This window comes from Trichomycterus rosablanca, chromosome 27 (assembly GCF_030014385.1).
Source record: "Trichomycterus rosablanca isolate fTriRos1 chromosome 27, fTriRos1.hap1, whole genome shotgun sequence".
NCBI classification, from domain to species: domain Eukaryota; kingdom Metazoa; phylum Chordata; class Actinopteri; order Siluriformes; family Trichomycteridae; genus Trichomycterus; species Trichomycterus rosablanca.
The window spans coordinates 14,658,449-14,730,537 of record NC_086014.1 but is presented as its reverse complement, the minus strand read 5'-3'; the positions used below and the strand labels follow the sequence as shown (position 1 = coordinate 14,730,537).

At 46.6% G+C, this 72,089-nt stretch overlaps 1 protein-coding gene and 1 long non-coding RNA gene across 6 annotated transcripts in view; both read left to right on the top strand.

The window, feature by feature from the left end:
* The window catches only part of LOC134304272 (uncharacterized), a 29,626-nt gene extending 8,405 nt beyond the window's left edge, over positions 1–21,221 (top strand). For 2 of the 5 annotated variants that reach the window (XM_062989874.1, XM_062989877.1), the window contains exons 2-8: positions 1,812–1,945; positions 3,810–3,872; positions 8,045–8,156; positions 15,189–15,288; positions 19,698–19,745; positions 19,814–20,102; positions 20,983–21,221. In XM_062989874.1, the coding sequence (XP_062845944.1) occupies positions 1,812–1,945; positions 3,810–3,872; positions 8,045–8,156; positions 15,189–15,288; positions 19,698–19,745; positions 19,814–19,995 (639 nt within the window). In that variant the 3' untranslated portion in view covers positions 19,996–20,102; positions 20,983–21,221. Of the gene's footprint in view, positions 1–1,811; positions 1,946–3,809; positions 3,873–8,044; positions 8,157–15,188; positions 15,289–19,060; positions 19,264–19,697; positions 19,746–19,813; positions 20,103–20,982 lie in introns of those variants that run through there. The other 3 variants (XM_062989875.1, XM_062989876.1, XM_062989878.1) reach the window with 3 other exon arrangements.
* Positions 21,222–24,848: 3,627 nt separating this feature from the next.
* Positions 24,849–56,189, top strand: LOC134304235 (uncharacterized). Its single transcript, XR_010007788.1, has 3 exons — positions 24,849–25,145; positions 27,420–27,520; positions 56,099–56,189. It is a non-coding gene; the product is annotated as an uncharacterized LOC134304235 (long non-coding RNA).
* Positions 56,190–72,089: the final 15,900 nt, after the last annotated feature.

Genomic DNA, 72,089 nt, shown 5'->3' with positions numbered 1-72,089 from the left:
TCGCTCGAGAGAGCAGGCCGCTCGAGTCCGGCGCCACCAAGCCGCTCAAGTGTTTCTATGGACCTGGCATGGAATTCTGAGCTCTACAGCGTCTCAGGATGTGCTGAGCTTATAATCCTAGACAAGATAATTAGTACTGATCTCAGAGTTAAACCTAATTAGAACCACAACACAGTCTGACCCAAAATGTCAACAATTCACTCAGTAAACAGTGCAGTTCTTTTTCTTTTTCCTTTCCTGATGAGACTGTGGTGCCAGTCACGGTTGCGTTCGTGCGTAACCGCTGGCAGAAGTTCATAAACAATGCAGGAGACACCTTACACCTTTCCAAATCGCTTCAGACAGACACACTGTGAGCAAACCCCAAATTGCGGTGAGTCTGGAAGCTGCAGCAGAAGTGCAGGCACTTGAGTTTCGGGTAGCGATGTGACAAAACACCGCGCTCATCCTTCACCCACCGGCGCGTCCCTCCTGGCTCCGAATTCCAGCTCATCGTGTCCTGCCAATCATCCAGGTCAGAACTTGTGCTGAAGAGACAAGAACCTCTCTCTCATTTTCTCCCTCTCCTCTTTCTCCAGTGCAAACCTCTCATTAAAGCCTCTCGTTTGTTTGGGCGCTTGATTGCGGACGAAATGTTGTGTCTGTCTCAGCGGTGCGTGCATATTAAAACGCTCGCAGTCGCACTACGGTATAATCAGACGCCTGACCGCCGGCAAGGCAGACGGGCCTGGCGAGCACCGCCACAGGAAATCGTTCCCGGTTAGCGTGATTACCCAGTAACCGGAGGAGACGAGGACGTGGTGAGTCCGTACGCAGAGGCCCGCTCTGAGGCCGCCTGTGCATTCCAGTACCAAAACGGCAACGTTCGGTCGAATACAGGAACGAATCAGAACCGGGGAGAACCAGGGTTCTGGAGTGTAGGTTCTACCAATACAGATACCCAAGCTGCCACCTTATGGTCCAGTCTGGCCCACGAGACCCGAACCTCCCCGTTGGAACAGGTTCCCGTGCTCATGGGTGCCGGTGATTTAAATAAGTGAAGACAGACAATAGGAGCAGCTGTGGGAATAATTAAAGATAGCGTAGGCTAATCCGTTCAGCAGCGTGCTCGCTACACACCACTCGTTTACTTTCCTCTAATGACTGGCAGAAAGAGCAATAAAAAGAGGAAGAGGCAATAAAGAGCCAGGCGCACAGCGGCGGGCGATATTGTTTAAGTATTAAACACCCCGATATCTGCGGGAAATCGGATTGTTTTGCTGTAGATGATGAGGTTTAATTGACTCAGTCACGGTGGTTTGGAGGGAAACGCTTTTTATTTGTTTGTATTTTTTAGGAGGATTGGCTCCAGTTTGCTCGACCGCAGTGATCACGCTACAGCCTCCATAAATTCCCCCTCTCTCTCTCTCTTTTCTTCTTTTTATTTGGGACGTTTTGTTCCGACACAGCTCCAAGGGCTCGATCTGTGTCCCATGTACGTTCGTGTTTCCTCTCTCCTCTCAACAACATGCCAGTAGGTGTACTGTTGAGTTGAGTTGGTGTGTGATGTGCAAGACGAGCGAATAAATGCATGAATAGATCAAACGCTTTCAAGAATTACATCAGTTTCGCCGACAGCATGAACAGTTTAACTCGTTTATATGACTGAATCAAGTTGAGCAGTTCTGCTAGTGCTGCAAAATGCTGCAGTCCATGTTGGGGAAATTCAGCTTGTACATTTAATTCATGTTTTCCTGAGCTGAGGTGGAACATGTTAGTTTGTGTATTACTTTGTGCTAATCCACGTCCTATTTTCATTTCGTTCTACACAGGCGTGTGAGAGGCTGCGCTTCAGTATCAGACTGCGCCCCCTGTCTCAAGAAACCGTGCAACCGTGGCCATTTTACACTTCAAATCCAGCCAGTGAGAAGATGGAGCAGCGTTCACACCTGCGTTTTCTAACCGAGTAAGTGGAAGTATACTGTAGTTATGAGCTATACATTTCCTAATGGTTCTGTAGGGTAGGGACCGTCACATTACCCTGCAGTGCTGGTGGGGGACTGTTCAGGTATACATTGAGGTCACATGTTTCAATCACACCCATAGCCAACATTCAGCCACACCCATAGCTCATAATAATAATAATAATAATAGTAAAGAAAATAGTATAAATAATAATATTAGTAATAGTCAAAAAAATAATAATAGTACAAATAATAATGATAATAATTGTAATAATAATAATAGTAAAAATAATTATAGTAAAAAAATTAATAGTAAAAAAGAATAATAATAGTAAAAACAATAATAATATTAATAATAGTAAAAAAGTAAAAATAATAATAGTTAAAAAATAATAATATTAGTAATAGTAAAAAAAATAATAATAGTACAAATAATAATAATAATAGTAAAAATAATTATAGTAAAAAAATTAATAGTAAAAAAGAATAATAATAGTGAAAATATAATAATAATAATAGTAGTAAAAAGAGTAAAAATAATAATAGTTAAAAAATAATAATATTAATAATAATTGTAGTAAAAAGAGTAAAAATAATAATAGTTAAAAAATAATAATATTAATAATAATAGTAAAAAAATTATAATAGTAAATAAATTAATAGTAAAAAAGAATAATAATAGTAAAAATAATAATAATATTAATAATAGCATTATTATAATAATAATAACATTCAGCCACACCAAAAGCTCATAATAATAACAATATTTAAAATAATAATAATAATAATAATAATAATAGAGCTACATCCATGGCTAGTGTTGAAGTATCACATGTTATAACAGGTGTGTAACATCGATTATATAGAATACATTACCTGATTCCAGCCCTTTGACAACAGTTTGGGCAAGGCCCTTTCCTGTGTTCCTGTAGGTGAAGCGCGGTCTGTAAGTGTGGTCCATACAAACTCTGACTGTGAGCCAGACCTTGAACCGAATAAGCGACAAATAGACAAATGTGGTGCAGTTCAAACAGTGTCAGATGAGCTCTCAGTCGGGTGTCTACATACTTTTGGTCACACAGACGAGCTTAACCGTGTTCCAGGATCTGTAATGTGGGATATACTTGCTGAAACGCTACACCCTGGTCCTGAAACGGCGCCCGAGCTGGTGGAAGGAGACACGACGTGATATCTGCACACAAATGCCCGGCGCTAACAGCTGAATTGATGGCATGTCCTGCGCTTTACCCGGATAAAAGATGAGTCACTTAGTATCCATTACAGAGTCGCCGTCTACGGCCGGGGGGCGAGGGCGTAATCCCCCCATGAAGCGCACTCCCACCGTACACGCACGGACAATGACCGCGTGATACACAACACACGGATTACAGAGAGGGCGTACGGGCAGCTCCCCGCCGGCCCGCAGCCATGCCGATCCCTCGCAGCCGGGCTCAGGTATCCGGGGAAAAACAGGTGGGTTTTATGGACAGGTGCGTGCTGGGGTGTTCGATGGCTACAGGTGGCACCGGTGGAGTCTGGACTGACTGACTCCAAACGGCTCCGAAAAGGGTGCCGTGACGTTCAAACAGGCCGTATTATATTGAGAGAGGAACAATAGCGACTGTCAGGGGACACGGAGTGAGTAATTGGGATTCAGAGCTGGGATTTTTTTCTTTACTGGGATTATTTAGTCGCCTGAAGACTCGGGGTCAGTTTACTCCTCGCACACGGGTTCCAATCGGTGAGAAGTTGGCATGTATCCATGTGGCAGTAGGTGGGTTGGCTAATCTAAATGACGTGTGTGTGGGTGTGTGATGCCCTGAGATGTATCATGTGTCATCACCTGCCTGTTGTTCATCCCCACAGGTGTGTTAGAGACTGCGTTTCAGTCCCGCGGTGGAACAGAGGAGTCGTTTGCAGCGTTTTTTGGTAAGTAAGATTATATTAATATATTTTATAGGAATCACACCTATAGCAACCATTTAGCCACGCCCATAGCAACAATTTAGCCACGCCCATAGCAAACGTTCAAGTATACAGTGATATCTCATGCTTCAGCCACGCCCATAGCTAGCACTGAGCTACGCCCATAACGAACGTTTAAGTATACATTAAGATCTCACGCTTCAGCCACGCCCATAGCTAGCATAAGCCATGCTCATAGCTAACATTAAGCCACGCCCATAGCTATCGTTCAAGTATAGTGATATCTCATGCTTCAGCCACGCCCATAGCTAGCACTGAGCTACGCCCATAACGAACGTTTAAGTATACATTAAGATCTCACGCTTCAGCCACACCCATAGCTAACATTTAGCCACGTACATATCTAAAATGTAATATACAGTAAGATCTTACGCTTCAGCCACGCCCATAGCTAGCATAAGCCATGCTCATAGCTAACATTAAGCCACGCCCATAGCTATCGTTCAAGTATAGTGAGATCTCATGCTTCAGCCACGCCCATAGCTAGCACTGAGCCACACCCATAACAAACATTTAGCTACTTCCATAGCTAACATTCAAGTATACATTAAGATCTCATGCTTCAGCAACACCCTTAGCTAACATTCAGCCACGCCCATAGCTAACGTTTAAGTTTGCAGTACGATCTCACGCTTCAGCCACGCCCATAGCTAACATTAAAGTATAACACACCAGTTTAAATCCTAAATCTTGCCACCTTGTGCCCGGGTTTTCCAGATAGGCATCAACCCCAATTTATTCCCAGCCCTGATTAGGATGAAGCGCTATTATTAATTACCCTCGGATACATAGAGCAGCTCTTTTCTCTACAGAACTCCACACTGGGTTGCCAGATGCATATTTTTCGGAATAATCTCGCCAACTGTGTTTTATTTATGACATGATTTGCAATAGTATCAAAGCAGCTCAGGATTGTGACTGAGTTGGCACTTATTTATGCCAACCTTTCAAACCAGGGGTCCATTAATGTGTTTCTGTTGGTAAAGGAGTTGAAACTGGCTTTGTGATGGTTGTCTGCACAGATGGGTCAGCATTTCTCTGCGCCCTCTGTCTCGTGTCGCTGCCTTCAGTGTTGTAACGTGGGCGCCTCATCACACGCACAAATGTGCTCCTGTAGCTCATTTTCTGTTCTGACTTTCTTGTACACTCGCTCAGTGGTGATCATCTTCCCCCCTACTGGTTCTCATGTTTCTTCCTCTTTCTTTACTGTCCAGGCTTCACTAGCCAGACCAATCGTAACCTGGTACTCGACGTGTTTTTCCATATTCCTTGTCGATTTGTGCATCATCGTCGCCACAATGCCAGGCTGAAATACCTGGCAGCCTTCTGGAGCCCGGCGCTGGTAGCTCGGCGATGGTGGGGCCTGGAGCGCCGAGCCAGCGCTGCCCTCTCACACGCACACGTCCCGCGCTCTCCTCTGGAACTTTAATCATGTAGAATTGGATAAAAATACAAGCTCAGCCCTGTAAATTTATAGCTCTCTGTAAGCTGCCATTAAAACTGTGAGCGCTCTCTCTGGGTCCGCCTGCTGAAGCGGAGTAAGAAAACAGAGCAGACCACAGAGTTTACACTGCCACACCACAACAGCGGCCAGCGCCCGGCCAGACTGTGCTAACATGTCACACAAACACACACTGCAGACGCGGAGAAACGTCAAACACGGCTTCACCTACGTCTGTTCATCCCAGTATAACCAGCGCTGGAGTCCTGGAAGTCCTGGAAGTATGTGGACGCCTCTTCTAACAATTATTTAGGTGTGTGTATAGAGCAAGGTCCATAAAAACATGACTTGAGAATAGCAGCAAAGATATGAGGTCCAAAAATGTGTAAGTTCTTAAGGTTTTGGGTGGGGGGGTGTAGAGGGAGTGATAGGGGTCACAGCTCTGGGGAAGAAGCTGTTCCTCAGCCTGCTAGTTGAACTAACGTGGGCTATACTGCTCTCGCCTCAAGACATGAAGGGCCCGGGTTCGATTCCTTTCTGTGCAGAGTTTTGCATGTTCGTTCCGAGTTCGTGTGGGTTTCCTCCGGGTGCTCCGGTTCCCTCCTACAGTCCATAGATGTGCAGTCAGATTAATTGGAACTTACTAGAGCGTGTGAGTGTGTGTGCTCTGTGATGATCTGGCAACCTCTTTGGGTTGTCTCATGCTTTTCACCCAGTTAATCAGACCCACTGCCCATTGTGACCCTGACCAGGATGATGTGATGATAGAATAAATAATAAGTGAATGAATGGATGAGCTTTTTTATCCACCGGTGGCTCTTGGTCTGTTTTTTAAGCCCAGGATTACACACTCACACACACACACACACACACACACACACACACACACACACACACACACTCACAAACACACTCACACTCCTCCTCCTCAGCTCTTTAGTGGTTTCGGTGTGTTTTACCATGAAAAGCCCTAATACTTTTAATTACCCCTCATTCCTTTCCGCGTTCATCATTACCCACGTCTAATCACGGTCGGCTTTATTAGAGAGCGTTCTGTTCTACACCGCCTTCCCATAATCCTTTGTTTTTCCTCGTATTTTGCTTTTTTTGCCGGAACGGCGGCTGCTTTTCCGAGGGGGAGTGCGCTACGTCTCAGCGGCGGATAATCTGCAGCTTCGGCTCTCTCGGCGAGAAGGGTTTCGTGTAGCTACACGGTGACTCAGCTTAGTGATTCTGTCATTAAACACACACACACACACACACACACATGCAGTGAAAGTGGGGTCCTAGGGGCAGAATGAAGGCAAACACTGGGGGGAGGGAACTGGTCCCAGTTGCTTCTGTAGGAGAAACACTCAAACCAGTAGCTTGGCGTTGGGCAGTGGTCTAATGGCTTAATTTAAAGATGTTATAGAGCTCGGCCGTCAGTGATCCTGGGAATTAACGTGGGCTATACTGCTTCTAGAGATCAGAAATATGTGCAAGAGCCGAACAACTCAGGTCATAAACAGGCCGCCAGTGATGTGATCCTAGGAACTAATGTGGGCTATACTGCTTCTAGAGAGAACCTAACAACAACAGTGATTCTAGAAATTAATATGGGCTATACTGTTTCTAGAGATCAGTAATATGCACAGGAGCTTAACAACTCAGGCTATAAACAGGCCGCCAGTGATCCTAGGAACTAATGTGGGCTATACTGTTGCTAGAGATCAGTAATATGCTCAGGAGCCTAACAACTCCGGTTATAAACAGGCCACCAGTGTAAACTACGCATGATGTTTGGACGTAGTGATGAAATAATCAGATCACCTGTGATCCTAGGAATTAATGTGGGCTATACTGCTTCTAGAGGTCAGTAATATGCACAGGAGCTGAACAACGCAGGTCATAAACAGGCCACCAGTGTAAACTAAGCACGATGTTTGTACGTAGCGCTGAAATAAACGACCGCCTTCGGCCGGGGGGAAGTCGAGGCTAATTCCGAGCTCTCCACTAATCTGTTAATATTTAGAAAACATGAAGGTGTATTCAGAAGTTCTGTGTTTCACACCGGTGCGACAAAGTGCACTGAAAAGACGTTTACCTCCCGCAGGGGGAAAAGAAACTGCTGTCAATGGTAGGAGGAATTAGAGTAAAAGGTTATGCCTTTTTTCTCCTCGAAGAAAAGGAGCGGCGCGGTTCAAAGCCAGAAGCTGATAAAACATGCCTTAGCCTGGCTCACACCTGTCTCTCTTAGCACATCGCAAATCCACATAATTAAGACGATTCCGACGTAAACTAGCCAGCAACGTTCCCAAGACGCTGACAAAGAGAGGCGCTCGGGGCTACGCGGAACGAAGCCGGAGAGAGAAAGGAAGGTGTGAGCCCCGAATGTCAGGACAGAACACGGGCATAAAAGACGGATCCACTTTCACACGATATGTGCATTATAAATCACACATGTTTATGTTCAGGAGGGATTTAGCGACATAAACCCGCGTGTAATCTAGACTCTCGAGGAGGATCAGGTTAAGACACGGTCCGACCAGCACCGTCAGACAGCCGAACACGCACGAGCGGCACCACACCTGTCGTCGGGCCCCCGGTCTCACAGACGCAGGGGCCTGTCAAACCTCCCGACTGATCCGCTATTAAACTGACTGATGGGGGATTCTCACCTGTTTACCTGCAGGGATTCTGAGCCTGTCAGTCCCAGCAGCCGCGCTCACCTGCAGCCCCGGGGCCAGACTCCATCCTGCGCCGGGCCCTCGGATGACCTCACGGATAAACCCGGCTTAAAGGAGGTATGAAAAACAGACTATATTTATATTTCCTGCCTTGGGTTGTGCATTTTTAAAATATATTTCATTTATACACCGATTATCCATAACATTAAAACCACCTCCTTGTTTCTACACTCGCTCCACTCACCATATAGAAGCACTTTGAAGTTCTACAATTACTGCCTGTAGTCCATCTGTTTCTCTACATGCTTTGTTACCCCCTTTCACCCTGTTCTTCAATGGTCAGGACCCCCACAGGACCCCCACAGAGCAGGTATTATTTAGGTGGTGGATGATTCTCGGCACTGCAGTGACACTGACATGGTGGTGGTGTGTTAGTGTGTGTTGTGCTGGTATGAGTGGATCAGACACAGCAGCGCTGCTGGAGTTTTTAAATCCCGCGTCCACTCACTGTCCACTCTATTAGACACTCCTACCTAGTCGGTCCACCTTGTAGATGTAAAGTCAGAGACGATCGCTCATCTATTGCTGCTGTTTGAGTCGCTCATCTTCTAGACCTTCATCAGTGGTCACAGGACGCTGCCCACGGTGCGCTGTCGGCTGGATATTTTTGGTTGGTGGACTATTCTCAGTCCAGCAGTGACAGTGAGGTGTTTAAAAACTCCAGCAGCGCTGCTGTGTGTGATCCACTTATACCAGCACAACACACACTAACACACCACCACCGTGTCAGTGTCACTGCAGCGCTGAGAATCATCCACCACCTAAATAATACCTGCTCTGTCCTTACTACAGTCAGTAATTGTAGAACTACAAAGTGCTTCTATATGGTAAGTGGAGCTGACCACCGCCCAGCCCCACAAATATACGAATATACAAATACGAATGCTGTCAGATTTTGACTGAATGGGCACAAATTCCCACACACAGACACACTTCAGAGTCTTGTGAGAAGCCTTCTCAGCTATAAAGGTCACACAGAGGTCGCTCTATTTTAATACGTACGACAAGCTCACGTTCAGGCGTCCGAATACTTTAGGTCGTATAGTGTATACAGGTTTGTTTGTGACGTTGTGATTGTGTAAACCGGCTGGACCGTGGACGTCTGGCTCACCGTCCTCACCTCTGCGGTCAGATGTTTTGACAGGCGTTTAACTCGGCGTGTTTACCTTCCCGTCCGCGAGCCAGCCGAGAGAAAACGGAAAAGCCGAATTCTCCGAAGCCCGAGTCAGACAAAATAAAAGGCGCGTCTGTCTCAGAGCCGCGTCTGGATCCACTTCTCGGGCGAGATCGGAGTCGACACGTTTAGCGACATCAAAGGAGAACCTGATACCTTAAGCGTAAGAAGATTAGCGCTCTCGCTGATCTGCGGCTTAGAGTCCGCCAAGACGTTTTTCTCTTTCCGGCAGGCAGCGCCAGGAGGGACAATTAGCGATGAATTGGCACCGAGGTCTGTACGTTTATTTAACATAACCTGGCACAGCCGGTAAGCCCCGCGTCCCTGAGACGCTCTTTTAAGTCGCAGCCCGGCGTTTAAATGAAATATGACGAGAAGGGGAACGGCACCGTGCTGGCAGGATGAAAAATACCAACAAACCAAAATCTAAGCAAAAGTGGCGTCTTATTCAGGCGTCGTTACACCACGCGTCTCCTACTATTCATTAATTCATTATACATTCATTCATTGTCTGTTTAAGCATTAATTTATCCTGGTCAGGGTCACAGTGGGTCTGATTTATTGGGCAAAACACCTTGGACAGGTCGCCAGGTTATCACAGGGCACACACACACACTTCCTCACAATCTAGTCGTATCTAAATACCCGCTTGCTTTCCACTCTGATCGAGGAGAGCCGTGACTAGCACACGCCCCCTCCGACACGTGTGCAGTACCGACCGCTTCTTTTCACCTGCACGAGGCGAGTTCATATGCTTATCAGCTTTGTGCACGGAGAGTCACATCCTCGACTCTGTGCAGTACCATCGATCAGCCAGCAGAGGGCGTAACTGCAGCAGTTATGAGGATCCTCCCTCTCCTCGCGAACGAGCCAATCGTTGTTCGTGTAGGCGCCCAGCCTGCCGGTAGCAGAGCTGATAATCGAACCGACTAGTGTGTTTTAGTGAGCCCTGACCCCTGCCTCGTCTTGAAGGACGCCCATGGGACGAATCAGAATGCTGATTGTCAGCCTTACAGATGCGCCGAATCTTGTGGACAGCATGTCCAGAGCAGTACAGGCTGCTTCATTATTGCCTGATACAAGCTCCTGCTGAGGTGTCCACATACTTTTTGGCAGTACGGTGTATTTTTAGTGCTTTTCATGCCGGTGGTAACACTACAGAACCCTCACAGTCCAAATTAGCCGGCCAGAACTACATGTGTCCACAGTGTAGAAATATCAGTACTGTCCAGAACATGATGTCCAGATATATCCGCTACAATAATAAATCAGTGCACCGCCGTGTCCGTGTCTCTGTGTTGGTGTCCAGATTGACTCTAATCGTCCTCCTGTCTGGTCATGTCCCCGGTGGGAGAGGACAGCTTTCAGAGCCGCGCTGTCACTCGTGTCGACATGTTCTCTGCTGCAGTGTTTCAGCTCGCGGGAAAAGAAGTGTCTTTAATTCCACCGCCGCCGCCGCGCAGGATCCAGAGGGATGACATCCGGGTCCGCGGCTGAGTCGGTATAGTGGAGGAGGCATAGAATGTCAGGTAAAATGATGCCCGGGCTACAGTTTGGGGAAGCTACAGTTTGGGGAAGGTCCTTTCCTGTTTCAGCACAAACAAAACTGTGATTTTGGAGCTAAGTGTATGGAGCTGATCTCCATACTCGACGCTGACGGGTGAAAAGAAGTGGTCACTTTGTATCACATGGACGTGTGTGTGGGTTGGGGGTGGGTTGGAGGCTCTCCTTGATTAGATTGGGGGTTAAACAAGCAGCCGTGGGTTCACAATCAGGGATTGGATATGACTAAGCAATCGAGAGACGTCATATCAAATAAGTCATAGATTTACACTATTTGAAATTGCGTCTGTGGGAATTTGTGCCCGTTCATTTAAAAGAGCACTCGGTCAAAACACACAACCTCGGGTTTGAATTCTGCTCAGTGTTAGTGTGTGGGAATTAGACATGACTAAATTGATAGAAGAAAGAAAATGTAAGACTTCACTGATTTATATGAGGTTTTGGAATGCGTCTGTGGGAATTTGTGCTCGTTTAGACCGAAGTGCATTTGCGAGGTCGGGCGCTGACGTTGGACTGGAAGGTCTGGTTCACAGTTGACGTTCCAGTTCATCCCAGAGGTGTTAAATAGGGTTGAGGTCAGAGGTCAGGGCTCTGTGCATTTGTTTACACCTGTTAGCAGTAGGTGTGGCAGCAACACACAACCTCAGATTGAAACATTTCAGATTGTGTCTGTGGGAATTTGTGCTCGTTTAGTCAGAACAGCATGTGATGTTGGACTGGAAGGTCTCCAGTTCATCCCAGAGGTGTTGAATAGGGTTGAGATCAGAAATCAAGGGTCAGGGCTCTGTGCATCATCATTGTTGAACAGAAATATTTTATATAATTGATCGTCGGTGTGGCAGAAACACACGACCTCAGTAATTAAGGTTTGTTTTTATGCTTTTTTACAACACACCAGGTTCCGTTTCTAATAAAGTTTTATAAATAAAGTTTTAAATGAAGTTTTATAAAAGGTGTGACTGCCGGGTTGCGACCTAAACCCATCAGATTATTATCAGAAATGATGATTATGTAAATTCCCGGACATTTGTCGATCATTACCGTGTTCATTTCCCTCTGAGACTCGCACTTTTTCTGTCAGAATGAACTTGAACCATTTGCATGATTTGCAACTCACCGGCTGGACGTGGTCGGATTTGGTTGGGCTTTCAGTGGAGGGAAGTCGTACGAGGAGGCACCTATGCAAACCCGACCTCACCTCTCGTACCCGACCTCACCTCTCGTACCTGTTCAGCTCGCTGGAGCTGCTTTTGCATTTTTGAAAGTAATTATTGGCAGTTTCAGCGGCGCCACCGGCTCAGGATTTAGAGAGTTTAGGGACACGCCTTCTAATGAGTGAATTGTCTTGTAATTCTGACATGGGGAGAACATGCAAACTCTGCACAGAAAGGACCCGGACCGCCCCGCCTGGGAATCAAACCAAGGACCTTCTTGCTGTGAGGCGACAGCGCTACCCACTGAGCCACTGTGCCGCCCCACTATGTTTATATATTTATATTTAGCATTTATCCCAACTGACCTACAATTATAGCTGAATACAATCTGAGCAATAGAGGGTTTAGTTGCATCAAGTGGAGGCTGTGGGGCTTGAACCAGCAACCTTCTGAGTTCTAGCAGTCCTGACAGATGAGGTGTGTGTGATATACACCGAGTGCGACCTGTTTACCTGGTTTTCCTGTTGCCATGGTGATAAATTAGTCTCGTCTGTTGCTAGGTGTCTTGTGAGGCTGCTTAAAGGTGCACAGGGTAGTGGCACAGAGAAGGGCCTGGGTTCGATTCCCACACATCCAAAGACGTTCAGTCAGGCTAAGTGTGTGTGTGTGTGCGCCCTGTGATGGACAGGTGACCTGTATGTGTTGTCTCCCGTCTTCTGACCGTGACTCAGGTCCGTGATTCGACACCTGTACCTGTCGCCGGCTCGTCAGGATGCCCACACGCCCACATTTGTCTGAATTTGCACGAGTTCATTTGTATGGAAATGAAGTTTCGGGTTCGAGGGGGCGGAGTTTGTACCGAGGTTCACTCCGAATCTTCACCGAGCGGCTCTCCGTGGGCGCCGGGCTGACGGGTGATGAGAAGCGGTCTCTCCTTATTATGTGGACACGCGCCCGAGGGGGGCGTGCACTGATCCCGCCCTCCGTTATCAGATCGGGGGACCTTAGATTTAGATGCTCTTCCTCTTTGATTTTTGCACGCATCTGTAATTTCGAATCCACCCCGCATTCCCGCCGTTAAATATTTGAAGAGCCGAAAGTTTTGGGCGCCGCGTCGCCCCCCGAGTTGCAGGATGGGAGTGGCAGGATGGACCCGGAACGAGCTCGTCGTTTGATCGCGTCTGCGCTGCTTCCATTCTGTCTAAAAGACAACAGCGCCTCACTCATTATTTAGCTTCCCGCTACACGTGTTCCGCTAAAAGTAGGGACGCCGCTTGAATTATGCATCGGCCCGTCGAGGAAGTAAACTGAGAGAACGGGGGCGGCTTGTCGCTCGCCGGGTGCGGTTTCGGCTGTCTCGTGTACCCCAAAGCTGCAGGAGAAGCGGCTGTGTCTCAAATCGTACCCTGCTGTAATGGATGAGTACAACGGTGCATCGAGACAAATGTTGGGTCTGTTTCTCAGTGGTGGCTTAGTGGCATTAGAGTTAATGATCAGAAGGTTGCTAGTTCAAGTCCCACCAAGTTACCACTGTTTTTTAGTCCAAACTGCAATTTAAATAAATGTGTAAATATAAGTGTCCTCTTTGACCCTAATAACATGACACTGGTCAGCAGTAGCTCAGAAGTTAAGCTACCGGACTAGGCATCAGAAGGTCGCTGGGTTAAGTCCCACCACAGGCAAGTTACCCCAGTTAGGTTCTTGTACTGAATTTAGTCACATCTGTGTAAATCTAAGTGTCCTCTTTGATCCTGATAACATGACACTGGTCAGCAGTAGCTCAGAAGTTAAGCTACCGGACTAGTCATCAGAAGGTCGCTGGGTTAAGTCCCACCACAGGCAAGTTACCCCAGTTAGGTTCTTGTACTGAATTTAGTCACATCTGTGTAAATCTAAGTGTCCTCTTTGATCCTGATAACGTGACACTGGTCAGCAGTAGCTCAGAACTTAAGCTACCGGACTAGTCATCAGAAGGTCGCTGGTTCAAGTCCCATCATTAAAAAAAAATTTGCTCGTGATTGGATTTAATTTAACACAAACCAGCTAGAGGTCGATTTGAGCATCAACTGTCGTACAACCGAATAGGCACAAATTCCCACAGATGTGCTTCAAAGTCTGATGAGAAGCTTCTCAGTAGAGCGGCTGTTGTTTTGGCTGAAAAGGGACGTCCAATAAGCTTACGGTCAGGTGGCCACGTTCCCAAATGTTATATGTATATATGAAGCCATGTGATGCTCAGCCGTCCTCCTATTGGTGGATTTTAGCCGAGCCTTGCCGCAGCGCTTCTGTTGGCGTTTTTGCCCCTGCGAGGAGCCGTTTTGCCGTCTCGGCTGGCTTCACGTAGACATTACAGGCGGCGTAGGTGCGCGTTACGAAATGTGTTTATGTACACCGTGCCGTCGTGTATGCCTAGGTGCGCCCACATACCTACCATTAAATGTGTTTGTGACTTTAGATCTTGGTCATTCGGTTTGTCTGGGGCGGGGCCGTGTGGGTGTGTGTTAGTGTGTACGTGTGTGTCAGCGCGCTCAGACACCTCATCCAGGTCGTAGCCGCCACAACTGAAACAAATATAGAACGATCTCTCAGCTTCGACTGGGATGAGTAGCTCACCGCATCCGTGCTCCAGAGTCCAGAATCCCAACTCTGAGCCTGTACAGACACCCAGGTTCTGGTCTTAGTGGTGCCACCGGCATGGTTGGGCACTAGGGCACAGTCGAGAGCGTCTGAGGAAGGGAAGGCCGGATTGGGAACCGCATATGATCCTCGAGGATCTAGTTCACCCAACCTAAAGTCCGGGGTTCATGTCTCGCCACTTGAATCAGATGAGAACAACATGTTCCGTTGTTTCCTATGTAGTGTGGCCGCTGATTCTTTCAGGATGATCAGGCCTCCTCTAGATCATCCGTACGTCCTGCATTCAGCCCTGCGTTCAGCAACGAACCTTCAGCCGCGATTACACGTTTAACACTTCAACTTAAGAACAATTACCGGCGCGCAGGGATCCAGCCTCAGCCTCGATTAATTGCGGCTTGAAGTAAAATGTCAGCGCGTATGGATTTTCTGCCACGAGGAGTCTGTTCGGGTGTCCTTCTCCCAGCCTGGAAGAGGATCCGGCTCTGAATTATTCATGGTGGCTACTAGAAGAGGACACGGTGGCCAACAAGAACTTATCAGCATTTCTATTTGTCATTGCAGCCGATCCCATCAATCGTGTGGCGCAGGAACAGGAACGCTGGACAGAGACGAGGAGGAAGGACCTCCGGGGACGCCACTGAGAGGAACGTCAACCACGATGGTGAGTTATAAAGGAAGTGTCTTTTATATGTATATATGCTTTCGAATTCTGGTGAAGGTCCTTCTCTGTGCACACTGGGGTCCATAAAACGATAAAACGTCATTTGATGAGTTTGACGACTGTAGAGGAACTTGTGTGGCCTAATCAGACCTTTGGGATAAATCGGAATGTCACTTTCGAGCCAGGCCTCTTCATAAAAAAGCTATTAACTCTTAACCACAAGCTTGCTCCGAAAAATCACCCTAAATACACCCTGGCACACCTAAACGACCTCTGTGTGATTATTCAGCTGGAATGACAGCGCACTGATCACACAAGGTCTGGTGTCCAAATACTTTTGGCTATAGTGTACGTCTCCTTCTCAGGTACGTCTGTGTTTGTTTCAGCACGACAATTCCAAGCCACCTTCTGCACTTGTGACAGTAGCGTAGCTTTGTAGGAAGAGAGTCCATGTGCTAGACTGGCCTGCCTGCAGTTCAGATCTGTTTCTTATTAAAAACACCCTAAAATACCGTAATACTAAAAGCAATACAATAACCGCGACCCTAACAGTGGTGTCCATATAATTAACCACAAATAATTCATCTGTCCCAACTTTTTTGGACAACCAAACGCCCGCAGATATACCCCCCCCCCCTCCCGCTGAAAAGGAGATGAAAGGGAGCGCCGAAAAAAGATCTCGGGGGTAAAGAGGAGGTGAGGTATCGATCAGACATTGACAAACACAATAGAAATTTTATATGTGATGTGAGAGGCCCATCCATAATTTATCAGAGGGCCAAATGTGAGCGCGGAGGAGAGCGAGCGGATGGCGGGAGGAGGACAGGGAATAGGAGCTATCGATTAGAGCCGAGGAGCGCGGGGGCACGGGGCGCGGCGGCCGGGAGAGACGGCACAGGAAAGCCATTAAGGATGGCGGTGTTACCAGACACGGAGAGACGGGAGGGAGAGGACGATCAGAACCGGGAGCTAGGACAGGACACGGGCGGAGAGAGTCCGGCCCGGCGCGCACCCCTCTTCCTCCTCCGCCCCCTTCCTTTCTCCTCTGCCGCCTGACGGATCAATAGGGCCGTGTCACAACACAGAATGCACGCTTTTGCTCTTAAGTAAAAGGTGTCTAAGATTTTTAAAAGCATCGATCCCAGACCGCTCGATAGAAATCAGTGCAGCTTCTCTGCCGCGCAAAGAGGGGGCAATAGCACCCGGCCCATAACGGCACGACCGGGGGGGGCACCGGCGTACCCGGGGAGGGGAGGGCGCGCCACGGATTACCCCTGGAAGGTTAACTTAACCCCAAGGTCAAGGATTCGCCCGCCGAGGACGGGACATATGGAAGGTTTTTCCAAAGTGCCAGAGCAGAGCCTGTCTAGACGCCCGCGCTCCTCTCCGCTCTCCAGGGGTGCAGGCTCTTTCAATTTTGGATCCATTTTCACCTGCAATTAAAAAAATGTAATAATACTAATAAATAATCAGCACAGAAAAGCATACGACAACCGGGTCAAAAATATGCGGACGCACTTCTTAATCACTAACGTGTGTAATCACAATTATGGCCACATTTAAGGAATGGCCTTTCTCTTCCAGCATGACTGGTTCTTTAGCGCCTAGGTCCTGGCCAGGGTCCATTCTTTGTGGAGTTTGCATGTTCTCCCCGTCCCGTGTCCGTGTGGGTTTCCCACAGACACACCCACGAATCTCGTGAGCTTGAAAGTCATCTCGTGCGACCACGAGACATCAGGAACACGGGGCGCGGCCCTGTCGGCCAAACCGAAACCCCAGACTGGGCCGGGCCGGGCTGAACGCCAGGCGGACCTCGCTCCCTGCCCCCGTGACCTCGTGGACGGTCTGATTTAAAACGGTCAGATTTTCCGCCCCGATCGTCGGACGATCGACTGGAGGAGAAATCTGGGCCGGCTGGGACGGATCGGTTTGCAGGCTGAGAGTGATGAAGATGGATGTGCCTCTCTGAACCTCGTCTCTGCCACCTGATACGGGCGAGGGGGGGGGGGGGGGGGGGGCGCTGACAGCGGGCGATGCCACTTTGTGATATTTGAGGACAGGACCGAAGGTGAGGTCAGAGCGCGGCCTCTGCGACTCGTACACGACGACAGGAGCGGAGAGAGACAGCAGGGGGCAGTCTGTACTACTTCCTGTGGGTCGCTACGTTTGGCCAAAAGTATGTGGACGATTTTTTTCTTGAACCGTATTGTAGATGTACATTTACGTTTACATTTGTGTACATTTAGTGGACGCTTTTATTTAAAGGGAGAGTACTGTGACATGTGACTCAAGGGCCCAACAGCGGCATCCTGGCAGCAACCACTGCAAGGTTGCCACTGTTGGGCCCTTGATCAAGGCCCTTAATTCTCAGTTGCTTAAACAATATGCTGTCGCATTGGATTAAAGTGTCTGCTAAACGCAATAGTAACTCCACTTAACCTGACTGCATGGCTTTAGATTTGTGGGAGGAAACCGGAGTACCCGGAGGAAACCCACACGGATACGGGAGACGTGCACACAGAAAGCTGCTCAGCCCAGGGAATCGAACCTAGCCCCTTCTTGCTGTATGGTGTCAGTGCTACCTACTGTGTCCAAAAAACAAAACCATATTTGCTTATTTGGGATTCACGTTTGCACAACGTAACAGTGGTAGCTCAGCAGGACTAGTAATCATGAGGTTGCCAATTCAAGTCCCACCATCGCCAAGTTGCCACTGTTGGGCCCCTTAGCAAGGCCCTTCACCCTGAATTGCTTGCATTGTATTCAGTGATGATTGTAAGCGTCTGCTAAATGCCGCAGATGTAAATGTCTTCTTCTTAGAATAGACGCAGGAACAGGAAACACCCATCACCCGCTCCTAAAATAAGGGTTCGTGGCACGACGAGTCCACAGCCGTGCCTCTGCGTTTAAACAAATCAGGGTCTGCGGTCTCGAGCGCTTCCACAAATACGTCCTTATTAACGGCTCATCTTTCATCTGCGGCTGCCGGATAATCGGCCCGAGACGTCGGAGGGGCCGCGCGGAGGGGCCTCGTGAGCGCAGACGTTAGCCACCTGATTAGATCTGGGTACTAACATGTGTTTTTCGGCTGCCCCCTTTCATTAGAGGCCGGCGCGGCACGGCGGGGCGCAGGAATCGGAGATTGTTGTCGGAATTAAAGCTGGAAAAACACCCGGTGGCACAATTAAGGAAATGAAATGGCGTACGTTAGACACGCGGCGGTGGCGAGCGCTAAGACTAGCGGACTTCGCGGTGTGTGTGTGTGTGTGTGTGTGGCGTAATGGAATCAGAGAGTCATTCTGTAATTGAAATGCACTTAAAAAGGATCATGCTGACACATGTGATTTCATCAAGCTGGTAACGGAGCGCGCATACACACACACACACACACACACACACACACCACAACTGCGCTCCCCACTATTCATTAAAACCAGCAGGCTGATGCGCTCGCCCGCCGCCGGGTCTTAGGTTCAAACGTCCTGGCCAGGCACCCAACAGGCACAATTAGCCCTGTGTAAGGGAGAGAAGGTGCAACAGCGAATCCTAGTGACAAACGACAGAATAACACACAGAGAGAAGTGTGGAATAATCCGCCGCTGCTAGCCGCTGCTAACACATAGCCCGCGGGTTCGTTATGCTTTTCGGACTGTGTCTGTGGGAATTTCAGCTCAAAGAGCATTTTGAGGTAGGTAAACAAGAAGGCCAGGCCATGTCTTTATGAGCTGTGCTTAAATCATATCAGTAATTTTCTCTCTAATTTTCCTCCCAGTCTAGACCAGTCCAGACCAGTTCCCAGATGGAATTTCACCATTAATACCTGACCAGTACTTTAAATACCTGACCAGTATGTGCCCAATACCTGACCAATGCCTAAAATACCTGACCAGTATGCGACCAATACCTGACTAATACCTTAAATACCTGACTATACCTAACCAATACCTGACCACTACCTGAATACCTGACCAATACCTGACCAATAGCTGAACAATACCTGACCAATACCAATCAATACCTAAATACCTGACCAGTACTTTAAATACGTGACCAATACCTGAATACCTGAAATACCCAATACCTGACCAGTATGTGCTTAATACCTGACCAGTATGTGACCAATAACTGAACAATACCTGACTAATAGCTGAATACCTGACCAATACCAAACAATACCTGAATACCTGAACAATACCTGACTATACCTGACCAATACCTAAGCAAATCTTGACCAATACCTGAACAATACCTGACTATACCTGACCAATACCTGAATACCTGACCAGTATGTGCCCAAAACCTGACCAACACCTGACCAGTACCTGTCCAAAAGTGTATGTCCACATACTTCTGGCTGTACTCTGTTAGAGGAGTAAACGAGCCTGACTGATTCATCTTTAAATCTGTAGAGACTCGTAGGAACTCGGACGTCCACACCGTGTTCAGGATTGTGACAGGTGAGTGTGTGTGGCGCGCACACACACACACACACACACACACTGTTTTATATGTAAGTGTTTTGTAGAAGCTGATGCCGGGCGTGGCGGCGTGCCGCTCTGTACCCGTGATGGCGGGGGTTTTGCTGATGCCTGCATTAGTGCCGCGTCTCTCCGAATCCGCAGCGACGGAGGATTCCGTGAGCCGTCGGTGCCTGGCGTGACGCCTCTACACGTGCCACCCTCGCAGCGAGGCGCGTCTCCATCCTAATCCACCCAGCACCACGTCTACCGAGGCATTATGGGATACGCAGACACAGATGGAACCTAAAGCTGGTAAAAACCGCCAAAAAAGGCTTGAAGGGATGTAATGACAGTGTAAGTGACTAAGAGCTTTAATGAGAATTTCAGAGAATCCACTACACACAGTCTGAGCAAGAGGTTAGAGATACGCTGACGGCCAAATAGTATTGGGACGCCCCTTTTAATTACTAAATTTATATCGAAAGCAGCCAAAAACAGGTGCCAACAGGTGTGATAGATCAGGTATATAATGTAAATTACATGCTTCATGCTTCATACTTTGCAGCAGCAGTTTAGGGAAGGCCCTGCTCTGTTTCAGCACGACTGTACAAATACAAATGCTGTTATCTTCTGCCTGAACAGGCACAAATTCCCACAGTCTTGTGAGAAGCTTCTCAGAAGAGCGGCTGTTATTCTAGCTGAAAGATCACACAGAGGGTCACTCCGAGAAGCTCACGGTCAGGCGTCCAAATACTTTTGGTCATACTGGGCCTGTGTAAAAACCCAGCTCTCTCTCTACACAGACTCATTTCCCATCATCCTTCGCTTCGAGAAGAAGGCATGTCTAAATTCTTAGCTCCCTTAAAATGCCCCTACCGAGGCGCCTTAATTCTGAGTGATAATCTGACTGAATAACGAGGGAACGAGAGAGCGTGATTACGGATGGAAGTGTGTGGCTCTCCGCCCCTGGTAGGTAAAAAGAAGTGATCTGTGAGGTGAGGGTGGCGACTGAATTGGGTCCAAAAAGGGGGAAAAAAAACACACCAAACAATGTCAAATGTCTGATTATTGTTCATGTTGATATATTTTCACCTTCTACCCCTGCTTTTTCCTGGTCAGGGTTGCAGTGGGGCCATATTACAGCAGCCCCACCCCCCTCAGACACAGCCAGTCCTGACAGATTCTAGTAAATAATAAATACTGTAGAATCTTCACAATTGTTTTCTATTTACAGGAACTACAGAAGCACTGCTGTGTATCTGCTGTCGGACTGTTCTGCTGGTATTATCACCCTGTGTGCTACCAAACTCCCCCCCCCCCCCCCCCCCCATCCTAAATAATGCACTTTATTATATACATGGATGTATATCAACACACACACACACGCACACTCGTACATACAGAAATGTTATTATCTGTTGATGTATCACTATTAGTGCGTTTCAGTTCTCTGTTAAAATAATTAAAGTTAAAAGTTGATTCAAATCGTCTGACGTGTGTGTGTGTGTGTGTGTGTGTGTTTATTATATATCATATTTAAATCATTTATTTCCACAGAATCTCTCTATAATCAGGACTGACCGCTCAGCTTGACTGTTTTCGGTTCTCTTCGGTGCTGTCTACAGTGTTACTAGTCACAGACAAGTGGTCAAAAGTATCTGGACACTCGACTCTCAGTTTGTCGGACGTCCCGTTCTGTCCCAAAACTTTGCAGCTGGAAAGGCTTGACACTAGATTTGGGAGTGTGTCTGTGTGAATTTGTGCCTATTCAGTTTGAAAGAGAATTCAGGCGTTGGTAGCCTAGTGGGTGGAGCTTTGAGCTCGAATCCCAGCTCTGCCATGCAGCCACTGTTGGGCCCTTGAGCAAGGCCCTTGTTTTGTACACCTGTATATGTATATATGACAAATAAAGGCGTTCTATAGGGCACTTGTAGCCTAGTGGTTAAGGTGCTGGAGTAGTAATAGAAATGTCACTGGTTCAAGTCCCACCACTGCCAGGTTGCCAATGTTGGGCCCTTGAGCAAGGCCCTTAACCCTCAATTGCTTAGACTGTATACTGTCTCTTTGGATAAAATTGTCCGCTAAATGCTGAAAATGTAAATTAAATGACATACAGTCAACATTCCAATTCATCTGCTTGTTCCAAACCCAGATAGAGAAAGAAGAGTCGTGTCAGGAAGGGCATCCGTGCCAAGTCTGGTATGAGGATGAGATTCGCCGTGGCGCTGCCTAAATGCCACGCAGCCCAAAAGAGAAGTAAATAGATAAATAAAAGTAAGATACAGACACGGTATTTGTGTCCGAATTCCAAAAATGTGTAGCCATGTCCTCCATCATCACGTAGGAGTAAGAAGTTTACACACAGCTGTATTTACCAGGCGCGTCCAGCCCACGTGTGTGTGTTTGTGTGATTGCTGCCCGTCAGCCGGAGACGTCTCGGGGTGCGAGTGTGTATTTTCCGAGTCTGACTGAAGCCAAACGCAGCCTTAAATGTATCATTAGGAGCGAACACGGAGCCCGAATGAAAACACGTACACCTACACGTGCCGGCCTAATTGAAGAGCGCGGGTCGACGCGCCGCCGCGTTCACGGCCGAGCAGGTACTTTCCGAATCGATGTTCACTCCGGGTTGTTTTTTATTTCTTCTTTTCTATCCATCCCTGAATTAAAGCCGTCGTTTGATGAGTGAGGGGGGTATGGGGTGGCGACGCCAGCGAGCCGGAGCGAGCAAGCAAGCGAGAGTGCCAGATAAGGCCGGGCGTGAGGCTTTTATTGCGCTCCTTTTTGAAGATGATGGTAAAAATGCTTCTTTTATGTACAAAGAGAACAAGCTATTAGTTCATACAGGCTCCCGATCAAAACATCCAATTACGACACAATGACAGAGCAAAAGCTAATTGTTCAGATAAACCTCCGCCAGCAAGTACAGGCACGTCTGTGTCATGCTGAGAGATCAAAAGTATGTAGACTTTTATAACTGACTTCAGGTGGGGTTTTTTTACATCCTTTGTTAACAGGTGTATGCGATCAATGGCATTACATTAATCATGTGATTCTAATATTGTTTGGACAGTTTAGGGTCATTTCCTGAACAAACGGCTTTGTAAAGACGTGCTTTTATGAGTTTAATGTCAAGGAATGTTCAAAGCCCTGTCCTCCACCCTATTTAACACCTTTTGGATGAATTGGAACTTTGCCTACAAGCCAGATCTTGAATGTCTTAACATCTGATTGTATTTTTTGACAATAATACACTATTATTGCCAATTATACATTTCAAAAGTGTGTCTTTTAATGAATTGGAACTTTGCCTACAAGCCAGATGTTAGATGTCCAACATCTGATTGTTTTTTGTCAATAAAACACAATTATTCCCAGTTACACAGTTCAAAAGTGTGTGATAAGCCTTAAAAAGCTTAGTCATGCTTAAATATCTGCATACTTTTGGTGCATTCATTGTAGTTCCATTTATTTCCCTTAATTAGCATAACTCATTTGCTTTGTCCTCCTGTAACACACCAGTGCGCGTATTTAACATTGTATAACATCAAATTTACACATCTCCCACCGACCCGCCTCAGACTTTCCTTCGCTAAAGACGCTATCGACCATGAACAGGCTAAAGCCTCTCAATTAAAGCCATCAATATTTCATCAAGACGCTCTCATGAGTCTGCACCCCGGCCCTCATCTCCCTCCCCCCTTCTTCCTCACCCACATGATATATTTAATTGGTGGCCCAAAGCACCGGAGACAGACAGGACTCCGTTTGCTCAATAATGGATGGCCCGGTCTGTCGCTAAATGCACAGACTGGCACTTTGCACATGGCGCCTGAGTCTCGCCCGTAGTGAAATGGAAAGGGGAACTCATCAGCATCCGGGTGTAACTACAGAAGCAAAGTTAATATATCTTTATTTAACTAGTGTCTTTATTTAACTGGTCACATTTATTACTTGTAAATAGAAACGGATGTTCGCAAATTCACACAATCCATAAAGATTAGGACAGAGGCGTGTTTACCCCCATGGTCCATCACCTTTCCTTTTAATGAGGCTGTTTAATGGTTTGGGAACTGAGGACACTAGTTCTTCATGATACAACACTTCAGTTGCTCAAAGTCTGCGTGCATAGTGAGACCTGTGATCATCTTGCTGAAATAATCATGGACTTTCCATTGCCTTGATGGTCATGTGTTTCTCAGCATCAGTGGTGCCTCTACACAAATGCAGGTCATCCATGTTGTTGTCCATGACTGACGTTGGTTGCACCTTTCACTAATATCTTTGGCACAAAAATAAAAAAACAACAACAATGTGCTATGTGCAGCCATAATATTTAAAATTTGTTCATATTTACAAAGTATAATTAAGATGGTCAGTGAAAACAAGAAATGTCCCAACTTTTCTGAAAATATGGTTTTGTTTATGTGCCCGATAGTAGAACTATGCTCTCTTTATTCTATTAAGAAGGGGACTGTGGTGGCTCACTGGTCAAGTTGGTGGACTGGTAAGTGGAAGGTTGTGGGTTTAATCCCAGCCCAGTGGTTGGCACAGTTGGGTCCTTGGGTACAAATAAAAGTAGCTTTAGATAAAATATTATGCTTAATGCCTTAAGTGACTGTAATGTAAACTTTGTGGACAGTCCAGAAGAGCCAAGGGGGTCATATTAATGCCCATGGATGTAAAAAGACATGCCAAACTAATTTATGGTCAGATTTATGTACCCCTTTGGTCATACAGGGAATCACACAGCCTCAAATTTAGGACGAATTGTGACCCATTTGGCAACCCATATTGATGTAATTGAACTTGACTGTGGCATCGTAAATTTGCTTTTTAAAACGTGTCCGGTAATAATTAGTATTAAAATGGGACTTTAGTGTAGTAAAATATATAATAAATAAATAAATAAACAAATGTTCGGTGAGGGAACGTTTCCCCTCAGGTACTGCAATGTCGTACCACAACACCTCCCACAATGCCTTGGGCGGCGCATCCTCTCGAAATGGCGTCAATAGAAAGTCAACAGAAGAAAGAAGTTTATTTTCCATAATACAAAGTCATTTCTTACGAATTTATGTTCTCACACACACTTATAAACGTGAGGTATTTATAAATCCAGTTCCTGAAGCGAAACTGGGTGGAATTGTCCCGCATTTAGTCACTAAAGTTGGCGTTTGGACCCCATGAGTCTGATAATGAACCGACAGACTGACATCAAGCCAAGTTGTACTTGTTTGTGGACCAAGCACTGCATTCAATCTGAATGAAATAATCCTGAAAGACTGGAAGCTGAAATAAAACACGTTCGTGTTGTCTATCATCTGAACCTGAAGGAAAACACCAAGCAGTACACTTTCAAGGACCAGCTGTCAACTTCAGGACGACTGAACCAAGGTAGGCATTATGTGTTTATTTATTAAGCCACCTGCAATGTCAGTGCTTCTCAAACTGTTCTGGACCACGTACAGTTCCACCACACCAGTCCAAACCCTTCAAGTACTCTTGTGTACTGTCATGTCCATCTTGTGTACTGTGAGTTATTCTATTCCAGTTTGGGTGTGTCTGTTGAGGGTTGTGGTCTTGCTTTTTGCTTTCAGTTGATGTAAATCCCAAATTTAGATGGTTTAGGAAAAATCTGTGTGTAGAACATGCTGTCATTTGAAGTGTCACCTGAAGGAGAAGCAAATGCCACCAGTGGCACCAGTACCAGTGTTTGAGAACCATAGTGTTGTGAAATGACCTATTTTAATGGCAGTGCTTTGTGTTGTTTGGTATTTTTTATTAGTCTTGTTGGTTTTGAATCATAATTATTCATTTTAACAAGTATTATGGTGCATCATGAGTACAAACATCCATTTCATTCAGATGGTAAGGGTGGCATTGTAAGGGTTGATTTGGTGGTTGAATGGTAGTGAATTGACATATTGGATACCGTTGGTGCTTGTTGTGCTTACTGAGCTATAAACGATCAGACCATCATAGAGGAGCCACACAGATACAAATATTTCTTTATTGCATGTGTTGTTTTAATTGTGAGTTGTTTTGAAAAGCGTTTGCATAAACTACATACAGAGGGTTTAGTCTGGACCCCTTGTGTGGCCATTGGGTCCAAGGCAGTTATAAAAGTCATATACAGAATTGAAGCGTAATCAGCATCATTATTATCAAGGCCGTAACCATGAATAAAATCTCTGGGGGACCAAATCTAAGGGTGCAGGTTGTTAAATGATGGGGGGCATGTCAACTCAATGACAGTTCCTAATGTTACATAAATATATACAGGGGCAAATCTGAATATTGGGGTGGACGCATCTTCCCAAGATACGTGTATTATGATTATGGCCTTGATTACTAGATGTTTCAAACTTGGATATATGTTGTTGTACCATGTTGTTGACATTTTTGACGCTTGCCAATGCCAGCAATGCTGATGGGTTGAATTTACCGACCAGCCTTGAGTCTTAATTCTAAGCCTTCATTCTTCAGAAGTTTATATTTTAAATTGTTTTTGTTTTATGTTTCAATACATGTTTATGTCTGTGGAAGAGAAAGTATATCGTCCTGTGTACTGTTATAGGTGCTTCTAGTTTCGCCAAGGGTACTAGTACCATAGTCTTGTACCCCACCCTCCCCAAGCTGCTATTAATGCACAGATCACTTAACATTCTGTTAATCAAATCAGGACAATACGTGCAATAATTATTATGATTTCTTTATACTGTGATCCTGGTTACGCTGTTCTGTTTTGCACTATTCAAACCCTGTGTATATATTTTTATTTTCATATCATTTCATCTTGTTTTGTGTACCCACAGATTTGTAAACAGTACCCTCAACTTAACAAAACAGTGCTCACGGTTTGTAAATTGTACTCTCAGATTTAAAACAGCTGCTTCTTCTAAGATTTTAGTGCATCTGTGGCCACATACGTACTTATAATCCCCTAATATTTGCTGATAGGTGTATTTATATTTATTATTGCTTACGTATTTATTAACATTAGTCTGTTATAACCACGTCAACCTTAGAATTGGTGACACAGTGGGTACAGTTTACAAACTGAGAGTACGGTTTGCTAAACCGTGGGAACACATTTTTTTGTTAGTGACCCCTAAGGGGCTCCGTAGTGAACCAGATCCGTTTTGGCAACACGTAAATTAACTGAGCAGCCCAGAAAACCCTCTCTATTTTATTATATATTATAGTTTTCATCCATTTAACTGATCTCAGACTTAAAGAGTCACATCCAACTGCTAGTTGATAAGCATCTATGGCTGTGTCCCAATCCACCATAAGAAATTAGAACACAACCACTGTTTTCTGTACTGTTTAGCTCACCGGACGCGGTTTACGTTTTCCAACAAACGCAGAGATGCGAACGCAGCCCCAGAGCCGAATCCCGAGTCAGATTTGGGCGCGTCCTACTTAGGCGCTGCGCTGGGACTCATTTGGACCGGAACAGAACTGGGCCGTTACTTCATTTATTAATGAAAACAAGCGCGGCAGGATGTTGTGATGAGACGAGCTGCGAGTACCATCAGGGCGTTAAAAAACACACATTTGTTTGACATGGTTTCCTTTAACACTCTTTTCATCATATTATAATCTTTAGTGTGTGTTCAAAAGTATTGGGACGCCCCTTCTGATCATTGACTTTGTGTGTTTCAGCCACCAACAAACAGCTTTGCAAAACAGTTTAGGGAAGGCCTGTGCACAAAGCAAGAAACTTCAGTGTCCTGCACAGACCTCAGCCCCACTCAACAGCACTTGTACGTACATATACTGGGCACAAATACCCAAACACTGACTTCTCTTGTATTTTTTTATTCAAAATGCCGGACTAGTAATCAGAAGGTTGCCGGGTCAAGCCCCACCACCGCCAGGCTGCCACTGTTGGGCCCCTGAGTGAGGCTCTTAACCCTTGATTGCTCACTAATGTAAATGTAATTATTGACGTCAGTGTTCCATTGTTCTAGGATGTTCTATAGAAATGCTTTTAACACAGTGGCAATAGTTTAGGGAAGGGCTTTTTTCCATGAATCTGGGTCTGGATTTTGGTTTGATGAGTTCGTTGATGAGAATCTTCAGAATCTTTGTGTTGAACCGTAACGTTGAATGTGAGCCTGGCTTTCTGTACCAACGTCAGCCTAGGAGGCCCACAGACACACTCCAGAATCCTTTAGAAAGCTTGTTTGGAAGACTTGAGGTCGTGTGAAGTTGTAGTTTGATATTTCCTGTGTTTGAAGGTGGATTTTGTCCCTCTGAGACGGTCTCTGTGATGTCCAGGTTTGATTCTGAGCTTCTCATTGACCAGATATAATAAAATCCGATGATGTACAGTCGTCGGCTATAAATTAATTGAATTAGTTGGCATGTTGAGCAATATCAGAGCTGATTTTGAAGACTGGAATGAAATAGGTTAGGCGTCCCAATACTTTTGCAGTGCGCCGTGTGAGCTGTGCGTGAGGCACAAACCTAAAAAGCAAACAATTATCTCTGAAATAATTCCTCTGCCTCACACACACACTCACACACACACAGACACTCACTCACACACACACACACACACACACACACACACACACACACTCACACACACACAGACACTCACACACACACACACACACACACTCACACACACACACACACACACTCACACACACACACTCACACACACACTTCACTCTCTGTGAAGACGCATCACCGGCGCATTAAAAATAAATTCATTCGGAGTCAATTTGCCGAACGCCTGCCGATGTGGGAAAACAATACTGACTTTGCTTTGGGAATTGCACACGTACCCACCACCGCCCCCTTCTCGCCCCCCTGTGCTCGCCCCCCTCCCTCCCCAGGGCGTTCCTTTGTCTCTCTATCTTCTGTGATTAAAAATACGATGATGAATGCAGATCGTTTCCAGACGAATAACTCGGCAGCAGATAAAGCAAACACTTCACGGGTACCAGAGAGATCACGGGTCACGTTTTACCCCCCCGTCTGCCGCTGCCACTGTTGGGCCCCTGAGCAAGGCCCTTAACCCGCACTTGCTTGAACTGTATCAGCACCCAGACCCCTGTTATTATAGCCGATTATGTCTGTATGTAGATGTCCGACCGGTCGATAGCACAGGGGATTTGAACCCTGAACCTCAGCAATGGTAGGGTAGCGTAATTTCCTGCTGCGCCACCTAAGCGCCCCCTTGTGTCACATAGAGGTCACTGTATTTTACTAGGCTCTTGCTCAGGTGTCCAAATACTTTTGACCACATAGTGTATTAGTCCTTTATTCTGCATTTGCACTCGTCAGGGTTGCAGTGGGTCCATATTCTGGACAGGACACATTTACTAGCCACCCAGACCCCTGTCTGTTATTATAGCCGATCACGTCTGTATATAGACGCCCGACCGGCTGATAGCACAGAGGATTCGAACCCTGAATCCCAGCGGAGCCGCCGAAGCTCGGAACCTCCGCTTCACCTCCACGCCAAGGGAGGATTTGATTCCGAGTGCCCGACAGCCCTGCCAGCCCCGGGTCCACGTGAGGTAGCGGAGGCGGGACGGGGTCGGGGGTAATTAGGGAGAAACGGCGGGGGTTGTATTGGGGTTAATCTACCCCGAACCTTCTGTATAAATCCGTCCCAGAGTTCCAGAGTTCTGTGCGCCGACTGATCCGCCCCCCTCGCTACACCTGTACATGCTAATATTAGCGCAAACGGGGCGCCAATCGATACAGCCAGAGGAGACTGGGTCTACAGAGAGAGCGCGGGCGAGTGTTGGGTAGCCACAAAGCCGGGAGATGAAAGTTCCTCTACCTGTCAAACAAACTGCTGGAACTGTGATAAATTAATGATCAAAACCTCGGCTGAGGTGTTCAGCGCCGCACCAGGAAAAAAAAACACAAAAAACGAGACCAGCCAAAGTGCCACAGACATCAAAACCCCGCCGCTGTGCCGCCAGTTTCCTGCGACTTCAAAGGGAGGGGGCGGGGCCTGAGCGTCTCTGGGGGGGGGGGGGGGGGGGGGAGCAGGCGTGGCGACTCCGTTTTGAACAGCCAATCAGAGGACGCTTACATGCTGTTTGAAGGGGCATTGGTGTCGTGTGGAACAGTGGGCGCTTCTCATCATTATCGAGCATAACGCTCCGAGAGCAGGCCTGTGGAACGTCTGGAGATGAATTGGAATTGCGACTGTGAGCCGGGCCTTCTCGTTCAACGTCGAGCGATGGTTAGGTGTCCACATCGTGTAAAATAATGTGGAGTTTGTATTGAGGCTAGTCCTAACCGCTTTATATGTTTAACGGTGTGGAGTACACCAAGAGGACAGTACACGTCTCAATGCTAGACCCTTAGAGTCAAATTCACAAAACATCCCCAGCATGTGTAGAGGTGAAATATGCTTTAACTGCCTAGAGTATTGGTTTATATGTTTAACAGCGTGGAGTACACCAAGAGGACAGTACATGTCTTAATGCTAGATCCTAAGAGTCAAATTCAGAAAACACCCCCAGCATGTATAGAGGTGAAATATGCTTTAACTGCCTAGAGTATTTGTTTATATGTTAATTGCCGTGTCTGGAGTACACCAAGAGGACAGTACATGCCTTAATGCTAGACCTTTACAGTCCACGGATTTGCTTTTTGAAAGGCGCCTTCGTCCTTTGAGGTCCAGACACTTCCTAACAAGGTTGGAGAGTGGCACGACTTCAGAAAGGACAGTTCTGGATGATGCCTATGGAACGTCTTGGGATGAATCGGAATTACGACAGCGCCAGCTCGTGGTTTTGGGTCGTGTAGTGTAGAATTTGCTTTAACTGCCTAGAGTATTGGTTTATATGTTTAACAGCATGGAGTACACCAAGAGGACAGTACACATCTTAATGCTAGACCCTTACAGTCAAAGAATTTACCTTTTAAGCGTCCACTGCAAATGTACAAATTCACAAAGCATTCCCAGCCTGCACAGAGCTCTGAGAGCAAGCCTGGAGTACACCAAGAGGACAGTACACGTGTTAATGCTAGACCAGTACAGTCAACGGATTTGCTTAGTGAAAGGCGCCTTCTTCCTTTGAGGCCGAGACACTTCCTAACAGGGTTGGAGAGTGGCACGACTTCAGAAAGGACCGTTCGGATGGCGCGGTGGTCGCAGGAACTGTCCGTCCGTCTCCGCCGGCGCCATCTTGTACCGGTTTGTTCTTAACGGTCAAGATGTCCGTCGAGTTTGTAAACAGCTCACCGGACGAGTCGCTTTTCCGTCATCGTCACTTTCTTCCCTCCGCGTCAGGGCGCTGCACTGTAGCTAACGACGGTCCGCGTCTCTTCTCTTCCCTTTGAAAGAACAGAGGGAAATAAAAATGACGTCTCTGAATTATGGATCCGAGGACGAGTCCCGCCCCGGCGGAGATCTCCCCGCCACCGCCGTCTTAAACAAACTCGCGGAGGGTCGGCCTGCTAGCGTATTCCGTAAGAGCGCTCACACGAGACGGGAAAGAATAACAGAAGGAGACGCGACCAGAAGAAGAAAGGCGGGAAAGCGTGATCTCCGACCGCGAGAGCGCGCGGCCCGATAAAAGTGACGAGGGACTCAATTAAAGAGCGCTCTCACACCGAGGACGGATATTTTATTAAGCGCCGCCGTTTCCTCTGCCGACGACATCAAGCGACGCATCTGCTCGCGGTGGGGGGGGGGGGGGGGGGGGCGTTATGGGGGGGGGGGATAAAAGAGGACACGTGTCGCCACTTTCAGAAAACATCAGTCAAGGATTCACTTCATCAGGTCGCCGAAACATCAACAGTGACGGATCAGTATTAATTATTCCAGCTTCTTCTTTCTGTATATTTGTTTATGTAATCCAGGTGCTTTCCTCCGCGTTTAGTCGTATCCGATTCCCCGGTGATATTTCGCCCCCTTTACTGCACCAGAGCCGTGACTGAGACACGCCCCCTTCAGCACATGTGCAATACCTGCACCGGAGAGTCAAACGTCTCTGTGCAGTACCGTCGATCAGCCAGCAGAGGTCAGAACTGCAGCACTCACGGTGTCGGACGAGCCGATCGTCGTCCACCGCTGTGATTCTTGAGACGACGTTTTGTTTCTTCTGGTTCTTCTTCTGTTTTTTCTTTAGGTTCTACTTCTTGTTCTTGTTCTGGTTCTACTTATGTTTTTCTGGTTCTTTTTTTTTGGTTCTTTTTCTTTATCTTCCTCTGGTTCTTTCTATTCAGGTTCTTATTCTGGTTCTTTTTTGGCTTCTTATTCTGGTTCTTTCTCTGGTTCTTTTTCTGGTTCTTCCTCTGGTTCTTCTTCTGGTTTCTTTTCTGGTTCTTCTTTAGGTTCTACTTCTGGTTTTTCTCCTGGTTCTACATATAGTTCTTCCTCTGGTTCCTTCTCTGGCTCTTCCTCTACCAGCACCCGCGTTCACCAGCACCATCTGTTTCATCTCCAACAAAAGCCCAGTCACAGGGCACAGCGGCTCGGGTTCAAAAGAACTCCTGTCAGGTGGAGAGCTGCTGATGTTCTTCTGCTCGGCTCTGAGAGCTGCTGATGTTCGGGTGGGGTTTCTGATCGTCTGTTCTGCTCACTTTGTTCTTTTTGGGGAAGAGTTTAGGGAAGGTCCTTTCCTGTTCTCTAAGTGAAATCTTTGAAGATGCGCTTGAACTTTACGGGCCTGCACAAAAAGCTTCCCTCGGAACCAAACACTGCTAGCCCAGAGTAAAGTGGGCAGACCCGGTGAACAGCCGGATGAACGGTCAGTGACCACCTGACCCGGCAGTACGCCGTGGCGGTCACTCCATCGTGAAACCCGCCGCCGCCGACGGCTGTGCCAGAAAAACTAAGAAATGAAGGAAGGAACTGTCCGCTCTAAAATCCGTCACTTCCTGTGCCACTTTTATCCCCCGCGCACTTCAAAACATGACACGTGTCACACATAAGAAGCTTAGAGCCGCCGCCGCCGCCGCCGCCGGTTCCCTCCGCCTGACGCTTTGATGGTGATTCCGCCGGAGGCGTTCGTCAGACGTAACTTAGCCTGATAACAATGAGGCGCGGCGCTCAGCCGAGGGCGGAGAACACAGACGTGTGTAAGTCTGCAGATATCGTCAGAAATCCCCACAGTCACCAGCAGGAATCAAAGCGGGTGGGGGGCGGAAGTTAGCGTATCACAGACCTGTCAACGTTCCTCATGTTCGCCTAGCGACTCCGCCCAACGCCTCCGGTCTTACAAATGTGGGTCGCTGCGAAGCCTGTTTTGGTCACCAATATGATCCAATTCATGGAAACCGTCTGGGATACCATAGCAACTGTCTAGCAACACCATAGCAACCACCATACCAATGCAGCCAATTAGTAACATCCTAGCAACTACCTGAAGTATAATAGCAAACAACACCACCATTGAAACCACCTGGGGTACCATGGCAACTGTCTAGCAATACCAAAGCAACCACCAGGTATACAGAAGCAACCAGTTAGTAACATCCTAACAACTACCTGAAGTATAACAGAAAACAAACACTACCATTGAAACCGCCTGGGATACCATAGCAACTATCTAGCAACACCGTAGTAACTATTGGAAATGTTAAAGCCACACCCAAGTGCACACCTAGCAACCTTTTAAAGTACAATAGCAGTTGCTTAGCAACACCGTAGCCATATTAGCGAATCGCTTATGATGAAACTTGACTGATTTTAATTATTTACAAGTCTGAAGGTCAGGAAGCACAAAGTCGTGCAGGTACAGTGAAGGACCTTCCCTAAACTGTTGATTTTCTGCACCTGTCAGCAGTATGTACGGCTGTAGTACGTGTACTGAATAATAAGGAGGGGTGTGGATGTACTTTTGTCCATGTGGTGTGTTTATAATTAACTGTAGCGCTCCGGTATAAAAGAGGACACGCGGCGCTGTAGCGGTTTCGCATCCGCGCACAAACCCAACACGTAGCGGCGGATGACATGTCGCATTGATGCCGAGCAGAGTCGCTCAGGGTCGGGGTTGAAGAGCGTCTCGTAAACAAGCGTCGGCGGAGGCGTCGGCTCTCAGAAGTGGCCGTGCTTCTCGGCTGCAGCGGGAAAGTGGAAGCGCTAGCACTCCTCGCGCTAGACTTTTCTAGCTTTAACGCCTGCGCTAGCTTTATTGTTGCTTGATATGTCACCGGTTCCTACAACTCCGACTTCCTCTCCCGCTCGGCTCCTCTCTCCTGTTATAAATTATTCAGCGCCCGGGTGTGTTTCCTCTGTAGCTGCTCCTCCATTGTCTCGGCTTCCATGCTGTCTTGTGAAGGAGCTTCAGCTTTGAGAGCGACTTTGTGAAATGTAAAGTTAGCGCTGCTGTGACAAGCACCTTCTGAGAAGCAACACTCGCTAGAGCTTCCTCAGACTAGAGGAACCTTCCACAAAGACTGCAGCGGCTACCTGAAAAAATACACACACACACACACACACACACACACACACACACACACACACATATATATAGATGTTTTATTTAAAATTACTATCCAAACACGCTCGGAAATAAGGACGCCGTACCAAAGCTACAACAGCGATAATAAGTATAAAAATACTAAAATTATACTAATAATAATAGCAATAAAGTAGAAATGAAAACGGTAATATTAATAATAGTGATAAATAACAACTGTATTAAAGAAAACTGTAATAATAATAATTATAATCAACAATATAAAATAATAATAAAAATAGAATAAAAACTATACTAGGAATTATAATGAAAACAATTATATTAATAATAATTATAATAATAATAATATTGATAATCATAATATAATTAAAAATAATTATGATTAATAATTATAAATATAATAATAATAACATTAATAATAATTAATAACAACAATAATATTAATAATAAATAATAATAACAATGATAAATAATAATATAAAAATTTTAATAAAAATAGTACTAATGCTATAAACTAGAAATAACTTAAAAAATAATCATGACAATAATAATTATAATAATCAGTAATTTTCACAATAATGATTATAATAATAACTTATAATAAGAATGATACATATAATAAAAAAGTATATTTTATAGTAATAATTACATTAACAATAACAAAATTGTAATAAAAATGATAATATAAATTTTAATAATGATTATGATGATAATAATAATAATAATAAAAGCTATAATAATAATATTGTTATTATTATAGTAATAACAACAGTAACGATAATCATGATAGTAATAATAATAATAAAAATAATAAGAAGAATATTTTTACCACTTTCTGTAATAAGATTTAAATCCTACAGTGTTTTAATTTAGCATTAATATCAACTCGCTCTGTCGTTCCTTTGTACAGCAGCTTTAATATCATCCGGTCTTCTGAGGAGCTTTTGTAGTTCAATACTTGGGAATGTGTGCGTCTGTCTGTCTGCACTATGTTACAGCATATCATTTACCTTATACTGTATATATAGAATCTTTATACACAGTGTTAGAAACGATTAGGAGGGGCGTCCACATACTTTTGTGCCAGTCGTGCATCTGTGTAGGCGCCCGGTCGGCTGATAGCGGTTGATGCGCCACCCAAGTGCCCATTTTTTTTATCGTTTTGTTCCCATAAGAGCTGTAAATGAGAAGGATTTTATTCAGGAGCAAAAACAGGAGTAAACGAGTCGACATCTGGTTTGCCGCAATAACAGTCCCTCATCCAGTCATTCAAAAACCCAGACAGCCAATCAGACGCCACTTTGACGCCCTTTTTTTTTTTATTTTGGTGATTTTACCCAAACGAACACCAGTCCTAGTGTGTTAAATGATTAAAAAAGAGTCGTAAACGACGGAGAGGCGCTGTGCTTCGCTTTATTTGCTTCCAGGAGGAGGCGAGGATGTAAATAGAGCCTGAATATGATTACTGTCCGGGCACAGGAGGGCTGACCTGATCCCAATTAATCACCCGAACCCGGGGAGAAGTGTCAGCTCTCATCTACATCACCATCACCCGCTCTCTGTCACCGGCCTGGACGCTTTTCGTCTTGTTCCTGTTCTCTCTCTCTTGCCCCCCCCCCCTCCTTTACCCCCCTTTATTAAAAATAAAACATATAAAAAAACACCCAATTTGACAGATCGTCGGGCATCGAGCCGAGTCTCTCAAACCCCCCTCACCACAGTCACTCCAGGTTCCACCGCTAACCAACCGACCGCCAACGGTAAGGGTAACGACGGTGACTCAAACGAACCCCCCTTCCCCTTCCCTACACCCCCCAAATCCCGAGAGGACCGGGAACAATGCTTCCCGGTGCGCATCCTCCTCCCTCCGTGCAGCCTGGCACACCGCCGACATCAATCCGGATCTTTCCAGAGCCGCCGCCTTATTTATTCCCTCTGTCCTCCCGGTCCGGGCTAACCGCTCACATCTTCACACGCCGCGGCGCTAACGAGAGCCTGGCCGGCACCGCTAACGAGACGCGCCGACGGGTGACGGGTCCGGTTTAGTCCGGAAGTGCCGGCACGCGCGGTAACGTACGCCGTGCACCCAGAAGTATTCGGACAGCCGTTTCATAAGCAGACATTATTAAAACAGAGCGAAAACATCTGCGTGTGGGAATTTGTGCCCGTTCAGTCAGGACATGACTCCCCAGCCGTACGTTTTGACCGAACAGGCACAAATTTGCTTTGTCCACAGGGGGGCGCAGTCATGCCAGAGCGAGAATAGGAAGGTCCTTCCCTGAACTGTTTATACTTAGTGTGAAGCGAATGATTTCCTGTATACTTTCGCACGGTTAAATCTGTTTGATCGTTTCAGCTCGCCACAGGACTTTGAGGTGCGTCTGCGTGTGGGAATTTGTGCCCGTTCTGTCGAGGTAGGAGAATTAAAGCTAGTGTAAAGTCGCCGAACCTTCTGCGCATACGCCAAACGCGCTAGCTGTTAGCACGAGCGCTCCAAGAGAAGTCAAGGTGCCGGAGTCACTTCTGGAACGCCGAACTTTTCCGACTCTTTTATTCCGACTGTAATTTGACTAGAAAGGAAGAGAAACGACCTGAAACGTTCGGAACGTCGCCCGGTTAGCGTCTCTCCTTTCCCGCGTCCTCCCCCGGAACAGCTAATGAGTGTCAGCTGTCGGAGCGCCGCTTTTTTCCTTGATATTAGCCGAGATCACAATAGCGCAAACGCAGATGAAAGCGCCGCCGGCAGAGGACGTCTGTTGATTCGGCTCCGCGTCACGGTTCCGGAATTCTCTTTGAATCTGAACAGCCGACGCCTCCCGAAATCACGGAGGGAGGGCGCTGACGGGCTGCATAATGCATGCTGTTCTAACAACCCCCCGCCACCCCCCAGACTGCACCGTGCGGACGGACGTATCGACACGCCCCCCCCTTCTGATTCTTGTACTCCTGTGCATCAATCAGCCACGGCAGTCGATTATTAATCATACAAAGGAACTCACGCTTCTGACCTTACACAAACAGTTTAGGGAAGGTCCACTCCTGTTCCACAAACCACGCCCCCTTCTGATTAATGAATTCACGTGCAAACATCAAACGATCCCTCAGATGTGTGTTAGATATATAATAATCGTACACACGCTTCACACTTTGCAGCAACACTTTAGGGAAGGTCCAGCAACCTGCACAGAGTCCTGACCTCAGCCCCACGCAACAGCTCTGATGAACGGGCACAAATCCCCACAGACACACTACAAAGTCTGGTCAGAAGCTTCTCAGGTGACCGGCCTTTGTTCTAGTCGGTTTTAATAGAGTTGGTTTTTGAAACGAGATGTCCGTCAAGCTCATGCTCAGGTGTCCAAATACTTTTGACTATAAAGAGCATTGGTCATGTGACTTGTAAGTCCAAAATCTGTGGACGCCCCTTTGAATGATCGAGTGTCCCGCACAGAGCCCTGACCTCAGCCCTGCTCAACAGCTCTGGGATGAACCGGAACGCCGACTGATCGATCAGTAATAATGAAAAAATAAAATAAACTTGTACGTGGACGCCCCCTTGTGGTGGCTTTATGTTCCATCTTGTTAACCACAGTGGGACCAGACTGTACAGAGAGGGCAAATGAGTCTGTGTATGGGAATTTGTGCGTATGTGAATCAGTGGCGTACGATTTTGTAAATGGTTGTGCGACAGTTTTTCAATCAGGTGTCTTGATATTTTCGTCCAGGTCTCGTTAAACATCGGACGTGACGATCGTTACCGAGGGGCCCCCGGGGCCGAAGCTTGACTGCAGGGGCCTCGGAGGGAGGAGAGCGGTCTGCCTTCGGGGGGGAAGAGTAGGCGGATCCCTCTCTGTCCTCGATTCAGCACCACGCCAAGCGCCGCTTTTAGTTTCTCATTTATTTATTTATTTACTCCTGTGCTGTACGTGTTTGGTAACGAGCCCCCGTGTGGTTTCCTTCACTTAAAGTCTTCACGTAAGCGTCAGGTGGAGGCGCGGCGAGAGAATTCTCCCCGGACGCTCGTTGTGCGAGAGGAGGATAAAGAAACAACAAAATCTGCATTTTATAACGTACGTGGTTCCTACCAGAGTTCACCGAACTTACTCACCCCGTCCTTTTATTTCTATTTATTTTTATCCTCCATTGGATAAGATGCAACAGCGTGAACTTAATCGATCTGTGAAGCATGGTGCAGGGTGCATCAAAACCTGTAAGAAAACACCATCTGATTGACCAGTGCTCAGCCAAACAAATATAAACGCTGTCATCTTTTACTAAACAGCACAAATTCCCACACACGCTTCTAGCTGAAAGATCACACAGAGGGACGTCCGAGAAGCTCACGGTCGGGGTTCGAATCCCAGCCGTGCTATAGGCCGGTCGGGCTGTGAAATGTGGCGCAGGGTGCATCATTTTGTTTTGTTCATTTTCCTTATACTGTAGGTTTCGATGCACCCTGCGCCACACTTCCCTGCGCTTAACAAAAGGGTTAAGAGGCTTGCTAAGAGGCCCAATAGCATCGATGCTGTTTGAGTCTTCTTGACTGTATCACAGTTGGTGTATTTGGTGTTGCCTCCAGGTTCCGGGTTCGGGTTTAGACATCAGACCCCATAAAGGAGGTTAGACCCCTAAAATCGGATGTACAGACACTCTACGTCCCATCAGCATCTGATCTCTCACCCTCACGTCTCCGCCCTCACCCTCTCGTCCTGCAAAAACGCTTTAACGCCCCGTTCAGACCGTAAAACACATTAGGGCCGACTCAGAGGTTAAGTGGCGACCATGTCTTCGAGATCACAGCGGCTTTTAAAACGGGGCGAAGATCAAAAGCTACACAGGCTATAAAATGACATCAGCAGGGTTGTGATGTCATAGCGGCCGTCTCGTTCTCACCGACTGTCCAGACCTCCTGGCGTAAAAGCACCTCGGGAACAGCCGCGACGTCCAGGACCGCTGCCCGGTCGACAAAGCGTCCGGAGAGCCAAAACGAGGAACACTGGGCGCGGTATCCAGGACCTCAGTGGTACCAGTCGAACCCTGCATGGCCAAAAGTATGTGGACACGCACCAATGAATTGATTGAACGTCCCAGTCTAAAATCATAAAGGTTACCAGGAGTCGCCCTCCACTGCTCCACGGGCATTTGTGTGGTCGGACATCGAAGTGGGACACCGATGCCAGGCTGGCATCATCCATGTTCCAACGGTGGTTATGCCAACGGTGTTGTATGAGATCCCAGGAACACTTGATGCACGGCTGGAACAAACCCGGGACAGGGCAGAGCGCCACACTCTCACCTTGTACAAACACAGCTTTACACAGGCAGGGATTAAACCCAGGATCCTGGAGCCGTGCAGCACTATGATATAATTCCGTGACTGACGGGCTCCTCTTCTTGCGGCCGAACGCTTTTAGCATCGGACCACGGCGTGGAAAGACTGAGATCCAGCGGATGCCATCCAAAACCACAAATGAGTCTATCTAAAGTTTGGACTGGCAGCGGGGAGCGTCATTTTCCCCACAAGGGCTCCCGCCTGGGTCGCCAAGCCACACACACACACACTCACACACACACACACACACACACACACTCACACACACACACACACACACTCAGAGCGAGGGTTTTTCAGGGGCCCTGATGTGGATCTTTGGCTGCATTTGATCTGACCTGAACACGGAGCGCGGCACGGAAAACGCCGTCGTCAGGTTGTTGCGGCCGGCGGTTTGGCCAATCACGAGCGGGATGCGTGCCAGCTATACGCCACACGCTGTCTGCATTCGAAACACATAGGCTGGCTCGCCTGCGCCAATAAACAAACACACTTATGTATATTTTTAAATTGTATGCAGTGCAAAATACCCCAAAGAGGAGGGCATCAGACCCCAAAAAGGAGGAACATCAAACTCCAATGTGGAGGGCATCATACCTCTAAAAGGAGGGCATCAGACCCCAATAAGAAGGGAATCAGACCCCTAAAAGGAGGGCAGGAGCCAACTTGGCCTGAAGCAGGGGTAACGAGGGGTACTGTGGCGTATGAATATGTAACTGTGCCCTGGATCAGCCTGTCGTGCCACCCTGGCAAAGCTTGGCACGGTAGAGTTCAGTACCGATGCCTGGTGGCAGCCGAAGAGATCCAAGGCATCCAACGGATCGGGCGCTTCTTCTGGAGTCGAGATGAGGAACACTGGGCGCAGAGTCCAGGGCCAACTGGAGATGTATGGCCAAAAGTATGTGGACACCTTGGACCACGGAGTCACCCTTCAGTGCTCTGCAGGTATTTGTGGGACCCCGATGCCAGGCTGGTATCATCCATGTTCCAGCTGTGCTTACGCCAACGGTGTTTCGGTCTTCTCTCCCAGTATCAGTCTGTGGCTGGCAGTCTCCAGTATGAGATCCCAGTAACACTCGATGCAAGGCTGGAACAAACCCGGGCTGGGCAGAGCGCCACACTCTCACCTTGTACAAACACAAGACTGGAATAGTAATCAAAGGGTTGCTGGTTCAAGGCCCCTAATTCTCAGTTCGAATTGTCGAGTTTGGACGTGATGCCAGAACGAACCTTACACAGTTCTCGCTGCTGATTGGTTCATTCGAAATCCGCTCAATTCTAAGTCCTAAACATTCAGCCAATTAAATTTAGGAATTATTCAGGGGGGTCGGAGGTTCCTCGCCCCGGGTTTAAACATTCATTTCTTAATTTCTGACTCTCTCAGGTCCCAACGTCCTCGAGTTTCTACCCCGAGTTTAAGTTTAACTTTAAACCCTCAGCACGGCGTCTATAAACTTCTGATGCTAAAATCCCCAAAATAAACCGCAGAATAAAAGACGCCAGAAATGAAGAGGAGGAGGGGGGGGATAAAGGCGTCTTTAAAATCAGACCTGGCTCAGAAGTGTGTGTACGTATTTATATTTAAAATTCCAGCAGGTAATTATCGTTCGTCTGGGAGGGGCGGCGGACGGGGAAGGATCGGCGCCCCGGCAGGTTAGGAATTCTCTTTGTGCCGGCTCGGCTTCTCCGGGTTAATCTGGCACCTTGCTTGATGTGGATTGTTGTAATTGGGATGCGCGGTGAAACGGCCCGTCTGATTGAGCCCGGCGCAGAACAATGAAAGAAATGAACGCCGCAGCCGTCGGCTCTCTGATCAATTCTGCGTGAGCGCGCTCAGAAGCGGGCTTGTACTTTTTAATGAGGACAGGGGTTTTTATTCGTTACCGCGGTGTTTCTGAAGCAGCCGGGATTACAGCGCCAATTAACCGCGGCTCGAGCCGGAGAGATCTTCCTGCTTTTGATTGGAAGCGACGTGCTTTCTTCTGGAGTTTGTTTACACCGAGTGTTTACCCACATTGTTTAGAGTAGTTCGTGTTTCAGATTTACTCCGCGTGGCCCAAAACACGTGGATCCGTCATCAAGCGACATCTGTAGTGACGTGATTGAGCTAACACGTTCGGAGTGAACTGGAACGCTGACTGTGAGCCAGGCGTCCGACATCTTTCCTAAAAAGTAGAGACTGTTATAGCTGCAAAGCTGCAATTCCAAATGAATGCCTATTGTTTTGGAAAAGATCATGCTCAGGTGTCCACATACTTTTAGCCATGAACCTTATTTATTTGAATGTTTTGAGACTGGAGACCCATCATGGTCATGGTCAGGTGTCTATATATTTTTGGCTCTTATAAAAACAGAGTAAGTAGAGACTGTTATAGCTGCAAAGCAGGGGGTTGCCACTCCAAACAAATACATATGGTTTTGGAAATGATCATGCTCAGGTGTCCATATATTTTTGGCCATGAACTTCATTTATTTGGAGGTTTTGAGGTTGGATACCAATCATGGTCATGGTCAGGTGTCCACAAACTTTTGGCTCTTCTAAAAACAAAGTGGAGACTGTTATAGCTGCAAAGAAGTAGGCGGAAAGCAGCTCCAAATGAATGCCTATTGTTTTGGAAAAGATCATGCTCAGGTGTCCACATACATTTTGCCATGAAATTGGTGCCCGTTGTGTTCATGGTCAGGTGTCCACATACTTTTAGCTCTTCTAAAAACAAACTAGAGACTGTTATTGCTGCAAAGTGTGTTTTTGCAACTCCAGATCAATAACCATAGTTTTGAAAACGATCGTGCTCAGGTGTCCAAATACTTTTGGCCATGAACCTCGTGCATGTATAATAAAACTCCCCTTTTTGTCTGAGCAGAGGGTTGCCAGGTGCATTGATTTCAAACTCACTCGCCTTTATTTTTCAACATACTGAAATGACCAAAAGTATGTGGACACCTGACCATGATCCAAATTAACCTTGGACTAGAAGGCCTGGCTCACAGTGAACATTCCAGTTCATCCCAGCAATGTTCAATAGAGTTTAGTTCTCATGGCTTTTCTTGATTAACGCGTGTGTCCACATACTTTTGGCCGTACAGTGTACGTGGTGTGTTTGGGTTTCGGGTCATGTGTGTTGACTCTTGGTCACATGACAGAACGATCCCCCGGGTCATGACCTCTGTGCATAAACAGTCCAGTGATGAGGCTGATGGGTTTGACCTTGCAGTGACAGCGGTAACAAAACACACACACACACACACACACACACACACACCGGCCTGCGTGCTCTCACTCGCCTCTTCAGTTCATCCCACTTCAGTTCATTTTTAACATACACTGTGACCAAAAGTATGTGGACACCTGACCTTTCAATTTTTGTCAGTTCACTTCGAAAGAGATTAATGCATGTGTCCACATACTTTTGGGTTTTGGGACGTGGTCTCCTGTGTCCTGTTACCTGACTGGACGGGCACAAATTCCCACACACAGACCTACTTGAAAGTCTTGTGAGGAGCTGAAAAGATCACATAAAGCCAGGCGTCCGAATACTTTTGGTCATGAAACTCGTGCATGTATAATAAAACGGCCCTTTTGTCTGAGCAGGGTTGCCAGGTCCATGTATTTTCCTCTCACTTGCTTTTTCAGTTTCCCATTTTTTAACATATACTGTGACCAAAAGTATGTGGACACCCTGATCTTTCTATTAAGAGCCTCTACTCTACTTGGCCTGCGTCTGTAGGTTGATTAAATAATGTTGGACACGAAGGCCTGACTCACAGTGAACATTCCAGTTCATCCCATATATGAAATACCTGATTTTTTATTGATTTATGTATGTGTCTACATACTTTTGGACATATAGTTTAGGTGGTGTGTTTGGGTTTTGGGTCGTGTGTGTTCGCCGCTGGTTCCCCGTGTCCTGACCTGACCGAACGGGCACAAATTCCCACACACAGACCTACCTACACTAAATCTTGTGAGGAGCTGAAAAGATCGCATAAAGCCAGGCGTCCGAATACTTTTGGTGGTATGAGGTGTGTGTTTTTTCTGGTGTTTTGGATAATGTGAAGTGACTGTGAGTGAGGTGAGGAGTGGACGTCGGAACACCTCTCACAGCTCTCGTACCCGCGCGGGGCTGAAAGGGAATTCTCGATGAGGCCGGCGATATCAAAGGCTCGCCGATCAAAGCGGCTCTAATAAGCGAGCCGGCGCTCTGGCGGACCCGGACTTGTTAGTGCGCCGTGCCGCGCCTCACCGCGTCCGAGAGAAAGTTCCGCGAGAGGGGAGCCGGAGAAAGCGAGCGTCTGTAGTCGCGCTCTCGTCGTCTGGTCTTTAATTTGCTCCTCCGTCTGGCTTTGTAGGCGTAAACGTCCCGGCGTGGGCGGCGCTTTTGCGGGCGTGTCAGTTCTAAAATGCACCTGATGCGCTTTCTATTTCTGCTTGCTGTTGTTTACGGCTGCAGAAAAACATTTGCCCCTTAACCCACCCCCCCACTACTATTCAGATCAATCCCGAAACTCCGCTGCCGCTTGAACTCCCTCCGTTCTGTCCTGCGCTGTAGACGTGCCACTTTTTCTCACCCGCCAGCTCTTTCACAGAGACGCATTGGCGTACGGAAAGTCACGCTATGCCCTGTGCACCCGCTCCACCGCTCCAGGCCCTGCACCAGTCCTGGAGATTGAATATCACAGTGGCAATGTTGGCCAGGAAGGCCTGGCTCACGGTCGGCATTCCAATTCATCCCACCGTTGTACCTAAGTGTTGAGGTCTTAGAACCTTAGAAGAAGCTCAGCCACGTTGTCTTGGAGCGTCTCCTCCCAGCGGTCCTGTGATTGAGAGAGACGGATGATTAGAGGCTGTAGGGCTGCAGCAACCCTCCACACACACACACACACACTCTCACACACACACACACACTCACACACACACACACAGCGGTACTGATGATTAAAATGTAATGGTAATGATATGGTTAAGCATTGAGCGACACACCGGGGTTAAATAATGATAATAGTCGCCCCCTCTCCTCCCTCCCTCTCCCCACCTCTGTAATAACGTAGTCTGCGTGGCTACATCACGCTTAAATTACCGGTTAGCTTACAGCCATTAGCAACCGCTGCCCGCGGCCGCGCCCCCGTACACGTACACGTCCCTCCCAGCTCGGAGCAGGAACAGCCACCTTGGAAAGGCGTCGTCTAGCTCCCTTAAACTAATGCTAATTATTGACGTTTATTCAAAGCAGCATTTGTGAGTTCAGGAAGTATTCTGGCTCACGGTCGGCATTCCAATTCATCCCAGTGATGTTCACTGAAGCTGGAAAGAGCTTTAGGAGAAGCGTCAACATACTTTTGACGAAGCGAATCCGGCGCTTGATTGAGGTATACGTCTACTGTGTGTTGGAGATGGAGAATCTTGAAGGTACCGGGCGTGGCTCATCATGAGTTGGTTCCACATCTGGATCTGTTTGGTCATTGCCGGTCAGACGTGCTGCTACGTCCATCCGTCTTATTTATCTGCTCGTCCGTCCACGCTGGGCCCCCGGGGGCCTCTGGAGTGAATTTGGAGGGCAGACCAGGGGAAGTCGGGCCCCCAGGCAGGGAATCCATCACCGAGCTTCTCCTAGTAAAGAATGGAATGATGGGAGGGGCGGCGGAGACACCCCTAGGCTCTCTCTGACTCCCGGCCCGTGTCTGAGGTTTGGCATGAGGCTCTTTATTGACCCCTGAACTCCACGTCACCTCGTGCCGATCGTCGACCCCGTCGCTCGCGAACGCTTCGGATTTCAGATCGTACCGACGGGACGCAACACCACAGCGACCCCGGAGTCACGGCCTTGGATATATCCGACGTTTATTCAGAATTCAGCGTAAAAACCATTTCTTTATGGACGCCACACGGGTGTGTACGTGCGTCCTGTCTGGATCCAACTACTCAACGACTCAAACACGCGGAAATATTTTCTTTCTTTATTTATTTAATAACCAAAATAAAGCTCTTTTACGTAGCTGCTGTTTCTCGAGGTGCATTTGCACTTTCAGCACTCTCAGAAGCCGTGAGATCTTTCTCACCTGGTATTAATAATTCTACACGATTCTGAGTGGATTCTATTTAGAGCAGCGCTGCTTTTTACACCGCGTGGCCAAAAGTATGTGGACGGGGCGTCTCAATACTTTCAGTCATGTAGAGTATAATGGACGAGGATTCATCTGATCATAATAGTTTGTTTGTTGCTCAGGGGTCCAGGTTTTGTGCTCTTTGCATCCTTGAGGTTCTGGACGTGCATTTAGCGAATCTCCTATAACGTGCGTCATTGAGCGCCAACCAGTGACACCATCGGGGTCTCCATCAGAACAGGTGCTGGGGATCCATTCATTCATTCATTCATTCATTTCTAGTGGGAGAAACCGGTGCGCCTGGAGGAAACCCCAGGAAACTGAATTTAATCATTAGAAGTGGCGTCCCTAAACTTTTGGCTATGCAGTGTTTCAGCACTTCAGATGGGGAACGCAATCATGGTGGGGGGTAAAAAAAAAATAGGATCACCGGGTGTAGTAGGTTGAAACCCTGGACGTGCAAAGTTAAAGAACCAGTTGCTGTGTCAGTTCCCAGAGCTTCCATGTGGGGGCGCCGTGCTCCGTCACGCCCGGTGAATCACGCCTTCTGTTACAACTCAGGCGAGGGGGGGGTCGCGGTCGGAGCGAGAGGAAGAAGACACGGCGTCTGGAATCGGGCGGAGCTAATCATGCATATAATTGCATTTTGACACCGGGGCCCCCGGGAGCGGCCCTTCGACCGGCAGGTTATCCAGGAAGCACTTCATCCATTAACGAATGAAAACGCGGCGCTAAACTTAATCAGCTTCGGCCGGCGAGGACCGGCGGGAGGGGCGCGGGTCCCGCTCGTCACGGGGCGTCCGGCGGCCCGCGTCAAATGAAACGGAACGGCGGATCCGGGGCCCGAGGGTCCCTGGAGGACCGGGACGTCCCCGAGCCAGCTGAGACCGCCGAGCGCTGTCAGTCACGTCGCCGCTCTCTCTCAGACCCCCCCCCACAATCCCCGCCGCGAGGAGCTGGAGGAGCCGAGCCCCAGATGGGTGTAACGTCATAAGTATTTGGACACCCGCTTATGAGCTTAATGAATCACAAAACCATGGGCTTAATAACATGAAGTTTAACTACATATTGGAGTGTGTCTGAGGGAATTTGTGCGTGTTCTGTTGTAGGACAGTTTGTGAGGTCAGACGCCTCGTCGAACAGTTCCGATTCATCCCAAAAATGAGTAGGGTGGAGCTGAGGACTCACACACACACACACACACACACACACACACATGAATGGTATGGTATGGACTGTACTGGAGAGTACTGGACTGGAATGGAATGGACTGGAGAGTACTGGATTGGAATCGACTGGACTGGAGAGTACTGAACTGGACTGAACTAGACCGGAATGGACTACACTGGACCAGAATGGAATGGACTGGACTGGACTGGACTGGACTGGACGTGGAGTGTCTGCCTGGATTTAGAAGTGTAGCCGCACAGGAACACACACACACACACACACATACCACACACACACACACACACACACACACACACACAAACACACATGAATGGTATGGTATGGACTGGACTGGAGCGTACTGCACACACAAACACACACACAGAAACACACACACAGAAACACACACACACTCACACACACACTCTCACACACACACCAGGATCTGTTTGTGTGTTCTGGTCGTCTCGTCCTCTCGCTCTGTGGTTCACATCTTCCTTCATGAGATTTCAGCAGTTTTTTGGATCTTAAAAGCCTGAATGCTGGAGAACTTCAGGTTGTGAAGATTCAGGTACGTCGCTACCTGATGACATTTTATTTTAGGCTAGCACACACACACACACACACACACACACACAGTGCTGAAACGTGGCGTTTGAACACAGATAGCTACTTTTGCGCTTTACTAATTCATAGCGATCTCCTCCTTTAGCTCACCGGACCCGGCCTTCATGCGTGCTCCTCTCATCGAACTTATACCGGACGCACACACACACACACACACACACGTGTACACACACCTGAGCCCCGGCCCGGTGTAGTCTGTCTTGTATCCTGAGCGTTCGTTTCATCTCGGCCCCGCCCGTAAATAATTCAGCGGCCCGTCTGCAGGGCGGCGAAAGCCCTGCTCCGTCCGGCCCGGCTCCATGACCACCTTCTGATTTATTATTTAATCTCTTCTATGTCCACTTCTTTTATGAAGAGCGAGAGGAGAGATAAATAACGCCAGAGAGAAAGAGAGCGGAATAACGGAGGGAGGGACGGAGGGAGGGAGGAACGGCGACGGGGGACCGGGTCCGAAAAACCCTGAAACATGAGCAGAGTCTCTCTTCTCTTCTTCATCTTCATCTTGTTTTATCATAACAGTACCTTATCCATCTGTGTTCCCAACTCACTCCTCTACCGGACCAGACTGGACCAGACCAGACCAGACTGGATTAGACTGGACTAGACTAGACTGGCCCGGACTGGAATGGACTGAACCAGACTGGAATGGACTAGTCTGGACTGGAATGGAATGGACTGGACTTGACTTGATTTGACTAGACTAGAATAGACCGGACCGGTCCGGACCGGACCGTAATTGACTGGACTGGAATGGAATAGACTGAACTGGACAGGACCAGAATGAACTGGACTGCACCAGACTGGAATGGACTGGAAGTTTAGCCACACAAACACACACACACACACACACACACCCAACCACACATACACACACACACACACACACACACAAATACACACACATACACAACCACACACAGTTTCAAGAAAAAGTTTGTGAACCCACTTGAGGGGGAAAAGATTTGAACCCTTGAGTTTATGACCTACATATTATGGCCAAAAGTATGTGGACGCCTCTTCTAGGCACACTTATTTCTAATAAATAACCAGGTAATGAAATACACTTGGGATGAATTCAGATGTCGACGGTGAGCCAGGGGTTCTTACTTTTAATCTTTGGTGCACTACATGGCCAAAAGTATTCACACACTCGAGCCGCTCTTCTGACTTTGAAGTGCGTGTGGGAATTTGTGCCCGTCCTGTCAGAAGATGACAGCATTTGTGCAGGCGCTGATCACAGTCGGCGTTCCGGTTCAGGTCAGAGCTCATGCTGGAACTGTTGCTTCAAAGTCGCTGAATGTGTTGGCACGGATTTAAAGTACGCAGGTACGCGGGTTCATGTGCATGAAAACAGAACTGAACTCGCGCCACTTTTAATCACCGGTCTCCACACTGATGCCTGGAATGGAGTGTGTGTGTGTGTGTGTGTGGGTGTGTGTGTGTGTGTGTGGTGTCATATGCACATTAGGAGCGTTGCGTATTCGATTTGGAGGTGCAGCGCCAAGCGAGAGGGATTTTCAGCCCGACTGGCTTTTCATCTGCCCCCAAAGATACGAATAATTTATTTCAGGTGTGGAACAGCGAGGTGTGTGTGAGTGTGTGTGTGTGTGTTTGGGTGGAGGGGGGTAAATTTGTAAGCTACACCCCCCCACCCCAGGATGAGTCTTCAGCCTCCATTCCGACACACACACACGGCGGGTTAGAAACTCCCGGAAGTGAAATTTGGGCGATTACCCGCGGGAGATGGGCACAGGCGCTGGCAGCTACACACCAGCGCTCCGGAGCGACCTATGAATATTTCACACACAAATAAATAAAGGATGTTCTGCGTTTTCTCTCTCAATGGCTCCTCACGACTCAGTGCCCCCCCCCACACACACACACACACACTTCAGAAATCTCAGCTCAAACACACAACACACACACACACAGCGAACCCCAAACCGTCCCTTCCTCCTGGTGTCGGGACACGGTAACCCCCCGTCTCCTCGTGTCCTCAGTCGGTCTCACCGGCTCCCCCGGGGAGCGCAATAATAATAATGTGTCTCGTTTAATACCAGATTAAGCGGAGGAGGCGTCGGCGCTGGCGGTAGGCGCTCCTAAGTGTCGGCGTTTTCTCTCCGTCTCGGTGAGAATCACCTCTAATCGACTCCGGCGGCCCTCGAGGACAGAGAGGTACGAAGAGTCAATTATAAGAGTCATCAAGGGATGTAAGGATGCTTCACTGTCCGTCTGTACAGAAAAGTGTTGCGCTGGTGCTTTCCAGAGAGAAAAAGAAAGTGATAAAACATGCTAACTCATCAGTGCTGAGATCTTAACCTCTCATGTTCCAATCTCAGCTCTGCTATCAGCCGACCGGGCTCCTGCTCAGTAAGTAAGTAAGTAAGGAAGGAAGGAAAAGAAAAGAACGATTGAAAGAAGGAAAGAAGAAAGGAAAATGAAAAGACACTGACAGAAGGAAGAAATGAAGAAAAGAAATAAGGAAAGAAGAAAAATGAAGGAAAGGACGAAAGATGAAAAGACAAGAAAAAAAAGAAGGAAAGAAAGAACTGAGGAAAGAAGAAAGGAACAAAAGCAGGAAAGAAATATGAAAGAAGGAAGGAAAGAAGGAACAGAAGGAAATAATAAAGGAAAATAGAAATAAACAAAGAAAAAGAAAAGAACAATGAGGCCTATACAATAAGATTTAGTGAGAACATCATGTTCTAGTACCAGATCTCTCAGGGTTTTGATGAACTTCTCAACTTCTCTAAATGAATCTTTTTCCTCTGGGTTCTGGTTCTGAATTTCCCCTGCGGGAGTGGAACAGTTGTCACCTCTCGTTTCCTCCTCTATAAAGAAAAGAAAGTCAGAGATGATGATGGTGATGAAGATGAAAAATCTGTAAAGAAACACAATGACTGACGTCCAAGGACACGAGAGCAAACAAAGCGGCGTTAAATCCTTTTATTAACTCTCGCTCTCACCGGGCCGCGCCCGAACCCTTAAACCCTCGTCAGAACAGAGCTCAGAGGCCGCCGCAATCTGTTCCCGGTCCTGTTCGGGTGTGTCGAGGTCACGCTCCTCCTCCTCCTCCTCCTCCTCCTCCTCCTCCTCCTCGCCTCCGTGTCCCCGCGCTCGTCCTGGCTTCAGGCGCTGATTAAACATGAACCTTCCAAAAAAACACACAGTGCCTAATCTCCGGCGGAGCCTGGGACCCCCGCGCATGCAAATCCACATCTGCTCGGCTTCAGAGAGGGAAGCTTTAGGATTACGGGACCGCACCCGAAACACGCATCACACACACCCCACACACACTTCACACACACACACCCCACACACACACCTGACACACCCCACACACACTTCACACACACACACACACACACAACCCACATACACACACACCCCACACACACTTCACACACACACCCCACACACACACCTGACACACCCCACACACACTTCACACACACACCCCACATACACACACACCCCACACACACTTCACACACACACCCCACACACACACCTGACACACCCCACACACACTTCACACACACACCCCACATACACACACACCTCACACACACACCCCACACACACACCTGACACACCCCACACACTTCACACACACACCCCACACACACACCCCACACACACACCCCACACACACACCTGACACACCCCACACACACTTCACACACACACACACACACCCCACATACACACACACACCCCACACACACACCTGACACACCCCACACACACTTCACACACACACACACACACCCCACATACACACACACCCCACACACACTTCACACACACACCCCACACACACACCTGACACACCCCACACACACTTCACACACACACACACACCCCACATACACACACACCCCACACACACTTCACACACACACACCCCACACACACACCTGACACACCCCACACACACTTCACACACACACACTCCACACACACTTCACACACACACACCCCACACACACTTTACACACACACCCCACACACACACCCCACACACACACCTGACACACCCCACACACACTTCACACACACACACACCCCACATACACACACACCCCACACACACTTCACACACACCTCACCCAACACACACACCTGACACACCCCACACACACTTCACACACACCTCACCCAACACACACACCTGACACACACACCTGACACACACACCTCACACACACACCTCACACACACACCCCACACACACACACCTCACCCCACATACACACCCCACACATCCCACACACACCACACACACCCCACATACATACCCCACACACACACACCCCACACACACCTGACGCACATGCTCCACACACACACAAACCTCACACCCTACACACACACACCCTGCAAACTTGGTTAATGTAAACGTTCACACTCGCTTCAGTCTGCCCCAGAACAACTCGGCGGATCCTGATTACAAGCAGACCTGTGAATAATGTTAATCAAAAGCAGCCGTGTGTGTGTGTGTGTGTGTGAGCTGAATGGAGGGAGATCAAGCGTGAGACGTAAAGAAAGCCAGATTTGCATATTTAATTAAGTTATCGGCTCACAAAAGCAGAGACGCCCTCCAAATCTGCAGAGTCAACAAGGCCTGTAATATTATACCCTCCTCAACACACACACACACGAGTGCGCACACACACTCACACACACACACACACACACACACACAGATGTAAAGATCTTAATTAACATGCTTTAGAAGACGTTCACACACCATCACACTAATAATGTCAAGTGTTTTTCTTTGTGTGTTGTGACAGCAGTCACTCTCCTAGGAACAAAAAACACACACACACACACACACACACACACACGTAATCTTCACTATATGGCCAAAAGTATTTGGACACCCGACCATGAGCTTGTCGCACAAAATTGAGCCACGTCTGTGTGACTTGTATTTAGGAAGTACGTCTGTGTGTGGGAATTTGTGCCCGTTTAGTTAAAGCATGACAGCGTTTGTGTTTGTATATCTGTCTGGCTGGGCGCTGATCGATCAGTCTGTGTTCCAGTTCATCCCAGAGCTGTTGAGTGGGGCTGAGCTTAGGGCTCTGTGGACCTTCCCTAAACTGTTACTGCAGAGTTTCCTTTATGGTTTGTTGTTATTGTTGGTGATTTATGCAGAAGGATGTTGGTCAGCAGTACCGCTTGTTGCAGGACGTTCAGTTCAGAGTGAATAAGTGTTTAAACCATCAGCTGAGGGATTTACAGACGATCTGATGGTTAAAAATGATTTTTATATTTATTATTTTATTAACTGTCTCTTATTTTTAGCTAAGTGAATTTATAACGTCAGGCGTATTGAGTACTGAAGTTGTAAAAGTATTATCATTATCAATATTATTAGTAATATTCATTCATTTTTAATATTTGATTTGTTAATATTTATTAATATTATTAGTTTATTATTATTTTGTTACTATTATTGTAATGATTTTTGTTTTTCTTTTTATTATTATTATTAATATTATTATTAGTTACTGTAGTGTTAATGTTATTGATATTATAGTTAATAGTTATTATTTTTATTACTATTATTATTAGTAGTAGTAGTGGTAGTAACAGAAGTATTATTATTATTATTACAAATATAATTATTATTGTTATAATAATTATTATTATTAATATTATCATAAATGTTATTATTATTTCAATAAATATTGCTATTAGTAATATTATTGTTATTTATTATTAATACAATAATAATAATAATTAATATTATTATTAATATTATTAGTATTATTTTATAATTAATACTATTATTATAAATTTTATTATTGTTATTACCATTATTATTATTATCATTGTTATTAATATTATTATTATTGTTATTAGTATTATAATTATTATTTAGGGCTGTAGTTGGATTTTGATGTTCTTATTGGTGTTTGTGTATGTAAGTGATTTATTAACGTAGTTTTGTTTATTATACTTAAATATATACTTATACGTATAAGTGCAAACTGTGTGTGTGTGTGTGTGTGTGTGTGTGTGTGTGTGTGTGTGTGTGAGTTAATTATGGGTTCATCTCTCATTAGTCGGGTCGTGACTGCTGTCGTTGTTCATCTGAGTTTGAAATGTGCCAAAGGATTTAACTCTAATCCCACACACACACACACACACACACACACACACACATACACACACTGTGGTCAGTGCCTGGGTTTGGCCTTCAAAGGGGGCAGAAGAGGCTCATTATAACCAAACACACAAACATCCAAAACTCGGCATGGTTCTCCTGTGTGTGTGTGTGTGTGTGTGTGTGTGTGAGTGTGTGTGTGTGTGTGTGTGTGTGAGCAGGGGTCAGGACAGGCATTAGACCTCTGTACTGATGAAATTAAAGGGGGGGCGTAAATACACCTGCCCCCCCCTGTACACACACTCAATAAAGAACCAGGGACTCGAGGGCATCAGGCTACACAGGATCATGGCAAAAGTATTTGGACGCCCCTTATTTCTGATTATTAACTTCATTATTGTGTTTCAGGCAGAATAGCCTCGCTTTGTCCTGGTCAGGGTCGCGGTGGGTGCAGTTCACTGGGCGAAAGGTAGGAAACACCCTGGAGATGTCACCAGTCCATCACAGGGCAAACACACACACACACACACACACACACACCGACTGCATTTCCCCCATTTAGTCATATCCCATTCCCTGGTCGCATTTCCCTTCCTCTGACCGAAGAGAGATGTGACTAGCACACGCCCCCTCTGACACGTGTGCAGCACCGACCACTCCTTCTGATACAGAGATCCGTATCGCGCACGGAGAGTCGTGCCCTGATACCCATAATTCCCCGTTATTCCCCCATTATTCAGACAAGCCAATCGCCATCGAGCTCTAGCGCTGCCACCCTGGAGGTCTGTTTTTAAGGGCGAGGTTTAATTAGGTGAGGTGTTGAAACACTTGTAGCGTCAGATTATCTGATTATCTGATTAATTACCAGGACTTGGCAGCAAATTCCCATACGTGCCGGCATGTCTTCATTTCAGACGCCTCTCTCAGAACGTGTGTGTGTGTGTGTGTGTGTGTGTGTGTGTGTTTCTTCAGCGATTCTGAGGTCAGGAAGCCGAAAGGTGTTCACACACATCGCAGGAATGTAAAAACAAAGGAGCCATTCAGGGTGTTAACACCCGGGGTGTTCTCATACCGCCGGGAGTCCTGTCAGCTCACACACACACACACACACACACACACACAGAGGAATGAAAGATAACAACCACCAGCTACCAGGTGCTTTCATTTACTGTGTGTGTGTGTGTGTGTGTGTGTGTAACTGCATGTGTCAATGTGAGCAAAACTGTGCATGTTTAGAAGTGTGTGTGTAACTTCTCACCATGTTCTGAACACACTTGATCAAAACTGTGTGTGTGTTTGGCTGTGTGTGTGTGTGTGTGTGTGTGTGTGTGTGTGTGTAACCGTTTACCATGTTCTGAACACACTCGATCTAAACTGTGTGTGTGTTTGGCTGTGTGTGTATGTCCCACACTTGATCAAAACAGTGAGTGTAGAAGTGTGTGTGAGGTGTGTGTGTGAGGTGTGTGTGTGAGGTGTGTGTGTAAGGTGTGTGTGTGTGTGTGTGTGAGGTGTGTGTGTGTGTGTGTGTGTGTGTGTGTGTGTGTGTGTGTGTGTGTGTGTGTGTGAGGTCTGGTTCAGCCCGGTGTCTGATGCTGATGGTCACCCACTCAGTTCAATGTTGATGTGAAGCACCAGTGCAGCAGATGAGTCCGGCTCAGCTCAGGTCAAAGGTCAACTAACATCTCTGACACACACACACACACAGAGCTCAGACTTAAACACACACTTGACACAGATGATGAATTAGTGTTCACCTCATTGTAAGACCTCACATCACTGAAGGACCGTGTGTGTGTGTGTGTGTGTGTGTGTGTGTGAGTGTGTGTGTGTGTGTGAGTGTGTGTGTGTGTGTGTGTGTGATGTGATTATTCACGATCTGAGGTGCCATAACTCGTTGCTTTTCCCACTTGGATTGAGGATGTAGGATACACACGGGCTGCTCAAGCCTGGACGCAGGCCTGGCTCACAACCAGCGTTCCAATTCATCCCAAAAGTGCTCGTTATGGGGGAGGGTGTGTTTTTGTCCAGAAAAGAGCCTTCCCCAAACTGTTAGTCATGATGGATTTCATACACCTGCTGATCAGGCTGGTGAAAAGTTGAACGGCGGCGGCTCTTGACTCCAGATTGACACAGAGGAGCAGGGAATTGTGGGATATTTGTATACGCTGTGGGAGGTTTGTTTAGTCTGTGGACTGTACGGGACCGCGTCCCTGCACCGCTCTGTGAGCCGCGCCGCGTTCCTCTGCGGTCTGAGGGATCCGCCGCCGCGCTGGTTTGTTTTTTTAGCTCTAATCCTGACGCTGAGACGTAGCGCTTTGCTAAATCCCATCTGTACACATACAGGTGCGCGAACGCATCACTCTCACCTGTCAGGGTGCCCCGGCGTCGACCAATCGGGCGGCTCGGTGTGCTTTTCTGCACTGTGTGTGAAACTGATCACAACTGTTAGTCGTTCTTTACTGAACACCTTTCGGGATGAATCAGAATGCTGATTTGGAGCGCCAGTGTCATGTATTTTTAAATAAACGTGTATTAATTTAGCAAAATTTCAAAAATAACAGGACACTTCATTTTTTGTGTGTCTTTGCAGGACTCAGAATCGAGATCACTGCTTGTGCTGGACGGGACCTCGATCACAGGGCGTGTCAGGAAGCCACACAGCCAGCAAGAAGATTCTTCAGGCGAGTCTTAGACCTAGACTTTTAATTTAACCCTTCACATTCAAGCGCAAATTGAACAGGCAGGTATGAAGGATTAATTAGTCCAGCACAATTTATTTTAGAAATGTTTAGATTTTATACTTTTATACATTTTTATTATTATCTACACCGATCAGCCATAACATTAAAACCACCTCCTTGTTTCTACACTCACTGTCCATGTTATCAGCTCCACTTACCATATAGAAGCACTTTGTAGTTCTACAATTACTGACTGTAGTCCATCTGTTCCTCTACATGTCTTTTTAACCTCACAGGACCACCACAGAGCAGGTATTATTTAGGTGGTGGATGATTCTCAGCACTGCAGTGACACTGACATGGTGGTGGTGTGTTAGTGTGTGTTGTGCTGGTATGAGTGGATCAGACACAGCAGCGCTGCTGGAGTTTTTAAACACCTCACCGTCACTGCTGGACTGAGAATAGTCCACCAACAGTGAATAGTGCCCCGTGGGCAGCGTCCTGTGACCACTGATGAAGGTCTAGAAGATGAGCGACTCAAACAGCAGCAATAGATGAGCGATCGTCTCTGACTTTACATCTGCAAGGTGGACCGACTAGGTAGGAGTGTCTAATAGAGTGGACAGTGAGTGGACACGGTGTTTAAAAACTCCAGCAGCGCTGCTATGTCTGATCCACTCATACCAGCACAACACACACTAACACACCACCACCATGTCAGTGTCACTGCAGTGCTGAGAATCATCCACCACCTAAATAATACCTGCTCTGTGGGGGTCCTGACCATTGAAGAACAGGGTGAAAGGGGGTAACAAAGCATGTAGAGAAACAGATGGACTACAGTCATTAATTGTAGAACTACAAAGTGCTTCTATATGGTAAGTGGAGCTGATAAAATGGACAGTGAGTGTAGAAACAAGGAGGTGGTTTTAATGTTATGGCTGATGGGTGTATCATCAGTAGCAGGCGTCAGCATGTTCTCTACCCTCCTCTGTACGTTTGGTTTTTATCTTTATTTTCCATCCTGCTTTTTTTTGGCCGTACCCCCGTTTTCTGTCCGTCTGACGCCCCCCCGGGGCCAGTAAGAGCCCCTGTAAAAGGAGGGAACGCTCCTGACAAACCTGACAGAGACTGAGACAGTGAGGGAGAATCTCCCATCACGCGGCGCTAATTTTCCAGCGCGGTGAACAAATTCTTTCTGTCTGTGTCTGTGTGTTAGCCGCGGCGGTTTGGTCTCCGGCTCGAGTCCTAGCTTGTTCCGCCGTCGTTTTATCTGAGACAAGTGAGAGCACGGGCGTGTCGCTCAGAGCCGGCCTCGTGTTTCATCTCTGATTCACGTCTCCGTCAGGTTTTTTACTTTACAGCCCGATTTTAGACGACTGTAAGGGTTTATTTACGGCTTTAAATATTTGTGATCTTTATCTGTTGTGGTGGCTGAGAAGAAAATGACTCGATATGACCAAAAGTATGTAGACGCCTGATCATGAGCGTTTCTAACAGCGTATACAGGTCTACAGTACCGAGATCAGGACCGAACATTAGGGCTAGGATTAGGACTCCAGGGCTTCAGACTGCTGGCAGGTGAAGAAGATTCTCCTGTGGGAACTTGTGCCCCCCCCGGGACCTCAAACCATCACAGAACGTAATTTAGGATTTAGGACGGCGCTAAACTTGCCCCCGTCCCAACTATTTTGGACTGTGTTGCAGCCGCGAGTATATATAATCAACAAAAAACAATTAAACAGTTTAATAAAGGGTTAAATATCTTCCTCCGGTACTCTCGCTGGTGATTTCTGTGTCAGGATTCGGACTCCAAGTGTAGAAAATACTCCTGTGGGAACTTGTGCCCTCATCACCGCCCTGCCAGGCTTCAGCTACAGGAAACAGGGTTCACATACTTTTTGTTGTCCGGACTACGCCCGTCATTTTAGGAAACGTAAGCTGAATGACGCTCCCGCTTTTATTTTTAGCTTTGATATCACCCAGTCCCCTGTTAAGCTTTTGTACTGTGAGGAATTTGGAGTGTGTCTATGGGTATCCGTGCCCATACAGTACTTGTTTATTGTTGTATTATATTTTTGATTCAGTGACGTCACTGATCCACGAACAGTTCCGGGAGGCGTACATTATCTGACCGAAAGTATATGGACGCCTGATTGTGAGCTTGTCCGACATCAGGTTTCAAAACTAGATGTTATTAATACAGTGATCTTCTCAGCTGGAACAACAGCTGCTTTTCTGCCTTTGAAGTTCGTCTGTGTGTGGGAATTTGTGCCCGTTCGGTTGTATTTGTACGGCTGGGCGCTGATTGATCAGTCGGTGTTCCAGTTCATCCGGTCAACCTGTGTGAAAATCCTGCACCGACTGAGACTCGGACGCTCAGAATAAATTCATTTTTGAATGGATGGCGGCGCTTCTGAGGCGAGTCGATATCAGAGGAGCTTTTATTGACGGCTGTGAGGATCCGGTGAGAAGGTTCCGGTGAGAAGGTTACGGTGAGAACCTTCTCAGCCTTCATGTTCTTTTCTCTTCTTCCTCGGGAAGTTTCACTCCCAGAAGAAGTTCAGATTATTTTACTTGTCGGAAGCTGTTGAAGTTCAGGTTGGCTGTAGATCTAACCTGCTACGAGGTTGTCCACATACTTTCGCCCTCAGTTCATGTGTGTTTGAATGTAGCTGGACTCCTTTACAAGGTCGTTTGTTAATATCGTTCACACAGTACCGACCTCTGCCGGGGAGGTCAGGCGGAAAGGCCGCAGCGACTGAGTGGCTTCGGACGAGTTACCACGGCCCGGAGCGCCGCTTTGGGACGCAGCCCGTGTTCGCCCCCTCTGCTAAGTGGGGCATCTGCGGGCGGGGGAGGGGGTGGTGGTGTATGGGGGGATGTGAGGGGGCACCGGCATATGCCACCAATTCCCCAGCGAGGACTGGAGCGGAGTAAACAGAGACCCGGCTAATGGACCAGCGCTGCTCCTGACCTTCAGCTACATCCGCTGCCTTTCAGTCCTACTGTACGCTCAAAAGCTTTTAACATTCTGCCAACAGTTTAGGGAAGGTCCATTCCTCTGTCTGTCTGTCAGTGTCTGACCTCTCACTCTCACTTTTGACTAAATGAATGGGCACAAATCCCCACAGACACATTCAAAAGTCTTGTAAAAAGGCTTCCCAGAAGACTGTGTAGTTGAAGTGAGACTGTAACAGCGGCCCCCTACTGTCCGGTTGAGCTGTGGATGTGAGTGGTGAAGGAACACAGAGAGAGCAGTGTGCTCCTCCAGGTGCTGATTATCTGCAGGTCGTAGCGGCGTATGGATTATGGATTATGCCAGACTGTGGGGCTTCTCGGCCACTAGAGGTCACCATAGTGCGCAGGGGAATTGAACACATCCAAATATGAATGAAGTAAACCTCTTTATTGGGTTACGATCTAACGATCAGGATTAAATCATCAGGATCACGTGAGTCGGAGAACGAGGGGTAAAATAAACCAACTTCCCGCCACGCTCATTTTTCTCCCCGTAACGTGGAATAACGGTTTTCCGCCGGTCTAATTACGATGCTAACATGTGATCCCGCCGCCGTCCGGAGGGGATTATCACCGCGCCCGTATTACAGCTCATTACCAGCTCCAGTGCCGAATTATTACATCTTGTAATTGGATGGTGAGATTTATATACAGATCGTGCCGGGCTCCGTACCGCCGCTGTAATTACAGGCTCCGCCGGTTAGCTACTTATCGCCACGAGGAGAGGAAACGCTGTACCGAACATGCGCCTGTGATCATGAGACGAGAGATAAACGTACACACCAAACTAACTATAAGGGAAGGTCAGGTGGTCGAATCCCTTTGTTCGGTATGCAGAAGAGGCCGTGTCACGTTTACAGTGAGTGATGTTTTGTGATATTTTGGCTAAACACGTCACTAGTCAGCATTTACCTCAGGATAGCCAGTCTAGCTAACATTAAGAAGCATTAAAATAACTAAAAAACAAACATAAAAAAGTAACCTAAAAAAAACAATTAAAAAACAATTAAAAAAAAAAAAAAAAAAGAACGGGTCGAAATTCCCACAGACACACAGACTAAATATCATGAAAAGTCGTTCGTGAGGAGCGGAGGCTGTTACAGCTGCAAAAGAATACGGCACCTCAGGATTCATTCATTAGCCATGTTTATGGAACTCGCTTTGTGCATCTGGACCAAACAAGGAACTTCCCTAAACTATTGGCGCAAATTTAGAAGCGTGACCAGTTTAGTAACGTATGGATGAATTCCAGGAACTCGATAACCAGGTGGGTGTCTGCATACTTTTGACCAGGTTCGATTCAGACGGATCTCCCAGGGTTCCTCTCGCTGTATTTTTTAGCGAGCAGGAAGACGCGTCTAACGTCAAGGGTCTCGTCAGAGAGGAAAGAAACCTCGGACACGTTCCTGTATCGATCTAACAGGCTCAGGTAGCCGGCGAAGCTCCTGCGAGGACGAGAACCTACAACCTTCTGCTCTCACGGAAAGTAATGGAACACTCAGAGATCCGGGAGAATCCGTTACAATGAGAACATGTGTGCGGTCCAGCAGATCAGAACCCAGCAGAGCACACACACACACACTCGTACACACACACTCGTACACACACACTCGTACAATCCCTCAGCTACACTGCATGACCAAAAGTATGTGGACGCCCCTCCTAAACACTCACACCTCAGCCCACCAGTGCTGACATTTCAGATATTTCAAACTCTCGAGTTCAAATCTCAGCTGTGCTATCGACCGTCCGCGCCCCTACACGGTCACGTTATTTAGACCTAACTCTGTCAGGGGTTTGGCACGTTCTCCTCAGCCGCCCTCAGGTCAAACTTAATCAGTAAGCGGGTCGGAACGGAACGGAAGGTCCAGCCTGGTGTCCGCAGATTTTGGGTGGGTCGGGATCAGAGGAAAGATTTCAGCCCCTGTGTCGCCTCACGTTCGTACCCCAGTTAAACAGGACGTTTGAGTTTCTGGACGTTGGAACAGACGCGAGACATTTTGGATCGAACCTCCTGTGGGGTCACTGTCTTTAAGGAGTTTGGCATGTTCTAACTCATTTCCCGCCTCCCTGGGCTTGGTGTGTGTCCACGTCCCGCTCTGTAATGAAGTGATGAACGTCACAGGGTCGAGCCGCCACTGGCTGGAGCTGATCTAAAATCGATCTCCCTCCGCGCGTTACCTGCTAGGAAAGAATAGCGCTGCCTGCGCGGTAATTGAACAAGTTACCTCGGCCAGATCAATTCCACACGCCGTGTAGCGTCGGGATGCGTCAAAGAGCCGCTGACGTCGCAACTCGTGCGTCTTCTCGCTGGGATGGTGAAGCTCAGAAAGAGCCAGAACGCTAATCTCAATAATCTACAGCTAAATAAATGAGTCTGTGTTCCGCCGTGTGAGCAGCAATGCTAGCATGTTTTTTTATAACAGCCGCTGCTCTCCTGAGCAGCTTCTCTCGTGTGTGTGGGAATTTGTGCCCATGTAGTCAAAACATGACAGCGTTTGTCTTTGTATGGTTTTTAAATAATGATAATAATAATCATTTATTTAATAATAATAATAAAAAATATAAAATAATAATCACAATTTTTTATAAAACATTATTAAATGTAATAACACTTAATAAAAAGAACAGTATTAATAAATTATAAATATAAGTAATAATAAAAATCTATGTAATATTAAATACTAAATAATAATAATTATTATAAACATATAAAGTATTATTATTGTTAATTAAAATATTATTTTTATTATTATTAATTATAATATTATTATTATTGTTATTATTAACATTTAATTTACAGTAGTATTATTGTTAATTATATTATTATTATTGTTGTTGCTGTTGTTATTATTATTATTAATTATTATTATTATTATTATTATTATTATGTGTTAATAGAGAACCTGAAAGCATCACACCTTTGCTTTTATTTATTTATTTATTTATTGATGTTGCTCAGGTAAACATGAGCAGCTGCTAAGATTAGCCTCGTGTTTGTTCTCGGTCTGTTTACTTTGTATTAATTGAGCAAAAAAGAGCAAATTGATCAGTTTTGTGGAGATCAAAGGAGTCGGGCGTGTGCAGGATCAAAGACCTGGTGCATCCTGAGCAGGTGTTTGAAGGAGCGAATGGAGAGCTGCTGCAGGTTCGGGAGATCTGGGCTTCAAAAACATCCCATTAGGAACCCAGCAGGTAAACAAAACAGGGTTCCTCGGGGAGCGGACCTGAAGAACTGGGGTTCCAGACACTTTGAAGAGGATGAGGGTATTCCCTATACTGTTTGAAGGTGTTGATCTAAATAACACACGTACACGGGGCGTGATGTTGATGGAGACGATGACGGGTTTCTTTATTTTGAGATGATTGAGGTGCACTTCAGTTTATTTAGGACATTTTACTCTCTCTTGATGAGATGGAGTCTGTCTGTGGGAATTTGTGTCTGTTCAGTTAAAAGAGCCTCGGTTAGCTAAGGTACTGATGTTGGATGAGGAGGCCTGGCTCCTGAAGGTTAAGGTCAGGGGCTCAGTCAAACTGTTTTATCAGAACGTCTGAAGCTTATAATGGATTAAATAAAGTTCATTTTGTACAACTGATAGCAAAAAGAGCACCAACAATTAGTAACAGTGTCCACATACTTATGAAATGCTTAATAAAACATAATAATCATGATAAAAAAATATTATTATTATTATTATTTGTTTGTTTTTGTTTCATTATCATTATTTTATTTCAAACTGTTAATATTATTATTTTATTTGTTATTATTTTAATTTTACTATTTTTATTATTTTTAAAACAATTATTGTTTATTATGACTATAATACAAATTGTTATTATTCATGAATTTTATTGTTGTTTAATATAATAATAATCATTATTATTATTTTGTTATAGTTTTTTGGTTATTATTATTAATGATATTTTTATTATTTTCAAAATGGTTATTATTATTATTAATATTATTGTTATAATTATTAATAATTATTATTAGAGTTCATTTTATATGCTTGTTAGTAACGGTGTCCACATAATTACGGAATTCTTTATCAATCAATTTTTTTTAATCAAAGATTATTATTATTAATTTTAATATTGTTATTAATAATATTGTTAATATTATTATTATTGTTTATTATTATTATAATAATTAATATCTATTGTTATCATTATTACTATTTTTACTATTTTTAAAATTATTGTTATTATTACTATTGCTATTATTGCTTATTATAATTAATATTTATTATTATTATTATTATTTTGCAGAAGCATATAATGGAATAATTTATTTTATATGCCTGTTTATACGCAACAAATTCGCCAACAATCAGTAATGGTGTCCACATACTTATGAAATTTTATATGAAACGTAATAATAATAAAAGTAATGGAGTTATGGTTGTGCTGGTTGTAAGATGCTTGTTGAGGTGCAGCATGGGTAATAAAGGAACACAGGGAGCGTAGCATGTTCCTCCTGTAGAGGCGTGAAGTAGGTGACGGCTGTACGTGTACTAGCCTGCATCACTCCTTGTGAGCAGCAGGGGTGCACAGCAAACGCAAACTGTCCAAGTAGGGCCATAATTAAACAATGATAAACACTTGACGCTACGGCTAAAGAGAGAGGAGCCTAAAGCAGGAAACTGAGCGTCGGCGAGGGTGTGGTGGTGGTGAGGGTGTGGCGGTGGTGGTGGTGGGGGGATAATAGAGAGCGTATCGGCTTTCTAAAAACATTTTGACACTTTAAACCTGCGGCGCTTCCAGCTCATAAATCCTCCACACACAATCAATAGCGGTCAGCGCTAGCGGAACACAGCCGCGCACAAACGCCATGGATTTCATGAAGCGGATACTTCGGAATGCGAACGGTAACTTCTGCTCGGCGTCCACAATAACCCCCTCCCCCCACTGCCGCGCCTATCGAGCGACTCTGGCCGACGCCATCGATCATCGAATATCATCGATTATAAAATCTGAGGAGCGCCGTACTTACCGCACACAGTCACATGGCCAAAAGTTTTGGGACGTCCCTGACCTCAGCCTAGGTGAATAGCTGTGGAATGATCAGTGACTGAACGGGCACAAATTCCCATACGCAGACCTACTTCAAAGTCTGGTGAGAAGCTGAGAAGGTCACACAGAGGTCACTCTGCTCTAATACCGTTTGTTTGGGTGTCCAAATCATCTACTCGTAGCTCGTTACCGTCATAAGAGCCCCAGAAAACAGGACGGGACGGAGAGGTGGAGGGCGTCTCCCTAATCGCCGGGCGTAATTTATGACCTTAAGTAGTGAGGGGAACAGCGAGAGGTTGATGTAAGGATGGCATTAAAGGGCATCGTGCACATCACAGTGTCGATCGATAGCTCTTTTATTGGCGACTACGATCCACGCATAACTAACAGAGCCGCCCGATTAAGACCGCCGACTGTCCGGGGGGGGGGGGGCAGGACGAGCTCAGCGTAGCACCGGAGGGACGGAAACGAGAGCGCAGATAAACACGAGTGCGAAATTGTCACGAGCTTCCTGTCCCCAGCGCCGGCGTTTCCAGCGGCGTGTTCCCACGTCGTCGGCTCCCGCGGTGTGACGAAGAGCAGAGGCCGCCTATCACCCGGGAGGAAGAGGAGGTCAGGGGTCGATCGGTCCCTGTCCTCAACCGCTGCCTGGCGCTGACGCGGGGCCCGGCGGTGGGGTGGGAACGCCGCGCCTCCACTCTTCTCACCGCGATCGTGCCATCTTCATGAGCGAGGTCTGTAAGTCACGGCTTCGTGATGCCAACCGAGGAGGACTCGGAGAACCAACAGTGGCAGCTTGGCATTGGGGGGGCTTGAACCTGCAAGCTTCTGATTAATATTGCAGTATGTAAGCATTTACGTTTTCGGCATTTAGCGGACGCATTTATCCAAAGCGACTTACAGCATTGTGACAGTAAACAGTCTAAGCAATTGAGGGTTAAGGGTCTTGCTCAGAAAACCAACAGTGGCAGTTTGGCATTGGTGGGGCTTGAACCTGCAACCATCTGATTATTACTGCAGTACCTACACACAGAGCCACTGTCCTACATCATATAAATAAAGAAATTGCTAAGCATATGTGACCAGTTCCCTATGTTAGTGACTCTAAAGCAGTTTCATAAATCAGGAATCGATTCTGATTGGGACTTTGGAGTGTGTCTGTGGGGATTTGTGCCCAAAGTTAGTGAGGTCAGGTTCTGATATTGGAAGTTTAGGATTATAGACCTGCATAACTGTGCTGAAAGAGAAATGGGACTTCCCTAAACTGTTGCCTCAGTGTTTAAATCTTATAACACCTGTTATACACCTGTTAGCAATGGATGGACCTTCCCCAAACTGTTGCTACAGTATTACAGTACATAAACGTAGTAATTTGGAGGTGCGTCCATATACTTTTGGCCAAATTACAAAATACAGATATATTTAGGAGCACCTGGTCAGGATTGCAGTTCCTCCTGGACTACTCGTACCACCACACGCTCGCTCGTACATTAGGGTCTGGTTAGACTAACTAATCCACCTACTGGTATGTTTTTATGTGCAGACTGGGAAAATAGTCACCAGTGAACGATTGTGGTTCCTTATCAACACGTGACTGCACCTCTTCCCAAAAAAAAGCCCCCGCTTCCTGTTCCCAAGCACAGGGGGTCACGGAGGGCCATGTGTTTCGTGTCAGTGGGGCTCGCTGCTCTACCTAGAGGTTATCAGCACTCCGGCGCTATCTGACCCCACTTTTCCAGCTCTAACAGCCAGAAACAGCACCGCGGTTCTCCCTAAAGCTTTTATGTGAGATGTCAGGGCCTCCATACACCCCCACACGCCCCCCCCTCCCCCTCGCCCCCTCTTGTTGCTTGATAGATGTGACCTGTGAGTTCTCCTAAATTCAGATCACAGTGATTCTTCTTCACATTACTGTAGCGTACACCCATGAGCCAAAACATTAGGACCCCCCTCCCCCCGAAAATTTTCTGTGTCTATTGGGTATAAATTGGGCGTATATTGGGTGTACATTGAATGTATAATGGGTGTATATTGGGCGTATACTGTGTGTATATTGGGCGCATACTTGTATTATGATTGTATACTGGGTGTATACTGGGTATATTATGAGTGTATACTCGGGTGTATACTGGGTGTATACTGGGTGTATACTGTGTGTATATTGGGTGTATACTGGATGTATATTGTGTGTATATTGGGCATATACTGTGTATATTGGGCGTATACTTGGTGTATTATGAGTGTGTATTGGGTGTATACTGGGTGTATACTGGGTGTATACTGGGTGTATACTGGGTCTGTATTGGGTGTATACTGGGTGTATTCTCTGTGTATATTGGCGTATACAGGTTGTGTATTGTGCATATATTGGGCGTAACCAGGGTTTATACTGGGTGTATATTGTGTGTATATTGGGTGTATACTGGGTGTATATTGAGCGTATATTAGGTGTATATTCTGTGTAAAATGGGTGTATAGTGGACGTGTATTGGACAAATATTGGGTGTGTATACTGGGTGTATAGTGGTCGTGTATTGGGTGTATACTGGGTGTATATACTGGTTGTATAGTGGACGTATATTGGACAAATATTGGGTGTGTATACTTGGTGTATGTTGGGTGTGTATTGGACGAATATTGGGTGTATACTGGGTGTATATTGGGCATGTATTGGAGAAATATCGGGCGTATACTGGGTGTGTATACTGGACGTATAGTGGGCATGTATTGAGAAATATCGGGCGTATACTGGGTGTATATTACAATGTTCTGCTCTGTTTGCTTTTTAGGCCTGCTTGAGGAACCCCAAGAAGACCCCAAGTGACCTGTGGTGCAGTGAGAGGTCAGTGACTTTTTTTACAGGTATTACAGAGTCAGATATGTTAGAGCTGGTGGCCTTTACTATATAAGGTAACTTTGCCCACCTGCATAAAAACATAAATAATGATGCTGAACGAGCTGTAACGTGAGCACCTGACTTTCATCCATGATTATTTTTTATCATAATTTATTGAGCTGCAGTGCTAGAAGTTTAGTTTACAGAATGAAACTCCGGCCGTCGGTGAGGCTCATCAGTCGAACCTGATCCTAACGAAGGCGCGCTGATGACACCTAAGAGCAGACGTGATCGGGATCGTCGAGGCTTTATTAAAATAAACGCGAGCGCTAACTTCTCCGGGCTCAGGATTGTTTAATAACGCGGCTGAAGTCTCTCCGTGGTCAATTTAATCTCCGGCTCAGACAGAGTTGATTTTGGGCTTTGCCGGGCACTCGGTACGACTCCTCACGACTCCTTACGACCGTGCTCGTACCTGCTCCAGCGCCTCTCATTAGAATATTCATCACCTTTGTTGAATTATTATATTTTGGGGGGATAATTTGGCGGTATTAATACCTGCGGTGGGTGAATCCTGCGCTGGTAATAATTCGGGATCTTGTGTGTCGAGGATTCGTCGGAATATTTCAGCTTTGCCTAATGAGATATCGGCCCTCCGCCATCCTGAACGCTCGGCTCCTTTTATTATTATTATTTTTATTATCTAATAAAATGAGACGTCTTATGAAATAATAATAAAAATCTCTGAAAAGCTTGTAAAATTCATTAAAGTGGCATGAGGGAAAATTAAAAAGCTCGCTGTTGGTTTAACCTTTCTAAGCTGAGACTTTCTGTAATGCAAGGCTAACAGAGCACAGCTGGCATGGGCGTGGGCACGGGAATGGGCACACGCACAGGTATGGTAATGTGGTATAATTTAGCTAGCAAGGTGCTTCCTTAAATAAGCTTTGTGCTCCGGTGGCGCAGTGGTACACTGGCTCATTCAAACCCTAAATCTTAGCAGTGCTGTCAGCCGGTCAGGTGTCTGCACAGGCACGATTGGCAAATGCCCAAGAAAGAGAAGTGATCCGGGCTTTCGGTTCTCATAAACAGCCACGTTTGTCTGCTTGGCACCCAAACAGCCCAAAGGGAACGCTGAGACCCCATGTGGTCTTCCGCCGCTTGTCCTAGGTGGCGGCACCTTTCCCACCCAGCAGGAGGCGCTGTTGGAGCATCGTTGAGGTTGGTCGGCCCTCCCTCAGTCATCCGAGTGCCCACGTCACAGCTTTAATCACACAAACGTAACTGTCCATGTGTCAGTTCCACCGGGTATTTTAACAGTTGAAGCTGAAGCTACGGCATCCAAAATTCAGTCCGGGGACACGCCCACGCCATGACTTTAGACAGACGAGGCGAGTGGAGAGGCTGGTCAGTGCCCCCTCTTCTTCAATTAAACCAGCTTTGAGTTTCAACCCCCTCCCCTGACAGGTACTGACAGAACAGCAGTGGGAGTGACAAAAATTGTTACGAGTAAATTTGAACACACACGTCTGATTCTGGCGTGTAGAATCAGTGTTTCTTTATTCATAAACTAGGTGGATTCATATTCAGTATAAAATCAGCCTGAGACGATCCTGATCCCTCCTCGTATGTTGTTATAGATCCGGTGGCGAGACGTCGGAGCGAGCGTGAATTCGTCTCTCGGGCTGCGGGAGCTGATTTGTTTACATCTGAAAATAGAAATTCAAAAAGTGCAGGATCACGTTAAGTTCAAGGGTTTGTGTGTGTGTGTGTGTGCAGGCCGTACGAGGTCAGGAACCGGTCAGTCGTATTACAAACATCACATAAATAAAAGCATTGAGATGGTTTCTCATTCAGTGAGGTCTGATTTTGATTGTGTGTGTGAATGTATAGACAAGCGTAAATAAAACTAATCATGGGGTTGAGAAGCGCTGTGAGTTCCGACAGTTTTCCAACATCTGTGCTGGTTAGAGGAGAGTTTTAACAGAGTAAATAATTACAGCATCCAGTAAACTTTCTGTAAAAATATTTTACAGGCGCTCGGGTGGGGCAGCAGTAAAGCTCACTTAGTGAGTTCTAATCTCAGCTCAGTGATGGGCTTGTCCAGGGAGGGAGGGATGTAGGGGTACCTCATACATGCTGCGATTACGACCTCTGCTGGCTGATCGAGGTGCTGCACAGACATGGGGGATTATGGAGATCAGTGCGTGACTCTCCGTGCCTGATACGGATCTTTGTATGAACCAACCTGCCCGGTGCAGGTGAAAAGAAGCGGTCTGTACTGCGCATGTGTTGGACGGGGTGTGTTTTAGTCATGACCCTTCCTGATCAGGAGTGTGTCTGTTACACTAACCCACCACTGCTGGGACCCGAGTTTGAATCTCAGCGGTGCTATCGACCAGCCAGGCTTGATTGGCTACTGTATATCTAAGGAAGGGGTTGCTGGAGAAGGAGGGGGGTTAAATTGGCACCGTGTCCAGGGTGTTCCTGCTTTGCACCCAGAGTTTGCGACTGTTTGACCTGGACCCACTGCCACAACGTATAAAGCGTTTTATTTTAATTGATTGTCTCAATGTTGATAATTGGTTGTTGATTGGTTGTTAGCACCAAGCCACCAGATACATATTAATATATATCAGATTTAATATTCTACTGTGACCAACGTGTGTGTGTGTGTGTATGTGCGCGCACCCGTGCCAACGTTATTTCAGCTGAATATCACCACTGTGTCGAGCTTGTGTTTGCTGAGCGAAGTGTTTGTGCAGCTGCTGTGCATTTTACTCTGCACCTTAAGAACAACAGTAGTGTGTACGAGTGTGTAAGTGTGTGTAGGAGTGTGTACTCGTGTAGTCTTGGTGCCAGTGGCTCCGGTGCTGCCGTGTCACCATGTGATGCGGTGTTTACGCGCAGCTCTTTGGCGCCACTCGAAGAGAAAATGCGTAATCGCAGCGCTACCCAGAGCGCACCGAGTTCCCGTGAGCCAACGTTTCATCAGATTGTATGTGGCAGGAATGAAATTCGGAGAGAGAAGCGGTGGGAGTCGCGGTGGGGAGCGTTAACGTTCCAGCACGGTCCCTGTAGTTTGCGCAAATGCGCTTCGGGCTCAACACTGCTTTGCTAGATTGCTGCTTAAAGGAGGCATGTAATAGAGCGCTAACACCGATGCCACCATGATGGAATGTGGATACAGTCAGTGATTCCTAATTACACCACACGAGATAAAAGAAGAAGAAAAAACACTCCATATTGTTCTCAGAGAGAAATTGCGCCTCTCTTTCAAGTGCGCGTTATTTAAATAATGAAAAATCCCAATCCCGTCACTCCCCACTGCTCAGGCATAATTACACACCAGAGATTCAGCTTTTAGCTCCATTTTTATTATTTTCCTCCTCACTCTCTCCCACTCGTTGCTCTTTTGGAGCCCCCCACACCCCCCCAAAGGCGCGTTTTCAGTGCGTATTTTCAGTGCTGGTTCAACAACACCATTTCCAGCCGTTAATTGCTGCGATTACGCGTTTGCGCGTAATGGTCGCGAAGGTCGCAACTCCCACATCAATCAGTCTTCTATTGACTCGACAGGGGGCTCACTGCGCATGCGCACTACCAGTGGACGAGTTTGACTCTCTAGAATATAGAATATATAGAATGCCTTTAATTGTCATATACTGTATACATATACACGTGTACAGTACAATGGAATTGTGCAGAGTGCAGGGTCAGCCATTGTACGGCATTGTAGGGCCTTACTCAAGGGTCCAACTGTGGCTGCATGGCAGAGCTGGGATTCGAACTCTCAACCTTTCAGTTGATAGCTCAAAGCCCTACCCATTAGGCTACTTTTCCTATAATAGAGGGAGATGGACCTCTGAGCACATAGATGGCGCTTCTGTAAGCATAAGGATGCTGTACTAATGCTGAAGTGAAAAGAGACAGTTATAGTTTATTATGGTCATTAAAAGGTTTAATATAAAACTTTTTTTTTTTTTTTTAACTTCTGATTAATTGCTAATTAAATATAAGTATATACAGTGCTTCAGAATGACCCACCATACCGTGTGCCATCTTTAAAGGATAGAAGAACTCTGACTGTGCCGCTCTAATAGTGAACTTAGTCAGAATATAGGCTACCTTATATTCCCATACACCCTTGGCCAACTTCTCTTTTTGGGTTCCCTCTCATCTGTTTCGTCAGCGTGTGTGCCAACTCGTACAGGGTAAATTTGCCGAGCGCAGCAATTACACCAGATTTGACTGCACAAACAGCACATGATAGAAGCACACGATAAACAGATCGCTTGCTTGTTGTTTGCATGTGCAAACGGACTTATATTTATACATTTCTGCTCCCTGTTTGCTCACTCGTGTTTAAGGAGGAATCGGAAACATGCTGGGAGCGAAGCGGTGAATGAAACGGGCTATATGTTGACCTTCAGTGATCAATCAGACCTCGATGTGTTTAGAATGAAAGAAACTGAAGAGGTTTTGTTATCATGATCAATATTTATTTATCATTTGCACCTGTGCTTTACATAAACTGTTTACCTCATACATGTTTGCACATTTCTGTACCCATTAAGACTCTATATGTACTTTTTTTTTACATAGTTGTAATAGTATGATACACCCCGAGATGTTATCATTCTTATTTACAGATGCTTACATGTATATAGACCTATTACAATATGTGTATACATTATATATATTATAATTATTATATTAATAATGGATATATAAGTGACTGGTGTTCCTTGTTTTTTGCACAATGCTACTATTTGCACTTATGGTAGATGTGAACTGCATATTGTTGCCCTTGTACTTGTACTCCATCCACCCACCCACCCATCCATCCATCCATCCACCCACCCATCCATCCATCCACCCACCCACCCACCCATCCAACCACCCACCCACCCACCCATCCAACCAACCACCCACCCACCCACCCACCCATCCAACCACCCACCCATCCATCCATCCATCCACCCACCCACCAATCCATCCACCCACCCACCCACCCACCCACCAATCCA